General features: G+C 42.1%; 1 protein-coding gene across 1 annotated transcript; it reads left to right on the top strand.

The window, feature by feature from the left end:
- Positions 1-58160: 58160 nt before the first annotated feature.
- On the top strand, positions 58161-65090 carry LOC123481062 (tripartite motif-containing protein 16-like). The gene is made up of 4 exons (XM_045215791.1): positions 58161-58240; positions 63221-63334; positions 63542-63845; positions 64827-65090. Exons 1-4 carry the CDS (start codon positions 58161-58163, stop codon positions 64863-64865), a joined length of 537 nt encoding a protein of 178 aa, XP_045071726.1. The 3' UTR covers positions 64866-65090.
- Positions 65091-72089: the final 6999 nt, after the last annotated feature.

Here is a 72089-nt window from a genome sequence, read left to right as displayed (position 1 = left end):
TTCTGGCCACTTCCGTAAAGCCCAGCTCTGTGGAGTGTATGGCTTAAAGTGGTCCTATGGACATATACTCCAATCTCCTCTGTGGAGCTTTGCAGCTCCTTCAGGGTTATCTTTGGTCTCTTTGTTGCCTCTCTGATTAATGCCCTCCTTGCCTGGTCCGTGAGTTTTGGTGGGCGGCCCTCTCTTGGCAGGTTTGTTGTGGTGCCATATTCTTTCCATTTTTTTATAATGGATTAATTGGTGCTCCGTGGAATGTTCAGTTTCGGATATTTTTTTATACCCCAACCCTGATCTGTACTTCTCCACAACTTTGTCCCTGACCTGTTTGGAGAGCTCCTTGGTCTTCATGGTGTCGCTTGCTTGGTGGTGCCCCTTGCTTAGTGGTGTTGCAGACTCTGGGGCCTTTCAGAACAGGTGTATATATACTGAGATCATGTTACAGATCATGTGACACTTAGATTGCACACAGGTGGACTTTATTTAACTAATTATGTGACTTCTGAAGGTAATTGGTTGCACCAGATCATATTTAGGGGCTTCATAGCAAAGGGGTTGAATACATATGCACGCACTACTTTTCCATTATTTATTTGTTAGAATTGTTTGAAACAAGTTATTTTTTTCATTTCACTTCACCAATTTGGACTATTTTTTGTATGTACATTACATTAAATCCAACTATCAATCCATTTAAATTACAGGTTGTAATACAACAAAATAGGAAAAACGCCAAGGGGGATAAATACTTTTGCAAGCCGATGTATATTTCTATTGTTCTTTTCACTCTGGCATTTATGTCATTATTGTGAGTCACTACAATGTTGTTGATTTATCCTCAGTTTTCTCCCATCACAGCCATTGAATTCTGTAACTGTTTTAAAATCACCAATGTCTCAGGGTAACATCCCTGAGCAGTTTAATTCCTGTCCTGCAGCTCAGTTCAGAAGGACGACTGTGTCTTTGTGTCTGGGTGGTTTAATACATCATCCACAGTATAATTATTAACTTGAACATGCTTAAAGAGATATTCAATGTGTGATTTGTTATTGTTACCCATCTAACAATTACTTCCCTTCTTTATGAGGCTTTCGAAAATATCCCTGGTCTTTGTAGTTGAATCTGTGGTTGAAATTCAATACTTGACTGAGGGACCTTACAGATGTAGTATGTATGGGGGACAGAGGAAGGGGAAGTCATTCAAAAATCATGTCAACCCCTATTATTTCACACAGAGTGAGTCCATGTAACTTATTATGTGATTTGTTAAACCACCTTTTACTCTTGAACTAATTTAGACTTGACTAAACAAAAGGGATGAATACTTATGAAACTATATATGAACTTTATTGTAGTTATAAAATGTGTATTAATCTTAAACAATATCTTCCACTGACATTACAGAAAAGGGGGGAGAATATGTATGCAAGGCACTGTATATTTATAATTTATTTATATGTATATTCATAATTTTTTGGTCCTGTTGGTAGCACCTTTACTAAATTAATATAAATTTTAAATTATATATATATAATATAATAAATTAATATAGCGGAAACATTAACAATAATCCCCTATTTCTTCTAAAATAAGTTTAAATTGAAAAAAACCTTTGGTATCCACACATTGTTACTAGATTTTCAACATTGCATAAACATTTTTTGTTGTTGTGTGACTTCTATTTTTTAGCTTATTTCTTCCCATATCAAAAGGAAGCCGGCCATTTCTACTTTTCCTCCTGTAGTGTATTTCTGGAGTTAAACTGTAACCCTGACATTAATGTATTTTCCCTTAGTACTGCCTGCTCCAGACCAGATTAATGTTGACTTAGTGGACACCACATCAGCTACTATTAGCTGGAGCCAGCCACCAGGATTGGACCAAACCCAACATCATTACCAGATCTCCTACAGCTGTCCAGGGACAGAACCACACATCACTACCACATATTCACACAGCATCACTCTCTCTGACCTGAAACCTGGTACTCAGTACTCTGTCACTGTCTGCACAGTGCTGGAAAATGGAAAGCAAAGTCAACTGGTCTCTGCAACCCTCACCACAAGTAAGGAAGTACTCTATTTAAGTATTATTTCTGGTTCAAAAGTTTATATAACTTTGAGTAGTTATCAAATGACTATAATGTTAATTAAGTAATCATAATGGATGTGTCAGCATGGGGTGTAAAGTTTTTTTCCTGATCAGAAATATATGATGGTGAATTCCACAGATCTCATAATGCAGTTTGGTGTTGAAATCAATAAACATTTTAATTATATCTGAGTTCATGCTTGCTTCCCATTCCTGTGGGCCATTATGTCAAGGAGTTGATCTGCCTCTGCTTGCTTTAACTTTCTCCAAAGTACAGTGTAAAACACTTTTTACTGTGTAGAGCATTTCTTATCACAACATTCAGTGCTTCATTTGTAAATTGGGAGGTGCCGGAACACCTCTAGTTTATATTGTTATAATGAATAGGCTGACACATTGCCTTTAGCTACAGAATATCTCAACACAGTGTTTCCATCGCCTCTTCTCTCTCTCCTTCATTCCTTTCTCGAGCGTGCAGAGAGAGGGGCTGTCAACAGATTAATTACATATATTTAGTTGTAAAAACATGTTAATATTGATGTTCCCAAACAGATTCTACTTGGTTTCCGATGTCCATGATTAGGGGGCCTTTCCACATTACAGGCAGAAAGTCAGGTAGGCTACCGCCAACATGTCATCTATATTATTATTATATTATTATTATTATTATTATTATTATTATATTATCAATTCAACCGCAAATAATGCATCCAAGCATAGTCGGCCTACCATTCTATAAGGGACAAAATAAAACTAATGGGCATATTAAATAACTTTAAACTCTATCACTAACAATAATATGTTTCCTCTTAGTACTTCCTGTTCCAGACCAGCTGACTGTTGACTCCGTAGACACCACATCAGCTGCTGTTAGCTGGAGCCAGCCACCAGGATTGGACCAAACCCAACATCATTACCAGATCTCCTACCAATGTCCAGGGACAGAACCACACATCACTACCACATATTCACACAGCATCACTCTCTCTGACCTGCAAGGTGGTACTCAGTACTCTGTCACTGTCTGCACTGTGCTGGAAAATGGAAAGAGAAGTAAGCTGGTGTCAACAACCCTCACCACAGGTAAGGAAGTACCCTACTAAAGTATTATGTCTGGTGTTACATTTTTTAAAAATAACTAATGTAAATGAACTAATCAGTAACAATTTACTTTGACTGCATATCCATAACGCATCCCACACACATCTGTAAGCATTTAATGAATGTGTTATAACAGGTCCCAATTATATTATTAAAGGTTTATTAAATATATACATAGCATATCTATAGCGCATTCAGTTCATACTATGAGCTCATATGTAGGTATCTTTATAGATGCATTATTACAGTGTAGTGTCATCATTATGGCTGTTCTCTAAAGTGTGCTTCTGGCATGCCAGTGTTAGTTAATATGCCAAAAGGGTTAAGGGGTATCTATTTCTTATCCCTAATATTACTATGGGTCCCACATATGCAATCAGTGTAAAGTCAAATCTATTTTCCCATTCATAAAGCGTTTATAACTAAGCGCATTTATAGCTAAGCACCTCATGGTAATTAACTGTTAAGTTTGCCACTCTGATCTATAACACCAACATTTCAGTTGACTGATTTCCTTATATGAACTGTAACTCAGTAAAATCTTGCATATTGCATTTTAATTTTTGTTCAGTATAAAACAGCTGCATCGTCTGATTGGTAGAATATATTGCTGTTCTGATTTCATATTTGAATAGCAGAGATGTAGAATACCATTCCATACCCTCTAAGTGTTGTCTAACTTGTTCGAAAAGGTGTCAAAGTATCTCATTTGTGTCAAAAGTCACATGCTCCCCCAGTGCTATCATCAAATCAAATTTTATTGTTCACATACACATATTTAGCAGATGTAATTGCGGGTGTAGCGAAATGCTTGTGTTCCTAGCTCCAACTGTGCAGTAGTATCTAACAACAATTCACACAAATCTAAATGTAAAAGAATGGAATTAAGAAATATATAAATATTAGGACGAGCAATGTCGAAGTGGCATTGACTAAAATACAGTATATACTTATGAAATGAGTATAACAGCATGTAAACATTATTAAAGTGACCAGTGATTCCATGTATATGTAGACAGGGCAGCAGCCTCTAAGGTGCAAGGTTGAGTAACCGGGTGGTAGCCGGCTAGTGATGGCTATTTAACAGTCGGATGGCCTTGAATAGAATCTGTTTTTTTTAGAGCCCGACAGGATGCTCTCAATTGTGCATCTGTAAAAGTTTGTGAGGGTCTTAGGTGCCAAGCTGAATTTCTTCAGCCTCCTGAGGTTGAAGAGGCGCTGTTGCGCCTTCTTCACAACACTGTCTGTTTGGGTGGACCATTTCAGATTGTCAGTGATGTGTACTCTGAGGAACTTGAAACTTTTCACCTACTCCACTGTGGTTCCGTTGATGTGGATAAGGGATATCTCCTGAAGTCCACGATCAGCTCCTTCGTTTTGTTGACGTTGAGGGAGAGGTTATTTTCCTGGCACCACTCCGCCAGGGCCCTCACCTCCTCCCTGTAGGCTGTCTCGTCATTGTTGGTAATCAGTCCTACTACTGTTGTGTCGTCTGCAAACTTGATGATTGAGTTGTTCACAGGTGAACAGGGAGTACAGTAGGGGGCTGAGCAAGCACCCTTGTGGGGCCCCAGTGTTGAGGATCAGCGTAGTGGAGGTGTTTCCTACCTTCACCACCTGGGGTCGGCCCGTCAGGAAGTCCAGGACCCAGTTGCACAGGGCGGGGCTCAGACCCAGGGCCCCGAGCTTAATGATGAGCTTGGAGGGTACTATGGTGTTGAAGGCTGAGCTATAGTCAATAAACAGCATTCGTACATACTGTAGGTATTCCTCTTGTCCAGATGGGATAGGGCAGTGTGCAGAGCGATCGTCTGTGGATCTATTGGGGCGGTAAGCAAATTGAAGTGGGTCTAGGGTGTCAGGTAAGGTAGAGGTGATATGATCCTTAACTAGCCTCTCAAAGCGCTTCATGATGACTTCATGATGACTTTTCATAAATTAGTAATATAACACACTGTTGTTGGTAGAATGTAGCTGTAGCTTCTTTCATGGCATTCATGTGGTTCTCACGAAGCTCACATGCTAGATCCATGATGAAATCTCTCCTGCTGACTGTCTTGTCAAGGCTCATACAACATGTTGACGTTAATAGCAGCAGGTTGTAGAATACCGCAACAGGCCAGCGGCGAGTCCCTCCTTTTACAGTCTTGCTATCTGGTCGAGTACCAACCTATTGCATAAAACAAAATAGAATAGAAAAGGTTTGAATTATATATATATATATATATATATATATATATATATATATATATATATATATATATATATATATATATTAATAATAGTAATAATCGTAATAGTAATAACAATAAATGAATGTAATGTTTTATAATAAAAGGAGCTCATATTAGGTGCTTGGCAGATGGAAAGGCTATCTGTAAATTATAATTTACAGCATATATAATCTATTAGGCTATTGTTATCATATGGAAACATATTTATATATTATACATAATATTAGCATCAACAAACATTATTGTTTAATTCCATTTCACATACAGTACCAGTCAAAAGTTTGGACACACTTACTCATTCTCTGGAGTGGGAAAATAGAAATGACATTACATTGACTAAATAGAATTCATACATAGACCTTTAATGTTGGTGTTATAGATCAGAGTGGCAAACTTAACAGTTAATTACCATGAAGTGTTCAAAAGGAATCACAAACTGGCCTATTCTACTTTTCACCTACTACATTGACTAAATAGAATTAGAGTGATCATATGACTCTCAACTACACGATTTGATCAGTAAAATGTACCCTGAGGATTCAACCCTGTGGATCATTGACCTCAAGGAGAGGAATAAGAAGTTATATACCAGCTGGTGGGGGAAATGGGGCTGGTACAGGATATATATCAGCATAACCTGGTTTGGCCTTTTGGCATATTAACTAACACTGGCGTGCCAGAAACACACTTTAGAGAACAGTCAGGTTGATGACACTACACTGTCATTGGAATGAGCCATCTATAAAGATACGGAAATATCCTGTATAGCATGACATAAATGTGCTATAGACATGCTATGAATATATTTAATTAATCCTATAATGTGTGGTTGGGACCTTTTTATAACACATTCATGAAATGCTTAAAAATGTGTAATGAACACTTTACGGATATGTAGTCAAAATAAATTGTTACTAACTAATCATAAAGCATGTGTCAGAATGAGATGTAAAGGTACAGTATCTTCCCTGATGAGAAATATATGATGGTGATTTCCCCAGATCTCATAATGGATTTTGGTGCCGAAATCAATAAACAGCTTTTATAATATCTGAATTCATGCTTTCTTCCATTCATGTGAGTCATTAAGTCAAGGAGCTGATCTGCCTCTGCTTGCTTTAACTTTATAAGTACTACAGTGTAAAACACTTGTTATTGTGGAGAGCATTAATAATCACAACATTATTTTCAATTATATATTTTTCATTTTTGGGGGGTGTAGCGTCAACAATTTAACAGAGGCGCAGTGCTGTTACTAAATTAATATAGTGGAAACTCTTAATTTTTGTTACATTACAAATCCAACTTCTGTTGTTTGACTTCTGATTTTAGCTTATTTCTTCCCATATCAAAAGGAATCGCAAGCTGGCCTTTTCTACTTTTCACCTACTATTATTATTTTACTCCTATAATATAACTTGTATTTCTGGAGTTAAACTGTAACACAAATCATGTATTTTCCCTCAGTACTTCCTTTTCCACACCAGCTGAAAGTTGACTGGGTAAGCATTACATCAGCTGCTGTGAGCTGGAGCCAGCCACCAGGATTGGACCAAACCCAACATCATTACCAGATCTCCTACCACTGTCCAGGGACAGAACCACACATCACTACCACATCTTCACACAGTATCACTCTCTCTGACCTGCAACCTGCTACTGAATACTCTGTCACTGTCTGCACTGAGTTGGAAAATGGAAAGCAAAGTCAACTGGTGTCTACAACCCTCACCACAAGTAAGGAAGTAAAATACCTACATTTTATTTCTGGTGTGAAAATTTATTAAGCTTTGACGAATTATCAAAATGACTAATGTAAATGAACCAATCATAATGGATGTGTCAGCATTGGATGTAAAGGTACAGTATCTTCCCTGATGAGAAATATATGATGGTGAATTCCCCAGATCTCATAATGCAGTTTGGTGCCGAAATCAATAAACAGCTTTTATATTATCTGATTTCATGCTTTCTTCCATTCCTGTGAGTCATTAAGTCAAGGAGTTTATCTGCCTCTGCTTGCTTTAACTTTATAAGTACTACAGTGTAAAACACTTGTTATTGTGGAGAGGATTTATGATCATACCATTCTTTTCATTTATATATTCGTATTGTGGGGGGCGTGGCGACAACAATTTAGAGCCTGTACAGCGCCGTTGCTAAATGGATATACTGGAAACTCTTAATTTTTGTTACATTACAAATCCCACTTATGTTGTTTGTCTTATGTTTTTAGCTCATTTCTTCCCATATCAAAAGGAATCACAAGCTGGCCTTTTCTATTTTACGACTACTATTGTTATTTTACTTCTAGAATATAATCTGTATTTCTGGAGTTAAACTGTAACACTAACAATAATGTATTTTCCCTTAGTACTTCCTGGTCCAGACCAACTGACTATTGACTGGGTAAGCATCTCATCAGCTGCTGTTAGCTGGAGCCAGCCACCAGGATTGGACCAAACCCAACATCATTACCAGATCTCCTACCACTGTCCAGGGACAGAACCCCACAACACTACCACATCTTCACACAGCATCACTCTCTCTGACCTGCAACGTGATACTGAATACTCTGTCACTGTCTGCACTGTGCTGGAAAATGGAAAGGGAAGTCAACTGGTATCAACAACCCTCACCACAAGTAAGGAAGTAAAATACCTAAATATTTTTTCTGGTGTGAAAGTTTATTAAGCTTTGATGAATTATCAAAATGACTAATGTAAATGAACTAATCATAATGGATGTGTCAGCATTGGATGTAAAGGTACAGTATCTTCCCTGATGAGAAATATATGATGGTGAATTCCCCAGATCTCATAATGGAGTTTGGTGCCGAAATCAATAAACAGCTTTTATAATATCTGATTTCATGCTTTCTTCCATTCCTGTGAGTCATTAAGTCAAGGAGTTTATCTACCTCTGCTTGCTTTAACTTTATAAGTACTACAGTGTAAAACACTTGTTATTGTGGAGAAGATTTATGATCATACCATTCTTTTCATTTATATATTCATATTGTGGGGGGCGTGGCGACAACAATTTAGAGTCTGTACAGCGCCGTTGCTAAATGGATAAGGTGGAAACTCTTAATTTTTGTTATATTACAAATCCCACTTATGTTGTGTGTCTTATGTTTTTTGCTCATTTCTTCCCATATCAAAAGGAATCACAAGCTGGCCTTTTCTATTTTACGACTACTATTGTTATTTTACTTCTAGAATATAACCTGTATTTCTGGAGTTAAACTGTAACACTAACAATAATGTATTTTCCCTTAGTACTTCCTGGTCCAGACCAGCTGACTATTGACTGGGTAAGCATCTCATCAGCTGCTGTTAGCTGGAGCCAGCCACCAGGATTGGACCAAACCCAACATCATTACCAGATCTCCTACCACTGTCCAGAGACAAAACCACACATCACTACCACATCTTCACACAGCATTACTCTCTCTGACCTGCAACGTGATACTGAATACTCTGTCACTGTCTGCACTGTGCTGGAAAATGGAAAGGGAAGTCAACTGGTATAAACAACCCTCACCACAAGTAAGGAAGTAAAATACCTAAATATTTTTTCTGGTGTGAAAGTTTATTAAGCTTTGACGAATTATCAAAATGACTAATGTAAATGAACTAATCATAATGGATGTGTCAGCATTGGATGTAAAGGTACAGTATCTTCCCTGATGAGAAATATATGATGGTGAATTCCCCAGATCTCATAATGCAGTTTGGTGCCGAAATCAATAAACAGCTTTTATATTATCTGATTTCATGCTTTCTTCCATTCCTGTGAGTCATTAAGTCAAGGAGTTTATCTGCCTCTGCTTGCTTTAACTTTGTAAGTACTACAGTGTAAAACATTTGTTATTGTGGAGAGGATTTATAATCACAGCATTCTTTTCATTTATATATTTTTAAAGTGGGGGGAGTGGCGACAACAATTTAGAACCTGTACTGTGCCGTTGCTAAATGGATATTGCAGAAATTCTTCATTTATCATTACGTTAAGGATGGATCGAAATCTACAGAATGGTTACCTCGAGAAAAATTGTGTAGGGTCATGCTTTTCAATTTCAGTCAAGGGGAGGGTTTAGTATGTTTTTTAAAATCTAGTCCAGGGGAGGGTTATGTAATTTGTAATTGATTACATTTCTATATTTCTCAGTGTTTTAGAATTAGTTGCTTCTTAGGTTATATATCAATGTGTGGCCGATGCCACCCCTCATCTCTGATTCTCCGCTGGGTGCGCAATATCAAGTGTGCTGATAGGCTATTTCGTATGGTCTCAATCAAATGATCCATAGCCTATAGGCTATAAGCTACAAAGTGCATGCTCAGAGAAGCACAGAGCAAAGTTATATTTCTAAGATAGCTACTGGGATGGTGTAAATAAAACTAGGCTGCATTACACACTGCAATGGATATCCCAACCCTCACCCCATGTGCTGCCTAACCAAGGGCTGTGCTGTGTAGGAGAGTCAAAGGCTTCTTCTGATTTATTTTATTTTATTAGACCTAGTCCAAAAAATTCACTATTTTGTGTGCAGACTAGCCTATAGCCTATGTTCTGTTCACTTCCCAATAAGCCAGTTTTGAGTAACTACCTGTTTGACAGACGAATATAGGCTATAGGCTGTGTCGTGACGTGACTTTCATTAATAGGGTGACTGTTATTTATCGAATCAACTAACGATGTTTAATTGTCACTTGATTAAATTAATCATGTAACAATTAACTCATTAGGAATTTGGGGCACCACGGAATAAGTTGTTTAACGAGTTACCATCTCCCGAATTAAACTCTTAAAAGATATACTGCTGCGGAAAAAATTAAGAGACCACTGCAAAATTATCAGTTTTTCTGGTTTTACTATTTTATAGGTATGTGTTTGGGTAAAAATAACAATTTTGTTTTATTCTATAAACTACTGACAACATTTCTCCCAAATTCCAAATAAAAATATTGTCATTTAGAGCATTTATTTGCAGAAAATAACAACTGGTCAAAATATCAAAAAAGATGCGGTGTTGTCAGACCTCGAAAAATGCAAAGAAAATCAGTTCATGTTCATTTTTAAACAACACAATAGTAATGTTTTAACTTAGGAAGAGTTCAGAAATCAATATTTGGTGTAATAACCATAACTTTCAATCACAGCTTTCATGCGTCTTGGCATGCTCTCCACCAGTCTTTCACATTGATGTTGGGTGACTTTATGCCACTCCTGGCGCAACAATTCAAGCAGCTCGGCTTTGTTTGATGGCTTGTGACCATCCATCTTCCTCTTGATCACATTCCAGAAGTTTTCAATGGGGTTCAGTGGGGTTCAATGAGTGGCGCAGTGGTCTAAGGCACTGCATCACAGTGCTAACTGTGCCACTAGATCCTGGTTCGAATCCAGGCTCTGTCGCAGCCGGCCGCAACCGGGAGACTCATGGGCGGCGCACAATTGGCCTAGCGTCGTCCAGGGTAGGGGAGGGAATGGCCGGCAGGGATGTAGCTCAGTTGATAGAGCATGGTGTTTGCAACGCCAGGGTTGTGGGTTCGATTCCCACGGGGGGCCAGTATAAAAAAATATGTATTCACTAACTGTAAGTCGCTCTGGATAAGAGCGTCTGCTAAATGACTAAAAATGTAAATGTAAAAAATGTTCAGGTCTGGAGATTGGGCTGGCCATGACAGGGTCTTGATCTGGTGGTCCTCCATCCACACCTTGATTGACCTGGCTGTGTGGCATGGTGCATTGTTCTGCTGGAAAAACCAATCCTCAGAGTTGGGGAACAATGTCAGAGCAAAAGGAAGCAAGTTTTCTTCCAGGACAACCTTGTACGTGGCTTGATTCATGCGTCCTTCACAAAGACAAATGTGCCCGATTCCAGACTTGCTGAAGCTCCCCCAGATCATCACCGATCCTCCACCAAATTTCACAGTGGGTGAGAGACACTGTGGCTTGTAGGCCTCTCCAGGTCTCTGTCTAACCATTAGACGACCAGGTGTTGGGCAAAGCTAAAAAATGGACTCATCAGAGTAGATTACCTTACTCCAGTCCTCTACAGTCCAATCCTTATGGTCTTTTGCAAACCTCAGCTTGGCTCTTCTTTGCTTCTCATTGATGAAGGGCTTTTTTCTAGCTTTGCACGACTTCAGCTCTGCCCCTAGGAGCCTGTTTCAAACCGTCCTCGCCGTGCACTTCACCCCAGCTGCCGTTTGCCATTCTTTTTGTAGGTCACTTGATGTCATCCTACGGTTGTTGAGTGACATTCGAATGAGTTGGCGGTCATCCCGGTCAGTAGAGAGTCATTTTCGGCCTCTACCGGTCTGTAGCTTTGTTGTCCCCAATGTCTGCTGCTTGACCTTGATCTTATGAACCGCCGTCTTTGAAATTTTAAGGATGGAAGCAACCTGACGCTCACTGTATCCCTCTGCCAGTAAAGCCAGAATTGAACCCTTCTTTGCCTCACTCAAAACTTTCCTTTTCAACTCTTTTGGCATGGTCAATAGGTATTTTTTGATTAATATTACTTTTGAGGTACTATTAGCACTGTTTTTGCCATCTAGCTGGTCCTATTGCAAGAGGATAGTGATGACCACAGCAGTGGTTTTTATACTTTTCCTCGTTAAATAAGATTTGATTCATGTGATCACCTAATCAGTACCTAATTCAGTAGAATGAGGTGTGCCTGTGTTGTAATTCAACAGACACTGGAATGGAATGGCTGTCATACATGTAGAGATGCTGATTTAAGAAAGATTTGCAGTGGTCTCTTAATTTTTTCCAGAGCTGTATGTTATATCGATAACAGTCACGTATTAAATAATTACCTCTTATCAGTCTCATTCTGAACGTCGCATAATCCTTGAACCTGCAAGAACCCTAACCTTATTGATGAATCAGCAATACACAAATTGGCTTAATTATTTATTTACTAACTAACTAAAAAATAACACAGAATACAAACACACACAGGTTATTGATTACTAACGTAATTCAATGAGAACAGGTCCCTAGTGGACTGGACTAACAATAGCATGAATGCTTGTGTAGAAGGAGGGGTCAGAATGGAAGGGAGAGACAGAGATTCAAACTATTGTAGTTACTTTGGAAACTACGCTCACGGAAATACAAGCGCTTAAAACCCCATTAAAACCTAATTCGGATTAGAAATGCAGCATGTATTTACGTGTAGCTATCCTCGATAGTTGAGTTGACGATCTAGGACTCTGGTTTGCCCACCAGAGATCCCAATGTCATTGGTAGAGTTTCTGTCCGTAGTGGTGGTTAGAATGGATACTTCAGCGTACCCTGTAGTTCATATAATTGATCTGTTAAAATAGATACTTCAGATGTACCAACGGTTGTTGGAGAGGGATTGTCCTTCCCAACTCGTGGCCCCGTGTAGCTCAGTTGGTAGAGCATTGCGTTTGCAATGCCAGGGTTGTGGGTTCGATTCCCACGGGGGGCCAGTATGAAAAAATAAATAATGTATGCACTCACTAACTGTAAGTCGCTCTGGGTAAGAGCGTCTGCTAAATGACTAATGTGTCTTTAGTGAAAGTTTTCTAGACGACTATACATGCCAGCTGCAGACTGAGATGATAAGGTCTAGTGCATTGTCTTCTTCTTCACCTCGTGTAGAGGTTGAGAGTTTCAGAGTTTCACCATTTTGTAACGTTTAGCTCACGCTTCACGCCTGCTGGTCTGTAGAGTGTCAACCATTTTAAGCCGTGGGGCTTGCTGGTCTGTTAGAAATTCAACTATTTGCAACATCAAGCTTACACCGTAATCTGCTTGGTCTAATGTTAATTTGTTTTTCAAGGTTAAAAGGGGCTTTCCATCACGCCGACCCAATGTCTGTGCTTACTTGGGCGTGGTTACTGACTGGCAAAAGTTTCTATGAAAAACTATTATATAATTTAAGAGGTTAAAATCACATTGCTATCTTCACAAACGTATTCTCTTACTTAATCATTATATTTTATACAACATTTAGGTGCACACCCGATAAATGAAATGTGTACACTTCCAGAGATAGTTTTGTAGTAATACCATCCTTAATAACATCACAAAACAATAAACAATATGACATGATTATTCTTTAGATCCCCACCAACCATTCCAACCACTTAGATGTCAATCTTTTGGAGAAAAAGGTTTTGGCGGCAATCTGTCCCTGTAACACAGAGACATTCAGATTTTTACATTACATTTTAGTCATTTAGCAGACGCTCTTATCCAGAGCGACTTACAGTTAGTGAGTGCATACATTTTTATTTTTATTACTTTTTTCATACTGGCCCTCCGTGGGAATCGAACCCATAACCCTGGCGTTGCAAACGCCATGCTCTACCAACTGAGCTACATCCCTGCCGGCCATTCCCTCCCCTACCCTGGACGGCGCTGGGCCAATTGTGCGCCGCCCCATGGGTAATGAACTAATCAACAATACTAGGGACAAACAAGGAGTCGTTTGTTGCAAACCATTTAGGAAAGGCGCGAGGGGTCATAAAACCCCCACATCAATCCCTCCTTTGTTCTGCGGGAGAGAGAGAGCTCTATAGACTGTTGCTTCTCTGTATTCTGATCTTGGGCTTCTCACGTCGGACCATCACATGAGAGTCATGACAGCTGCTATATCCATAGATTTGTTGGTCAATTCCTCCACACACCATGCAGTCTTTAAATAGTCTACCTCTGTGTCAGTGAAGGGCTGTTAAGTTAAAACCAGGACTCTAATTGAGGGTGTATGAGAGCCATAGGCCTACCGTTTATTAATGAAAATGGCAAAAAGCAAAAGCCTACCCCTTGTTAGCTTAAGATTTTGAAGAAAATAAAACAATCCGATTATATAAAGTAATCTATAAGAGCACTTTGGTCCGCAATGGTTTATTCTAGAAGCAAGCTGTACAATACCCCGGAAAGACTTGACTCCAATGCATATGGGATATCATTGTTTTGTTACTTTGACATTTGTAGACTAAGCTACAACCTTCTATAGCCAAGGAGACAAAAAATAGACTTTGCTTGGGAAGTAATCTAATTGTCACTTTCAATTGTTAAAGCTATTCACTTTCTGTAAAATAAAATAAGATTAAACCCAGACAACTTTTAGAGAAACACTTATGACCTTCTCTCGTTGGGTTAGGCCATGGAAGAAGAGTAGCCAGCAGTTAAAGCTTACATTTTTCTGTGTCAGTATGCCTACTCTGTCTGGGGTGGAAAGGTAGGCCTAACTTTAGATAGTACCATGCTCAGATTTCTAATGATATCTCAGATTTAGTGATTTGCAAGCAGGGACAGTTTTGTTGCAAACAAGACACACTGATTTGGCATTGGAGAAATATGATAAGATGAACACATAGGCCTATCTCTATGTCTATTCTTACCATGTAAATTCTGTAATTTGTGTGGTATTAAAAAAGATTCTGCTGATATGTAAAATGATATAGAATTGCATGACATTTTTATAAAAGGCTTTCTCTGACCTCCAAATATGATGATAGATTAATGCAATGCTTTTACTATAAAGGAGATATATCCACCCCTACTCTCATCCACAGTGGTATGTGAACCCACAACCTTCTGGCCCACAACTCTGTGCTCTATCATCATTCCTGCGTTGCCATGCAATGCTTACAAAACGAAGAACAGTTTCTAAAACTGCATATGGAGCTCTGTTCTGTCCAAGAACTGAGGGTAAACGGGTTTAGGTAAAATATAATTGTCTGAAGGGAGGGCCACCCATTTTCAATTTGGATAAATTAAATAAATATGAATAATGTTCACTCGTTTACAAATCCAACTTCTGTTGTGTGACTTCTGTTTTGAGCTTTTATCTTTCCATTTCAAAAGAAATCGCAAGCTGAACTTTTCTACTTTTCGACTACAATTATTCTTGTTGTCCTGTAATACATTTCTGGAGTTAAACTGTAACACTAACAATAATGTATTTTCCCTTAGTACTTCCTGGTCCAGACCAGCTGACTATTGACTGGGTAAGCATCTCATCAGCTGCTGTTAGCTGGAGCCAGCCACCAGGATTGGACCAAACCCAACATCATTACCAGATCTCCTACCACTGTCCAGGGACAGAACCACACATCACTACCACATCTTCACACAGCATCACTCTCTCTGACCTGCAACCTGCTACTGAATACTCTGTCACTGTCTGCACTGAGTTGGAAAATGGAAAGCAAAGTCAACTGGTGTTTACAACCCTCACCACAGGTAAGGAAGTACTCTACTTAAAAATGATGTCTGGTTATCAAAATGACTATAATGTAAATGAACTAATCATAATGGATGTGTCTGCATGGGATGTAAAGGTACAGTATCTTCCCTGATGAGAAATATATGATGGTGAATTCCCCAGATCTTATCATGCAGTTTTGTGCTTAAATCAATAAACTGTTTTTATAATATCTAAATTCTTGCTTTCTTCCCTTCCTGTGAGTAATTATGTCAAGGAGTTGATCTGCCTCTGCTTGCTTTAACTTCAGTACTACAATGTAAAACACTTGTTATTTTGGAAAATATTCATAATCTGTCACGCTGTATAATGATTTGAAGACAGGTGCAGGAATACGTATTAGGGTTTTTATTTCTCCACCTAATACAAGGTACGTCATAATAAGGACAGGGACGAAGTCCAAAACAATACACGGTCCTCACGAGACCAACGGACATGGGACAATAATCAACAAGGACAATGGCAAATATATAATATACTAATCAGGGGGAATGGGAACCAGGTGTGTGTAATGAGACAAGAAAGTCCGGGTTGATGGTAATGAACCAGATCAGTGACGCCTAGAAGGCCGGTGACGTAGACCTCCAGAGCTGGTGAATGGAATCATTTTCATTCATATATATTTTTGGGCGCGTGGCGTCAACAATTTAGCAGGGACGCAGCACCGTTGCTACAGTCGCTAGTCTATACACCCCTTCCAGAGGTCTTCACATTTTGCTGCCTTAAAATTGTATCTCAAAAGGGAATAAATGTATTTTTTAAACAACCTACTCAACATGTTCTATGTGAAATAAAAATATATTATAGAATATGTTGCTAATGAAGAAAACAAAAAACAAAGCTGTCTTGAATGCGTATGTCTTCACACACCTGAGTTAACACACCTTTGGCAGCCATTACAGCTGTGAATTTGAATATTAATCCTTTATATCCTAGTTTGTTAAATAGCCTGCCCTATATTTGTTAAAAATGTTCAACACATTTTCCACATTGTTCTAATTGCATTGCTTTTTAACTCGGCTTTGTGCCTTTCATATTTCTTTTGATCCTGACAAACTACCCATAACCTGATGCTGCCGCCACAATACTTGAAAATACAGAGGGTTTCACTCTGTTTTGTGTTGTATTGGATTTGTCCCTGTAGTTTGTAATCTAGGCCAAAAAATTTATTTATTTTCTGTGTTGTCTTGCAGTATTACTTAACGGCCTTGTTGCAAACAGAATGGATGATTTGGAGTGCATCTTTTAACACACCTTCTATTCACTTTGTCGTACAAGCCAGACAAAATACTTTAGAATTTACATACATTTGAAACATTAAACTGTAGTGTGTGTTTGTGTGTGTTTGTATGTGTGCATCTACACTACATGACCAAAAGTATGTGGACACCTGCTCGTCGAACATCTCATTCCAAAATCACGGGCATTAATATGGTGGTCTGCTTGAAACATGTAGGTATTACAGACTGTAGCTGGTGCTGTCATGCATGCTTCAGTGTTGCTTGCCTCGAAGCAAGCATAAAAGGCATTTTGCTTGTCTGGTAGGCTTGCGTCGCTGGGCAGCTTGCGGCTGGGTTTCCCTTTTTAGTCCGTAATAGTTTGCATACGCCAAACCCAGATTTGTCCGTCGGACTGCCAGATGGTGAAGCGTGATTCATCCCTCTAGAGAATGCGTTTCCACTGCTCCAGAGTCCAATGAAGGTGAGCTTTACACCCCTCCAGCCGGCATTGCGCATGGTGATCTTAGAATTGTGTGCGGCTGTTCGGCCCTGGAAAACCATTTCATGAAGCTGACGTTGCTTCCAGAGGCAATTTGGAACTCGGTAGTGAGTGTTGCATCCGAGGACAGACATACAATTTTTACCCGCTACAAGCTTCAGCACTCGGCGGTCCCGTTCTGTGAGTTTGTGTGGCCTACCACTTCGAGGCTGAGCCGTTGTTGATCCTAAACGTTGCCACTTCATAATAACAGCACTTACAGTTGACCGGGGCAGCTCTAGCAGGGCAGATATTTGAAGAACTGACTTGTTGGAAAGGTGGCATCCTATGACAGTGCCACATTGAAAGTCACTGATCTCTTCAGTAAGGTCATTCTACTGCCAATGTTTGTCTATGGAGATTGCATGGTGGTGTGCTCGATTTTATACACCTGTCAGCAACAGGTGTGGCTGAAAAAGCCAAATCCACTCATTTGAAGGGGAGTCCACATACTTTTGTATATATAGTGTATCAGTTACACACATGTTGCTTGCCTCGAAGCGAGCATTGAAGGCATTTTGCTTGTCTGGTAGGCTCGCGTCACTGGGCAGTTCTCAGCTGGGTTTCCCTTTGTAATCCGTGATAGTTTGCAAGCCCTGCCACATCCGACGAGCGTCAGAGCCGGTGTAGTAGAATCTGATCTTAGTCCTGTAACCCCTTTATATAGCCTCCCTACTGTTATTTTATTTTACTGCTGCTCTTTAATTATATTATTTTTTACTTATCTATTTTTTACTTAACACTTATTTTTCTTAAAACTGCATTGTTGGTTAAGGGCTTGTAAGTAAGCTATCTCCTCCCCTTCATCTACACTGATTGAAGTGGATTTAACAGGTGACATCAATAAGGAATCATAGCTTTTCAACTAGCTCTCACAGTCTCATGTCAGAATTAGATGTTCATTCATGTTTTTTCAAAGGTCAAATTTTGAAGTGTAAGGATAAGTTTAGGCAATAACTCAGAATTTGTAATTTTAGGGTTAGGTTTAGTCATTAACTCTGAAATCTTAACCCCCTAGAGTAAAAAAAAAATCCCCATCAAAATCCATCAATTTAAGCCAGAAATATCAGTTTTTTTGCATTGAATGCGTCTCAATCCACCCAATCCGTCAGTGTCGCACTTCCACAAGGTGGCAGAGCTAGAGCGGAGTTTATTAGACCATGAGACATCCCACAAATCCGTCCTCTCACGTAAACGTCTGTAGCATCTGAACGGTTTGAACTACAAACTAATATGACCCCACTGTAGAAAGGGAAGATTCTCACGAACACGATGGTGTTCTCCGTTTTGCTTGTCCACAATCACAAAGGGGTACAGACTGCAGGCCGTGTTCAACTGAGTTTTAGTTTCAACACCTGCATACTAGAGCAGCAATTCTCCTCTCTATCAAGCAAAGGACTATCAGAGCGGCAGAGAGCCATCTAGGCTTCTACTCCCGATACTTCCTGCTCAACGTGCTGTCTTGCTCTATTCGTCAAGGTGACTGGTTCACTTCAGTCGACCTGCAGGACGCTTATTTTCACATGAGCATCCTGCCAGCACACAGGTTTCTAAGATTTGCCTTTCAATTTGTTTGGCGTGACAATAACATAGGAGTTGGCACAAATATCACAAACAGATTGGGGACTAGGCTAGACCTTGTGACTTGACCTAGGAAAACCTCTGGGCCCCAGTTACATGCTATTTTTCAGGTCATGTGGTGTGGAAACACTCCTGGTCCTGTAAGAGGATGATGCATCCCAACAACCTGTGGTTATGTCCCAACTATCTCACATTCCTCACAGTGTGCACTTGTTCACTTCCCTTCACTGATTTGAAAGGAAATAACAGGTAGAATTTTTTTGGGGAAACTCCCAATAGAACATGCTTTCACCAATCCAATGCTTTAAAGCCCCAATGCATTCTTTTTCATTGTATTTTTAAATCATCACTGTATGTCTAATGAATCACTGAGTGTGTTTATGTCATGAAAATGATTGGTGGATAGGATCGTCTAGAGCCTACCCCACACCCCTTCAAAGTAGGAAGAAATATATGCTAATAAAAGATGACTGGTCAGAATAATTAGTTTGTAATGTCTTGATCTGGTCCAAAAACTCCATCCCACCTGAACAGTGTCACGATCGTCAGGGAGAGACCAATGCGCAGCGTGTTGAACGAACATAGTGAACTTTATTATCTTTAGTGATAATCGACACAATAAACAAAACAAGAAACGACTCGTGAAGTCCACGGTAACAATGACCGAACACGGAACAAGAACCCACCAACCCAAAGGGAAAACAGACAGTATAAATATGGCTCCCAATCAGAGACAACCAACGACAGCTGACACTCGTTGCCTCTGATTGGGAGTCACTCTAGCCAACATAGAAATAGACACAACTAGAACTACCAACATAGAAATAAACACATAGAATGAACACACCCTGGCTCAACATATAGAGTCCCAGAGCCAGGGTGTGACAGTACCCCCCCCTAAAGGCGCGAACTGCGACCGCGCCTCAACCTGAACAAAACAGGGGAGGGCTGGGTGGGCATACCTCCTCGGCGGCGGTTCTGGCTCCGGCCTTGCCCAGCACCCTCCAATAAACCCCCCATAGCGCCCCTGGTCCAGTCTGGCCCCGCTGGCTGGAGCTGAACTGGACTTAGCAGGAGCGGTTAGCTTCAGCTCCGTAGTGGAGCAGTTGACCGGTACCTTACCAGGCACCGGTGACCCAGGCACGGGTTGTGCTGGACTGACGACGCGCACCCCAGGCTTGGTGCGTGGAGGAGGAACGGGCCTTACCAGGCTGACGACTCGCACCCCTGGCTTGGTGCGTGGAGGAGGAACGGGCCTTACCAGGCTGACGACTCGCACCCCTGGCTTGGTGCGTGGAGTAGGAACGGGCCGGACCAGGCTGACGACTCGCACCCCTGGCTTGGTGCGTGGAGGAGGAACGGGCCTTACCAGGCTGACGACTCGCACCCCTGGCTTGGTGCGTGGAGGAGGAACGGGCCTTACCAGGCTGACGACGCACACCATAGGCTTGGTGCGTGGAGCAGGGACAGGCCGGACTGGGCTGGCGACGCACACCGTAGGCTTGGTGCGTAGAGCAGGGACAGGCCGGACTGGGCTGGCGACGCACACCGTAGGCTTGGTGCGTAGAGCAGGGACAGGCCGGACCGGGCTGGCGACGCACACCGTAGGCTTGGTGCGTGGAGCAGGGACAGGCCGGGCTGGGCTGGCGACGCACCCCGTAGGCTTGGTGCGTGGAGCAGGGACAGGCCGGGCTGGGCTGGCGACGCACCCCGTAGGCTTGGTGCGTGGAGCAGGGACAGGCCGGGCTGGGCTGGCGACGCACCCCGTAGGCTTGGTGCGTGGAGCAGGGACAGGCCGGACTGGGCTGGCGACGCACACCGTAGGCTTGGTGCGTGGAGCAGGGACAGGCCGGACTGGGCTGGCGACGCACACCGTAGACTTGGTGCGTGGAGCAGGGACAGGCCGGACTGGGCTGGCGACGCACACCGTAGGCTTGGTGCGTGGAGCAGGGACAGGCCGGACTGGGCTGGCGACGCACACCGTAGACTTGGTGCGTGGAGCAGGGACAGGCCGGACTGGGCTGGCGACGCACACCGTAGACTTGGTGCGTGGAGTAGGGACAGGCCGGACTGGGCTGGCGACGCACACCGTAGGCTTGGTGCGTGGAGCAGGGACAGGCCGGACTGGGCTGGCGACGCACACCGTACCCTTGGTGCGAGGGGCCGGAACAGGCCGGACCGTACTGGGGACACACACCACTGGCTCTACCTCGGGATCTGGAACGGGCCTGACCGGACTGGTTACACACCCCAGTACCTCTCGCCGTGCCTCTACACCTTCCTTTCCTGCTTTGCCCAGTGGCCCCCGTAACCTGGTGGCCTTCTGAATCCGCCCCTTTTCTGCCTCCGTCAGCCCCGTCGTCCATGCCGTGTGCCCCCCCCTAAAAAATTTCTGGGGTTGCCTCTCGCCTGTCCGACGTTGACACTGCTGACGCCGCTGCTCCTCTCTCCGTCGCCTCTCCACTGTCTCACTCCACGGCCGGCGATCCATCCCGGCCAGGATTTCCTCCCAGGTCCAGGACCCTTTACCGTCCAATATCTCCTCCCATGTCCAGGCTGCCTGCTCCTGGACACGCTGCTTGGTCCTTTTATGGTGGGTTCTTCTGTCACGATCGTCAGGGAGAGACCAATGCGCAGCGTGTTGAACGAACATAGTGAACTTTATTATCTTTAGTGATAATCGACACAATAAACAAAACAAGAAACGACTCGTGAAGTCCACGGTAACAATGACCGAACACGGAACAAGAACCCACCAACCCAAAGGGAAAACAGACAGTATAAATATGGCTCCCAATCAGAGACAACCAACGACAGCTGACACTCGTTGCCTCTGATTGGGAGTCACTCTAGCCAACATAGAAATAGACACAACTAGAACTACCAACATAGAAATAAACACATAGAATGAACACACCCTGGCTCAACATATAGAGTCCCAGAGCCAGGGTGTGACAAACAGGCTGACATTCCAGGCATTTTTTTCAAACAGCTCTTACACAAAAAGGGCATTATCATAATAATTTCGATTTATGGTGTGGAAATATAATTTTGAAATGGAAAATCACGTTTTGACTGCACCTTGTGCAAATCCAACACAACATCATGTTATAGGTATGATTGTCACCGTCAGGGACTAGGGAGTTTTGTAAGGACTAAAATAAATATGAAAGGGGAAAAGCCCAGGTGAAGGTTAGAGGAAAACCTGCCTCAGTCTTTTGAACACCTAACACTGGGATAGTTTTATTTTCACTAGGACAATTACACACATTCTAAGACTAAATACACACCAGAATGGCTTTCCAGGAGTCTCGTGAGTTGTCCAGTCTCGGTGCTGACATGAACCTGTTAGAAAATCAGAGATAAGACTTGAATATTGCTGTCCATCAATGATCTCCAACCAAATTGACTGAGCTTGAGCAATTTTGGCAAAAACAATGGATATACACACTATTTGGTACACCCATCTAGTACCGGGTCGAACCCCCATTTGTCTCCAGAACACCCTGAATTATTCGGGGCATTCTACAAGTTGTTGGAAACATTCCACAGGGATGTTGGTCCATGCTGACGTGATGGCATTATGCAGTTGCTGCAGATTGGACGGCGGTACATTCCTGCTGCAAACAACCCGTTCCATTTCATCCCAAAGATCTATTGGGTTGATGTCTGGGGACTGCACAGATCACTCAAGTAAACTGAACTCGCTGTCATGTTCCAGGCAATGTTTTTCCACTCCTCAAATGTCTAGTGTTGGTGATCGCGTGTCCGCTGGAGCGGCTTCTTCTTATTTTTAGCTGATAGGAGAGGAACCCTGCGTGGTCATCTGCTCCAATAGCCGATCCGTGACTAGGAATGATGAGTTGTGCGTTCTGAGATGCCGTTCACTGTTGTACTGCCCCTTTATTTGTCTGTTTGTAGTCCGCCTGTTAGCTTTCACAATCATTGCCATTCTCCTTTGACCTTTCTCATCAACAAGCTGTTTTTGCCCACAGGACTGCCGCTGACTGGATGTTTTTTGTTTGTCGCGCTTTCTCGGCAAACCCTAGACACTGTTGTGCATGAAAGCCCAGGAGGGTTTCTGAGATACTAGATCCGGCACACCTGGCACAAACGATCAAACCATGCTCAAAGTTGCTTAGGTCACTCGTTTTGCGTATTCTAATGTTCAATTGAACAGTGACTGAATGCCTCTGCCTGTCTGCCTGCGTTATATACAGTGCCTTTCTAAAGTACTCACAACCCTTTACTCTGTCCACATTTTGTTGTGTTATAGCCTGAATTTAAAATGGATCAAATTGAGATGTTTTGCCACTGATCTACACCATATAGTGAAGTTTTGTTTGTAGAACATTTTTGAAATGAATGAAAAATGAAAGGCTGAAATGTCTTGAGTCAGTAACTATTCAACCCCTTTTTTATGGCAAGCCTAAATAAGTTCAGGAGTAAAAATGTTTTTAACAAATCACATAATTAGTTGCATGGACTCATTCTGTGTTCAATAATAGTGACTAACATGATTTTATAATGACTACCCCATTTCTGTACCCCACACATACAGTTATCTGTAAGGTCCCTCAATCGAGTAGTGAATTTTAATCACATATTCAACCACAAAGACCAGGGAGGTTTTCCAATGCCTTGCAAAGAAGAGCACTGATTGGTAGATGAGTAAAAATATATAAAAAAGCAGATGCTGAATATCCCTTTGAGAGAAGTTAAGTTATTAATTAGGCTTTGGATGGTGTATCAATAGAACCAGTCACTGCAAACATACAGGCGTCCTTCCTAACTCAGTTGCTGATTTTAAAACAGTTATAGGGTTTAATGGTTGTGATATGAGAACTGAGGATGGATCAACAACATTGTAGTTACTCCACAATACTAACCTAAATGACAGAGTGAAAAGAAGGAAGCCTGTACAGAATAAAAATATTCCAAAACATTCATCCTGTTTGCAACAAGGCACTTAAGTAATACTGCGAAAGAACTGGCAAAGAAATTAACTTTTGTCCTGAATATAAGTGTTATATTTGGGGCAAATCTAACATAACACATCACTGAGTACCACTCTTCATATTTTCAAGCATGGTGGTGGCTGCATCATGTTATGGGTATGCTTGTCATCTACAAGGATTAGGGAGTTTTTTAGTATAGAAAGAAAGAGAATACAGCTAATCACGCAAAATCTTAGAGGAAAACCTGGTTCATTCTTCTTTCCAACAGACACTGGGAGATGAATTCATCTTTCAGCAGGACAACAACCAAAAACACAAGGCCAAATAAACACCGGAGTTGCTTACCCAGACGATATTGAATGTTCCTGAGTGGCCTAGTTACCGTTTTGTCTTAAATCGTCTTATAAATCTATGGCAAAAATTTAAAATGGCTTTCTAGCAATCATCAACAACAAACCTGACAGAGCTTAAGGAATTTTACAAATAAGAAATGGCAAATATTGTACAATCCAGGTGTGCAAAGCTCTTAGAGACTTACCCAAAAAGACTCAGTGCTGTAATCAGTGCCAAAGGTGTTTCTAACATGTCTTTTCTCAGGGGGGAATGTTTATCTAATCAAGATATATTATTCTTTTATTTTCATAAAGTTTCAATAAATGTTCGAATTTTTCTTCCACTTTGACATTACAGAGTATTTTGTGTAGATCATTGTCCAAAAAATGACAATTAAATACATTTTAATGGCACTTTCAAACACAACAAAATGTGTAAAGTTCAAGGGGTGTGAATACTTTTTGAAGGTATGGTAGCAAGCCATGGCCACGTTACCTAATGTCTATAGGAGCGATCCATTTTCGGGAACGGGGTGGTGTACCTAATAAACTGGCCACTGAGTGTATGTTGCTCCAAGAGTTTTGCAAAGTTGGTGGAATCTTATTCAACATAATTCACAGCTTTAACGTCTGCCAAAAGTGCTTAAAGCAAGTAAGAATGCTGAAGTGTCATTTTTAGAAAATGTATATTATTTAAAATCAGTGGTGCAAAAAGTTCCCAATTGTCATACTTGATTAAAAGTAAATATACCTTAATAGAAAATGACTCAAGTAAAAGTAAAAGTCACCTAGTAAAATACTACTTGAGTAAAAGTCTAAGATTATTTGGCTTTAAATCTACTAAAGTATCAAAAGTAAATGTAATTGTTAAAATAAAAGTAAGTATTAAATGTAAAAGTATGAATAATTTCACATTCTTTATATTAAGCAAACCAGACGGCATCATTTTCTTGTTTATTTTAATTGATGCATAGCCAGGGGCACACTCCAACACTCAGACATAACTTACAAACAAAGCATGTAAATAGTAAAGTAAAGTACAGATACCCTAAAAAACTACTTAAGTAGTACTTTCAAGTATTTTTACTTAAATACTTTATGCCACTGTTTAGAATCAGTTCCAGTCATTATGTCAAACAGTTGATCCGCCTATCGGGCCCAGTTCTTCGAGGGGGCTAAAGGGGGCTTAGCCCCCGCAGTTCAAACTTTAGCCCCCTCAGTTTTAGTTTTATGTTCCTATAGCTATAAAAATAGCAAAAAAGATAAAATGATTGAGTGACAGGTTGGAGCAAAAACAATAATTGCAGTGAGTAGGGGGGCAGCCTGGTCTCAGAGACGTAACATCGTAAATGTAAATTTGGAATGCTTAAATTCTTATTATATGTTACGTTTGGTATGGATACATAAGACAGAGGTTAGTTAAAGCTACAAAATGGGGCGGCAGGTGGCTTAGTGGGTAAGAGCGTTGTGCCAGTAACCGAAAGGTCGCTGGTTCTAATCCCCAAGCCGACTAGGTGAAAAATCTGTCGATGTGCCCTTGAGCAAGGCACTTAACCCTAATTGCTCCTGTAAGTCGCTCTGGATAAGAGCGTCTGCTAAATGACTAAAATGTAAATGTAACTTTTTGGGCAACATGACCAAATTCACATTGAAAAGTGAGTTATAGATCTTTCATTCCCATTGATAGCAAGTCTTAGAAGCAGTAGATCAATTCTATGTATGCTATTTCATGGTTCCCATTCTGATGTTTAGTTTTTGCATCTTTTACTTTCGGTTTTGTACACCAGCTTCAAGGAGCTGGATATACAATATTTGTGGTTAATTAAAATATATTTCACAGCGGTTTAGATGATACAATGATGCTCTACACAATGATTGCTTGTTTTGTCACATAAACTGAAATTAGGAAACTATTAGAATCAGTTCAACTGGTGGCTGGAATACTCGGTTACTGCAGATGGCGAATTTTGTGTCCCATGTTAAATGTGTTGGCTCCAATGCTAACGCAGTCAAGGCCTTCACCCAAAGCTGGGTATTCTAACTGGAAGAATGCCATTGATAGTTCCAAATGATTTGATAGGCACGCATCAAGCAAAGAGCATTTGAAATACACTGCACTGTGGAAAGAAAAACTAGTTTGACGTGCTATGGGACCATCGGTGTCAACACTTGTTAATGATGATTAGCTGGCAAGAAATGGCATGAATTTGTTAATTGTGGATATTATTGAGTTCCTTGTTTCATACCAGCAACCACTGAGGGGGACATTGGACGTGATAGAGTCAAGATGGGAGGGTGGCAGTGGACTTTTATGATGGAATTTATTCTCCAAAAAGACAAGGAACTTGCCAAGCTGTTTAGCGCCATACCCCACAATGCAGCCTGGTCTCATAGACTAGACGTAACATAGTATATTTACTTTTGATACACTCAAATTATTATAATATGTTACGTTTGGTATGGTTACATTAGACAGATGGTTATTTGTTTATTTTGTATATTTGGTCGGGGTGGATGGTAGGCGTATAACGTGAAAGTCTAGCAACCCAAAGGTTGCGAGTTAGAATCTCATCATGAACAACTTTAGCATTTTAGCTAATTAGCAACTTTTCAACTACTTACTACTTTTTTGCTACTTTGCAACTACTTAGCATGATAGCTAACCCTTCCCATAACCCTAACCTTAACCCTACCCTAACCCTAACCCCTAACCCTAAACCCTAGCCTAGCTAATGTTAGCCAGCTAGCTAATGGTAGCTGCCTAGCTAGAATTTGTAGCATACTGTATCAGACATTTTGCAGATTCGTAACATATTGTACGTTTTGCTAATTCGTAACAACTGTACATCTAGCAAATTCGTAACACATAATGCGAATTGTAATTCATAACATATCATACAAAATGGGTGATGGACATCCAGAAATTAATACATACCATACTAAATGGGGTGTCTCAGATTTACATACAGAATAATATGAAATGCTCTGAGACCAGGTTGCACAATGACACATAGCTGCAACTCTAATGAAAAGGTAAGAAAAAATCTAGGTGGTTGGTTTTTATTTAAATCTTGGTGGTATAGCCAGTGTTGTCATTTCAGCAAAAACTAGGGTATGGAATGACAAAATAACTTCCTTAGCAGCCTCGGTTTTCAACGGCCTTGCTTAGTGTGTAGCGCTGTCCATGGCACTGATAGAGCACAGCAGAGATTTTTTTCCAAACCATCACTTCTTGGTCATAAGCACTCCATTGCCTCTGGAATTAAACTGATGTTTATTGTGGTATAGCGTGATATAAGCCTAAATCAATGTAATTCCAATGCAAGAACCCAAGCTACATACAGTGGGGGAAAAAAGTATTTAGTCAGCCACCAATTGTGCAAGTTCTCCCACTTAAAAAGATGAGAGAGGCCTGTAATTTTCATCATAGGTACACGTCAACTATGACAGACAAATTGAGAAAAGAAAATCCTGAAAATCACATTGTAGGATTTTTAATGAATTTATTTGCAAATTATGGTGGAAAATAAGTATTTGGTCACCTACAAACAAGCAAGATTTCTGGCTCTCACAGACCTGTAACTTCTTCTTTAAGAGGCTCCTCTGTCCTCCACTCGTTACCTGTATTAATGGCACCTGTTTGAACTTGTTATCAGTATAAAAGACACCTGTCCACAACCTCAAACAGTCACACTCCAAACTCCACTATGGCCAAGACCAAAGAGCTGTCAAAGGACACCAGAAACAAAATTGTAGACCTGCACCAGGCTGGGAAGACTGAATCTGCAATAGGTAAGCAGCTTGGTTTGAAGAAATCAACTGTGGGAGCAGTTATTAGGAAATGGAAGACATACAAGACCACTGATAATCTCCCTCGATCTGGGGCTCCACGCAAGATCTCACCCCGTGGGGTCAAAATGATCACAAGAACGGTGAGCAAAAATCCCAGAACCACACGGGGGGACCTAGTGAATGACCTGCAGAGAGCTGGGACCAAAGTAACAAAGCCTACCATCAGTAACACACTACGCCGCCAGGGACTCAAATCCTGCAGTGCAAGATGTGTCCCCCTGCTTAAGCCAGTACATGTCCAGGCCCATCTGAAGTTTGCTAGAGTGCATTTGGATGATCCAGAAGAGGATTGGGAGAATGTCATATGGTCAGATGAAACCAAAATAGAACTTTTTGGTAAAAACTCTACTCGTCGTGTTTGGAGGACAAAGAATGCTGAGTTGCATCCAAAGAACACCATACCTACTGTGAAGCATGGGGGTGGAAACATCATGCTTTGGGGCTGTTTTTCTGCAAAGGGACCAGGACGACTGATCCGTGTAAAGGAAAGAATGAATGGGGCCATGTATCGTGAGATTTTGAGTAAAACCTCCGTCCATCAGCAAGGGCATTGAAGATGAAACGTGGCTGGGTCTTTCAGCATGACAATGATCCCAAACACACCGTCCGGGCAACGAAGGAGTGGCTTCGTAAGAAGCATTTCAAGGTCCTGGAGTGGCCTAGCCAGTCTCCAGATCTCAACCCCATAGAAAATCTTTGGAGGGAGTTGAAAGTCTGTGTTGCCCAGCGACAGCCCCAAAACATCACTGCTCTAGAGGAGATCTGCATGGAGGAATGGGCCAAAATACCAGCAACAGTGTGTGAAAACCTTGTGAAGACTTACAGAAAACGTTTGACCTGTATCATTGCCAACAAAGGGTATATAACAAAGTATTGAGAAACTTTTGTTATTGACCAAATACTTATTTTCCACCATAATTTGCAAATAAATTCATAAAAAATACTACAATGTGATTTTCTGGATTCTTTTTTCTCATTTTGTCTGTCATAGTTGACGTGTACCTATGATGAAAATTACAGGCCTCTCTCATCTTTTTAAGTGGGAGAACTTGCACAATTGGTGGCTGACTAAATACTTTTTTCCCCCACTGTATCTGTATGTTACATCATAAAAATAGTCTATAGATGCATTCTATTATGGTTTTCTTCGTAGCCTATTAGTTTTCATGGTTGTAAATGGAACTTTATATATTGGAAACGTGTTTATGGTAGGCTGACATTGCTTAATTGATTACGTGGGTCAAATTTGATCCACAGAAGTGTATTGTGCCATTTCACGAGGTGTTGCTGAAGTCATGAGCGGCATGATTGTCCATGTTGAAGTGGGCCTATAGGTGTATTTATTTGGCTAAACAGCTGTGCTTGGCTGCATCTCACTGTAATATGCTGTAGGCTATGTTTTGGCTCTTTGGATCTCCATTCACCTGTTGTTTACTGTGTTTGTTTACTGTTAATGTAACTAGCCTAAATATAGATTGAATATAGATTGTGTCATGCCTTTATCGATCTGATATTTATGTTACTTGGCCTACTGCTTGTTACCCCTGTTTTGTTCTGTTCCCATTCATTCGTTCACATTTGCAGTTGTGTTGGTATTCTAAGTCAAACTTTTCAGTATTTTTCTTTGCATGCATGAATAACTAGGCTACAACTTTCAGCATTTAGTTAGCATTATTTTGGTAAGACAGCTGTGTGTACGGCTTCATTCATTTACATTTACATTTTTAGTCATTTAGCAGACGCTCTTATCCAGAGCGACTTACAGAAGCAATTAGGGTTAAGTGCCTTGCTCAAGGGCACATCGACAGATTTTTCACCTAGTTGGCTCGGGGATTAGAACCAGCGACCTTTCGGTTACTGGCACAACGCTCTTACCCACTAAGCTACCTGCCGCCCATTCACATAGGCTGTTTGTAATAGGTGAATTACCCTATCTATCTGGCAGTCTGTATTCTTTACCAAAACAGCATTGCTGTAGGGCGCTGTCCATTGTGCTGATACAGAACAGCAGAGATAGGTTAAAGATTTCAAAAGCATGCAATAATCTCAGTCTCGACATTTGAAGTTTATGTTTATTATGGTATAGCGTGATTATATAAGCAGAATTCAATATAATTCCAATGCAAGAACCCCCCCAAATAAAAAATTATATATATGCCCCAGCGGCGCACCGTAATCTCTTTATATTTGTTACATCACAAATCCAACTTTTGTTGTGTGACTTCTGTTTTTAGCATATTTCTTACCCACAAAGGAATTGCAAGCTGGCCTTTTCTACTTTTCAACTACTATTCAACTTTTTCCTCCTGTAGTTTATTTCTGGAGTTAAACTGTAACACTAACAAAATGTATTTTCTCTTAGTACTTCCTGCTCCAGACCCGCTGAATATTGACTCAGTGGACTCCACATCAGCTGCTGTTAGCTGGAGCCAGCCACCAGGATTGGAACAAATTCAACATCATTACCAGATCTCCTACTACTATCCAGGGACAGAACCACACATCACTAAAACATCTTCACCCAGCGTCACTCTTTTTGACCTGCAACCTGGTACTCAGTACTCTGTCAATGTCTGCACTGTGCTGGAAAATGGAAAGCAAAGTCAACTGGTGTCAACAACAACAACCCTCACCACAAGTAAGGAAGTACCCTACTTAAGTATTATGTCTGGTGTCAAAGTTTTTTTTTGATGACTCTAATGTAAATGAACTAATCATAATGGATGTGTCAGCATGGGATGTAAAGGTACAGTATCTTCCCTGATGAGAAATATATGATGGTGAATTCCCCAGATCTCATAATGCAGTTTGGTCCTGAAATCAATATCAATTCATGCTTTCTTCCATTCCTGTGATTCCTTAAGTCAAAGAGTTGATCTGCCTCTGCTTGCTTTAACTTTATCAGTAGTACAGTGTAAAACACTTATTGTGTAGAGGATTTCTAATCACACCATTCTTTGTCATTTATATTTAAGCAATAAGGCATGATAACCTGGGGATTATCGTGTGAATAACTCATGACTAATGGCTGTTATTAGGAGGGTGTTATTCATGATAATTCCCGAATTTGAGGGCCTTATTGCTTTTATAAAACGGTTGCCGACATATTAAAAAAAGATTAACAACATGTTTTCATAAAAAATGTAATTTTAATGAGTAATTTAGTTTTATTTCATCCTTCCACCAGGCAATATAGTCCGGGCAAAAGCCAGTTGTTAGTTACCCTCCTTGCCTCTTCTTGTAAAGTTGTGTGGTTCTACTGCTGTTAACTTCTTTATCTTCTAGAAGTCCTGCTCACTGATGGCTGCATGGTGCATTGTCTTGTCCCATGTCGCTGCAGTTGCTTAACGGTGCCCACTAAGAAGTTGTTCGATGTTGTGAACTCCAAGTCTTTCATTAGACACCAGGAAAGGCTCAGAGGGGGGGCGTTATGTAGCGGTTTAACTCTGCACAGAGACCCGAGTAGTTGCTCAGCCCGTACATTTCATCCTTAATATTCCTCACAGTGCCATAAAACTCCCACAGAATAGTATTCAACCCTTCTTTTGCAGTTGTCTCAAAAGAGAAAGTTGTCTCCTTTTCACTAAGCCAGTCCATGAAACATCTCAGCCCAGTTTGTCAACTTGACTGTGTTGGCTTCATTACGGCTCTTTTCCAGGGGGTTATGTAGCACTATATTGAATCAATTCAATATGGTATCCTTCCGCGAGGCAGAATACATTCCGAGTAATGATTTCAGATTAGTCCCGTGTACCGGGTGAGGCTGACCCCCTTAAAAAGCTGCCGCTGCACTACTGCCTCCTCTTCCTTTACTCAGCTCATTCCAGAGAGGATTCGCTTGGAAAGAGCTCTACATTAGAGTGTATAAGCGCAGAAGTATACCTGCAGCTATTCAATAGCTTGGAGCAGCTAGCTAGCTAGCTATCCTTACCATCTGGGTGTTCTGCTGTTCCCCCACTCGGTATGGCTTGTGCCATCTCGTTTGGGTTTTGTCCATGTTTTAATTACTTGTGACATTGTACCAACCTGGGCAATACTCGGTTTGGTCTACCAGTATTGCACCAGTGAGCTATGTGTCGCGAGGCGCACCACGTTTAATCTCACAGGTAGCAGCCATCTTGACTAGACTCTTGTGTGTTCCACGGTGAACGAGCTATGCAAAGTAGCTAGCTTAGCGAGAGGTGACCATTACAGGACTAAGCACAGTTATAAACACACTTTCCCTTAAGTCCTGTCAACATGAACCCACATGTACCTGTATATAGCAAGAAATAAACTATAAATGTATGTGAATTAAAAGTCCTACCCCTTCACGGTCAGGCAGTTCACACTCCACGTCTCCTTCATTCAGATAGTGTATGAGACTAAGGCTGATACTGTAGGTCCCATTCTATACCATCATACAGTATTGTCCAGTGCATACTATAGACACAGCAATATTACACTGTTAGCCTCATTTTCCACTATGGGGCTGAGTTTATGCTAGCCCCACCATAGTGAGATTACACTTTTGTTTATTCACACAATTGCTGGGTTGCGATAGTTTTCTGTTACACTATTTTACAGTACGGTCAGTAACTATCATAGTTTCCCATCGAAACTCACATCTCAGCTGTATTACACTGAGGGTTTCAGTGGTCACCATAGTCCCATAGACCACCACAGTCCCTGTGTCCAAGAATGCCAAGGTAACCTGCCTAAATGACTACCGACCCATAGCCATCTCGTCTGTAGCCATGAAGTGCTTTGAAAGGCTGATCATGGCTCACAAATACACCATCATCCCAGAAACCCTAGACCCACTCCAATTAGCATACCGCCCCAACAGATCAACAGATGACGCAATCTCTATTGCACTCGACATTGCTCTTTCCCACCTGAACAAAGGAACACCTACGTGAGAATGCTATTCATTGAGTACAGCTCAGAGTTCAACACCATAGTGCCCTCAGAGCTCATCACTAAGCTAAGGACCCTGGGACTAAACACCTCTCTGCAACTGGATCCTGGACTTCCTGATGGGCTGCCCCCAGGTGGTAAGGGTAGGCAGTAACACATTTGCCACGCTGGTCCTTAACACAGGGGCCCCTCTAAGGTGCGTGCTTAGTCACCTCCTGTACTTCCTGTTCACCCACGACTGCGTGGCCAAGCACGACTCCAACACTATCATTAAGTTTGCCGAAGACACAACGGTGGTAGACCTGATCACCGACAGCGATGAGTCAGCCTATAGGGAGGAGGTATTAGACCTGGCAGTGTGGTGCCAGGACAACAACCTCTCCCTCAACTTGATCAAGACAAAGGAGCTGATCGTGGACTACAGGAAAAGGTGGGCCGAGCACACCCTCATTCACATCGACGGGGCTGTAGTGGAGCGGGTCGAGAGCTTCAAGTTCCTTGGTGTCCACATCACCAACAAACTATCATGGTCCAAACACACCAAGACAGTCGTGAAGAGGGCACAACAACGCATATTCCCCCTCAGGAGACTGAAAAGATTTGCTATGATTTCTCAGATCCTCAAAAAGTCGAGAGCATCCTGACTGGTTGCTTCACTGCCTGGTATGGCAACTGCTCGGCATCCGACCGCAAGGCGCTACAGAGGGTAGTGTGTACGGCCCAGTACATCACTGGGGCCAAGCTTCCTGCCATCCAGGACCTCTATACCAGGCGGTGTCAGAGGAAGGCCCAAAAATGTGTCAAAGATTCCAGTACCAGAGTGCCAAGTCTAGGTCCAAAAGGTTCCTTAACAGCTTCTACCCCCAAGCCATTTTTTTTTACACTGCTACTACTCGCTGTTTATTATCTATGCACAGTCGCTTTACCCCTACCTACATATACCTACATGTACATATTACCTTAATTACCTCAACTAACCTGTACCCCCGCACATTGACTCGGTACCCCCTGTGTATAGCCTCATTATTGTTATTTTATTGTGTTATTTATTCATTTTTACTTTAGTTTATTTATTAAATATTTTCTTAACCCTTATTTTTCTTAAAACTCCATTGTTGGTTAAGGGATTGTAAGTAAACATTTCACTTTAAGGTCCACACCTGTTGTATTCGGCGCATGTGACAAATAACATTTGATTTGATTCTACCTGGGTTTACTATAGTTCTGTTACACTTTACAGACAGTAACTATCCCTTAATTGGAAACTGACTGATCTATCACACTACTGTTTACCCACACAGTGTGTAGCTGGGTTTACTATAGTTTTTGTGTTGCACTACTTACAGTAGGCTACATACAGTAACTATGCTAGTTTCCAGTGACGATCCTTGTTTTCCCTTGGAAATGCACTTTTAAGCTATTACACTGCTGTCTTGGTTCATGGTTTAGTCATGGTTTTTGTCCCAAATACAATACTTTTAGTTGTTTTTATATTTAGTACTAGCTTATTACTTGCCACCCATTCTAAAATTGACTGCAGCTCTTTGTTAAATGTTGCTGTGATTTCACTTGCTATGGTAGCTGATGTGTATAATGTTGAGTCACAGGCAGACATAGACACACAGGCTTTACTCAGTGCCAGTGGCAAGTCATTAGTAAATATTAGTTAGTTTTTCCAGCACCAGATTATGATTGATAATGTCAAAAGTTGCACTGAAGTCTAACAGAACAGCTCCCACAAGCTTCTTATTATCAATTTACTTCAGCCATTTGTGTAAGTGCCATACATGTTGAGTGTCCTTCCCTTTAAGCATGCTGAAAGACAGTTGTTAATTTGTTTACTGTGAAATAGCATTGTATCTGGTCAAATACCACCAGTACCACCAAGCAAGCGGCACCATGAAGACCAAGGAGCTCTCCAAACAGGTCAGGGACAAAGTTGTGGAGAAGTACAGATCAGAGTTGGGTTATAAAAAAATATCTGAAACTTTGAACATCCCACGGAGCACCATTAAATCCATTATTAACAAATGGAAAGAATATGGCACCACAACAAACCTGCCAAGAGAGGGCCGCCCACCAAAACTCACCGACCAGGAAAGTACAGCATTAATCAGAGGCAACAAAGAGACCAAAGATAAGATTAGAGTATCTGTCCATAAAACCACTTTAAGCCGGACACTCCACAGAGTGGCCAGAAAAAAAGCCATTGCTTAAAGAAAAAAATAAGCAAACACGTTTGGTGTTCGCCAAAAGGCATGTGGGAGACTCCCCAAACATATGGAAGAAGGTACTCTGGTCAGATGAGACTAAAATTGAGTTTTTTTTGCCATCAACCCAACACCTCTCATCACCCCGAGAACAGCATCCCCACAGTGAAGCATGGTGGTGTCACGAGTGTCAGTGTAATGCAGTGGAAGAAGTCAGGCGCATGACACAGAACTCTAAGAAACATACTTTACTAAACGAAGTAAAGAACACAACATAGAATACCTCCACACAGGGAGGAACTAACCCGCTCACCAACGACACACGTAACAATAAAACAATAACACACAAATTCCAAATGAGAGACAGGGGTAAATATAGGGAATAAAATCAAACATAATGGGGAACAGGTGTAAACAATAAAGACTAAACTAGACAAACACCGAAACATCGATCGGCAGCAGCTAGTACTCTGGGGACGACGAATGCCGAAGCCTGCCCGAGCAAGGAGGAGGAGCAGCCTCGGCTGAATCCGTGACAGGTGGTAGCAGCATCATGATGTGGGGACGTTTTTCATCGGCAGGGACTGGGAATCTGGTCAGAATTTAAGGAATGATGGATGGCGGTAAATGCAGGGAAATTCTTGAGGGAAACTTGTTTTAGTCTTCCAGAGATTTGAGACTGGGACGGAGGTTCACCTTCCAACGGAGGTTCACCTTCCAGCAGGACAATGCATACTTCTAAAGCAACACTCGAGTGGTTTAAGGGGAAACATTTAAATGTCTTGGAATGGCCTAGTCAAAGCCAAGACCTCAATCCAATTGAGAATCTGTGGTATGACTTAAAGATTGCTGTATACCAGCGGAACCCATTCAACTTGAAGGAGCTGGAGCAGTTTTGCCTTGAAGAATGGGCTAAAATCCCAGTGGCTAGATGTGCCAAGCTTACAGAGACATACCCCAAGAGACTTGCAGCTAAAATTGCTGCAAAAGGTGGCTCTACAAAGTATTGACTTTGGGGCTATGATCCCTTATTGATGTCACCTGTTAAATCCACTTCAGTCAGTGTAGATGAAGGGGAGGAGACAGGTTAAAGAAGGATTTTTAAGCCTTGAAACATTTGAGACATGGATTGTGTATATGTGCCATTCAGAGGGTGAATGGGCAAGATAAAATATTTAAGTGCCTTTGAACAGGGTATGGTAGTAGGTGCCAGGCATACCGGTTTGAGTGTGTCAAGAACTGCAAAGCTGTTGGGTTTTTCACACTCAACAGTTTCCCGTGTGTATCAAGAATGGTTCACCACCCGAAGGACATCCAGCCAACGGCAGGCCAGTGGTCGAAAACGGGTAATTGATGAAAGAGGACAAAGGAGGCTGACACAAATTGTGCAGAGCAACAGACAGGCTACAGTTAGTCAACTGACAGTCCAGTACAATGTTGGTGCCCAAAGACCCATAAAAGAATGCATAACTCGTCGTACCTTGACACAAATGGGGTATGGCTGCCGACGACCTTCCTGAGTTCCCCTTCTTTCAGCAAAAAAGAAACTGCGGTTGCAGTGGACTACGGAACGAAAACACTGGACACAGAGGACACTGGAGAATTGAAAAAACATTGCCTGGTCTGATAAATCCCGGTTCCTGCTGTTTCACGCTGATGGGAGGACTAGGGTATGGAGAAAACCACTTGAGTACATGCATCCATCATGCCACGTGTCAACATTGCAGGCTGGTGGTGGTGTTGGGTTTTCAGTAAAGTGGAGCAACATTTGAATGCCACAGGATATCTGAACGTCATTGCCGATCAGGTGCGTCCCTTCATGACAGCAGTGTATCCATCTGCAGATGGATACACTGGCTAGGATTGTCCAGGAATGTTTCCACGAACATGACAGTGAATTCAGCTTACTACAGTGGCCTGCCCAGTCACCAGATCTCAATCTAATTGATTTAAGGCCTAGTAATGCTGTCTGCTCAGATAAGATCTGTAGCCTCAGAGAGGGCTATAAATCTGAAGTGCAAAAGCCTTCTATTTCTTTCTCTGGCATGTACTGTATATATATATATTCCTGCTGTGTGAAGTGTTTGCATGATATACTGTATGCAGCCTTTGTTAGAACAGCATGCCATATGTTGCATGTCATCACTTTACTAGAATTGCAGCTGTGTGTATGGTGGTGACAAAGTGTATAGTGATGGGCCTCAACATCATGTTCTAACCAGACAACACTGTAGTGAGCAGACCCTAAGCAATCAGCATCAGTTAATAGCTGGTGAGGGCATTCACAGCCAACCACTCAGAACAAATCAAATCAAATTGTATTTGTCACATGCGCCGAATACAACAGGTGAAATGCTTACATACAAGCCCTTAACCAACAACTCAGTTTTAAGAAATTTGAGTGAAAATATTAGTAAAATAAAAAATGAAATAAAGTAAAACAATAAAATAACAATAATGAGGCTATATAGAGGGGGTACCGGTACCGAGTCAATGTGCGGGGGTACAGGTTAGTCGAGGTCAATGCAAATAGTCCGGGTAGCCATTTTATTAATTGTTCAGCAGTCTTATGGCTTGTGGGTAGAAGCTGTTAAGGAGCGTTTTGGTCCTAGACTTGGCGCTCCGGTACTGCTTGCCGTGCGGTAGCAGAGAGAACAGTCTATGACTTGGGTGCCTGGAGTCTGACAATTTTTAGGGCCTTCCTCTGACACCTCCTGGATGGCAGAAAGCTTGGCCCCAGTGATGTACTGGGCCGTACGCACTACCCTCTGTAGCGCCTTGCGATTGGAAGCCGAGCAATTACCATACCTAGCGGTGATGCAACCAGTCAGGATGCTCTTGATGGTGCAGCTGTAAAACGTTTAGAGGATCTGAGGAACCATGCCAAATCGTTTCAGTCTCCTGGGGGCAATAGGCATTGTCGTGCCCTCTTCATGACTGTCTTGGTTTGTTTGGACCATAATAGTTTGTTGGTGATGTGGACACCAAGTAGCTCAACCTGCTCCACTGCAGCTCTGTTGATATAAATGGGGGCGTGCTCTGCCCTCCTTTTCCTGTCCACGATCAGCTCCTTTTTCTTGCTCATGTTGAGAGAGAGGTTGTTGTCCTGGCACCACACTGCCAGGTCTCTGACCTCCTCCCTATAGGCTGTCTCATCGTCGTCGGTGATCAGTCCTACCACCGTTATGTCTTCGGCAAACTTAATGATGGTGTTGGAATCGTGCTTGGCCACGCAGTCATGGGTGAACAGGGAGTACAGGAGGGGACTAAGCACGCACCTTAGAGGGGACCCCTTGTTGATGTTTAGCGTGGCAGATGTGTTGTTGCCTACCCACTGTGTTCAGTCCCACGGTCCTTAACCTAGTGATGAGCTTGGAGGACACTATGGTGTTGAACGCTATAAAGTAGCTGATGTGTCTAAGTCAGGGGAGAGGTCATACCAAGGATCATTTTGCTATTTGATTTTGGAAATGTAACACCCCTTGAAGTATCAAAGAAATATATATATATATATATAAAATATACGTTATTTTTGTCCTTACTGCTATTAGCCCATACAGACGCATTGAATAACAGATTCACTACATGGAACAACAGATAGTTCCCCCCCAAAAAAAATTCAAAGGAAGTTTGTTCTGAAGTCAGAAAACTATTGTTAACATGCATTTAAACCCTTATTACAAGTCTCCATATATACTTCCATTCTATTTTTCAACTGGTACCGGGGGACCTTCAGACAAGTCATGTGATCATCCTAGAGCAGAATGACGGACATGTACATGTTTGTGAGAGTCTCACCTTTCCACAGAGGCGTCATATTAGTGTGTAGCCCAAACTATTCGGACACTACAGACAGAAGTTGGCAGATCGGCTGTATCAACTTCAGACAAGTCTTCAAAACGGAGAACACCATCGTGTTCGTGAGTTTCATCTTTCCATAGAGGGGTCATTATAGTTTCTAGGCCAAACCGTTCGGACACTACAGACGATTTTGTGAGAAGACCGATTTTCCGGATGTCTCATGGTCTGACAAACACCGCTCTAGCTCTGTCACCTTTCACCGTACATGTTGAAGTGCGACATAGGCGGATGTGGTGGATTGAGACACATCCAATAATAAAAAACATATCGCTAGCTTAAACTGACAGATTTTTATGGGGATGTATTTATTATGCTATTTAGATTTATGCGGGGGAAAGGACATCGACCTTAGGGTTTTTAATTAAACGCTTTAACTTCATCCAAAGTACAGTGTGAAACACCTGTTAGTGTGCTTTTCTGCTACACGTTGAAGAGGATTTGTAATCATGGCTATCTTTTCATTTCTATTTAAAGGATCCTGTCTCAGGGAACTGTTGTCAAAGACTGGACTAGAAGATCATTATGAAAACAAGCTGACGTTAAGTACTGTCCTTGAGATAAATGCTACTACTACATCAGATGAACCACTTACCACTATGCAGTCACTTCCAGGGGCCTTCCTTAAGAAATTAATGATGGCAAATGTGTCATGAGCCCTCTCACTCCACCGGGTTACCACCTTAATTTGTTTCCACTCTGCTCACCACTCTCTCTCTACTCAGCCTAACTAGCTCCACCTGTCCCTGCTCTGCTCGGCTCTAATTACTCTGCCAGCTGCGCTGCATTACCCACTAACCTCTCCCAGTATTTATAGCCCTGTCTTTCAGCTCTCCTTTGTCAGATCGTCTGCAAAGCTCACACCCGGAACCTGTGTGCTCGCGCTTCTGGCTCACCCCTGTTTTGTGACCCCGGACCTGCCTGATTCCTGGATACTCTTCTGCCCCAGGAAAGCCAGACCTGCTTTCTGCCATTACGACTCCTGACTACTCTTCGACCCCGGTAACTCTGACCAGCCTTCTGCCTTGCTACAACGTATTTGGATTTCCCTTGAACTGTTCTTCTGCCTGTTTTCATCCGCCCCATTGTGTCTGTGTTTCCTCCCCCCCCCAGGACTTCTGGACCACCAACCACCGGCGTCATCGGACGCATCGCTGCCACTGGGGGAGGCACAGACCCAGCACATCGGACGGGATAACCCCTGGAGCCTTCACTCACTCCCTACATCCCTTTCCCCTTAAGTTTAAATAAACTTTCTGGTGTGACGCAATTGTGGTCCTCTTGTCGTCTGTCTGAACCGTGACAGTACGATCTGACCATTATGGACTCAGCGCACACTTCCCCCGACATGGAAACCGAAGAACCTGAGCAACCCACCGCCATGCTACGCCTGGAACACACTGAGAGAGAGCTAGGCCGCATGAGCGGCGACATCACCTCTCTGCTTCAGGCCGGCTACCAACAGCATCAGCAGTTCCAGCAGCACCAGCAGCAGTCCCAGCAGCAGCAACAACAACTCGCCATGATCATTCAACTCCTCACCAACCTGACCCCAGCCAGTCTGCCCACCAGCCCTGCCCCCGAGTTACCTGCCCCGGTCATTGCAGCCGCTGCTCCGAACCCAAGATTGGAAACCCCGAGCGGTTCAACGGCGATTCAACCCAGGTCCGGCCATTCCTGACTAGCTGCCGACTTCAGTTCTCCTTGCAGCCAAGGACCTTCGCCACGGAGGGGGCTAAGGTTGGGTATGCCATCACTCACCTGACGGGCCGAGCTCGACTCTGGGGAACAGCAGAGTTCGAACGTCAAACCCCCGCATGTGCAACCTTCGACCTGTTTGCTGAGGAGATGCTGAAGGTGTTTGACCTGGATTCACCAACCGCAGAGGCGTCTCGTGAACTGTTCAGTATTCGACAAGGCAGACGTACAGTCGCAGACCATTCCATCGACTTCCGAACCCTGGCTAGACGAAGTTCTTGGAACACACCATCGTTGGTGGACGCGTTCTTCCATAGTTTGGCTGACTATATCAAGGACGAGTTGGTCTCCCAGGAACTGCCTTCCACTCTTGATGAAGCCATCGCACTGACTGTCAGGATCGACAGAAGGATACAGACCCGTCGTCGTGAGAGGGGGCGCCAAGGTCCACCTACTACCGGCATTCGGAGAGATCCGACTGGGTTCCTGTCATCTACTGCCACTCACCCAGGTCAGCTTGATCAGTCTGAGCCTATGGAGATTGGGCGAGCCTCTCTCACTCCTGCAGAGCGCCAGCGACGCTTCACCTCAAACCTCTGCCTCTATTGTGGAGGTGATGGACATCGTGTGGTAACCTGCCCTTTAAAGGGCCGAAGCTCACCGGGCATAGGGGGAGTCCGGTTGAGTTCAATGACCATCCAGTCCTCCGACCGCAAACCCCTGCTGCAAGTTCACCTCCGCCTCTCTGACTCAACTCACACCCTGGCTGCTCTGGTGGATTCTGGCGCCGAAGCCAACATAATGGACATCAAGCTGGCACGCCAACTGGGACTGGAGAACCTCCGTTTGACACCTCCTATTCCTGCCCGGGCACTGGACGGACACTTACTCGGATCGGTCACTCATGTCACGGCCCCGGTCTCGATGGGTCTGTCCGGAAACCATCAAGAAACTATCCAGTTTCACCTGCTCCCCTCTCCAGGCCAACCCCTCATCCTGGGTTACCCATGGCTCCGCCGGCACAACCCTCAGCTCGACTGGGTGACCGGGGTGATCAGGGAGTGGGGAGAGGACTGCCACCGAACCTGCCTGCTTGCTGCCGCACTACCCCCTCGGCCAGTACCTACTAACTCCGCTCCTGACCTCTCCAATGTCCCAGAATGCTACCATGGTCTCAGAGAGGGGTTTAACAAAGCTAGAGCCACACTCCTCAGATCCGTTGCCAGCTACACTACCGGGGCCAACCGTCGGAGAATTCCTGCTCCCACCTACCATGTTGGTCAAAGGGTGTGGTTGTCATCGAAGAACCTGCCACTCAGGGTGGAGTCGCAGAAGCTGGCACCTCGGTTCATTGGCCCATTCCCTATCATAAGAGTGATTAGCCCAACTGCTGTCCGGCTCCAACTGCCTAATTCCCTGAGGGTGCACCCCCACTTTCCATGTGTCTAAGATTAAGCCCATCCATGAGAGTCCGCTGGTCCCTGCTGCGCCTTGTCCTCCTCCTCCACGGCTCGTCGATGGTGGTCTGGTTTACACCGTCCGCCGCCTGCTTCGGTCCAGACGGAAGGGTAGGGGTCTCCAGTACCTCATTGACTGGGAGGGCTATGGACCTGAGGAAAGGACCTGGGTGCCAGCTAGTCGGATTGTGGATAGGACTCTCATCACCGCTTTCCACCAACGGCATCCTGATCAACCTGCAATCCGTAGGGGCCGCCCCAGAGGGATCCCCTAACCGTCCTGCCCGCTCGGCTTCCTGTCCTGTGCCTGATCCTGTCTCGGGACCTGTCCCATCTCCCGACCACGGCCCTCCGGCTTCCTCCGAGGATGAGGACGTTCGCTCGGACCGTTCGGAGGAGTTCTAGCCCTCCTCCGGCTCCCCTCCTCCCGCCCGGCGTGGTGTTGCTCTTGGGACTTCTGGGGCCGTCCCTTGGGGGGGGGGTTCTGTCATGAGCCCTCTCACTCCACCGGGTTACCACCTTAATTTGTTTCCACTCTGCTCACCACTCTCTCTCTACTCAGCCTAACTAGCTCCACCTGTCCCTGCTCTGCTCGGCTCTAATTACTCTGCCAGCTGCGCTGCATTACCCACTAACCTCTCCCAGTATTTATAGCCCTGTCTTTCAGCTCTCCTTTGTCAGATCGTCTGCAAAGCTCACACCCGAACCTGTGTGCTCGCGCTTCTGGCTCACCCCTGTTTTGTGACCCCGGACCTGCCTGATTCCTGGATACTCTTCTGCCCCAGGAAAGCCAGACCTGCTTTCTGCCATTACGACTCCTGACTACTCTTCGACCCCGGTAACTCTGACCAGCCTTCTGCCTTGCTACAACGTATTTGGATTTCCCTTGAACTGTTCTTCTGCCTGTTTTCATCCGCCCCGTTGTGTCTGTGTTTCCTCCCCCCCCCAGGACTTCTGGACCGCCAACCACCGGCGTCATCGGACGCATCGCTGCCACTGGGGGGAGGCACAGACCCAGCACATCGGACGGGATAACCCCTGGAGCCTTCACTCACTCCCTACATCCCTTTCCCCTTAAGTTTAAATAAACTTTCTGGTGTGACGCAATTGTGGTCCTCTTGTCGTCTGTCTGAACCGTGACAAAATGTGAACGCTAGGAGTGTGAAATGTCTGACCACTGACCAGGAAGTTCCATATTATGGAGCAGACAACCTGGACACTGACACTGATACCAGCAATGTTATTAATCCACTGGACCTGATTACAGCCCTGTTTCTGTGCTCAGATGGTTTCCTGCAGCAGGAGATGGTCCAGAAAATGTCCATGTGTCAGTTTGCTGTTCCTCTCTTGCTGCCAAACTGTGGCACAAAACAAAGCACGTTGATGCTGTGGGCACTGAGAGACATAGTGAAGAAGTTTAGACCCTCTTCCCAAACAGCCACAAATGCTTTCGTGGAGGAGAGAATAGTTCTCTCTGATATTCCTATGGTGTCTTTTGTTAGGCTAGGAGAGAGCAGCTTGTCCAAGTCTCAGATTTTGAACAAGTTGCTTAGTAACCCTCAACAGTACCATGATACATTTGTTCATCATGATATGGAATGTGGCGATGTTCCTCAGCAAATCTCAGATGGACTAGTTGAAATCAGCTGGTACTTTCCATGTGGGAACAGAAACATAGACAGGTTCACTAAGCCTGTGGCTGTTGCCAATCTCAGAGGAGACATCAGGTCCTCTGAAACACAGTTCTCATTTCTCTGTCAAACATCAGTTGCAGTTTACATTTTCATTGATTTTGAGGCAAATTTCAAGATTTTGGAAGGCAAAATCACAAAAGCAGAGATATTTCTGGTTGTCAACTCCCAGAAAAAAACATTCAAGGTGGACACATTGAAGAAATGTATCACAAACTACAGGATCAAAGAAACAAATGTCATTGTAAAGAAGAAGCAGAATGATACACAATTTGTCAAAACCTTGCGGTCATCTGTGGGTTACATCATCGAAAAAAGTAAAAACAGATTGACAATTGAAAACATGGCTGACGTGGCTCATCAGTTTGGGATTCTGGTTGATGAAGACTGTGATGAGTGTCAGAGTGCCAGGAAGATGGCAGATGAAATCACCAGGAACTTCAAAGACACAATGGAATTCAAAGATAAACAGCTACCATTACAAGGGAAAATCTGGAAAGAGCTTTCCCAGTTGGAAAAAGAGAGATGTAGACTGAGAAAAGCAGGGGGTCAAGAAATTGAACACTACAAGAGCTCTCTGAAGAGAAAGGAGGAAGAGCTGAGAGAGAAGCAACATACATTTGACATGTCAGATGCAATGGCAAACTTCAAATTAGGAATGTCAAGATCAGGAGCTGAGCGATCCTATTTCCTCAAATGGATGCAGATAAATCTGGACAATCTGTCACGGCAGAACCTGTCTGGCTTAAGGGACCGGTGCAAAGATCTCTGCCAACATTCTCCGGAGAAAAAAGACGACATTAAACATTTGGATAAGCAATTATCTGATTGTTCCTTGGGACTTGAACACTTCCTACGTGAGTTGGACCAGTTATATGAGTCTGCCTGCTCCCTCCCTGAAGACAGCCCTCAAAGGAAAAAGATTGAGCACCTCCCTGGATTGTGTGCTCAGATGCTGTTGGATGGTTTCCCCATTGAGCTTGTGGATGGAGATGCATCAAATATCCCTCTGAAATGGATATCAGCTGTACTGACTCAGCTTCATACTCTTGTCCAATCCAACAGCAAGATCCGGGTGGTCACAGTTTTAGGGGTCCAAAGCACTGGGAAGTCCACTCTCCTCAACACCATGTTTGGTGTCCAGTTTGCTGTCAGCAGTGGAAGATGCACCAGAGGGGCCTTCATGCTATTGTTAAAAGTAAAGAAAGAATTCAAGGAGGAGCTGAAATGTGACTTCATCATGGTCATCGACACAGAGGGGTTGAAGTCACCAGAGTTGGCTCAACTTGATGATAGCCATGAACATGACAATGAACTGGCAACACTGGTGATTGGACTCAGTGATGTCACGATTATCAACATCGCCATGGAGAACTCCACAGAGATGAAAGACATTCTACAGATTGTTGTTCATGCTTTTATCAGGATGAAGGAAGTGGGGAAGAAGCCAGTATGTCATTTTGTGCACCAGAATGTGTCAGACATGTCTGCTCATGACAACAACATGAGGGACAGAAAAAAGATGTTGGAACAGTTGGATGACATGACCCTGGCAGCAGCCAGAATGGAGAAGAAGGATAATATCACCAAGTTCACTGATGTGATGAACTATGATCCATATAAAAGCAGCTGCTATATCCCAGGACTCTGGCATGGGACTCCCCCAATGGCTCCAGTCAATGCAGGCTACAGTGAGGCTATGTACGACTTCAAGAAGACCTTGATGAAAGATTTTGGAATCTGTCAGAGAAATTATGATTTGACACATTTCTTGAAGTGGACACAAAGCTTGTGGGAGGCAGTGAAATTTGAGAAATTCATCTTCAGTTTCAGAAACAGCTTAGTTGCAGATGCGTACTCCAGATTATGCTCGGAGTACAATGGTTGGGAATGGGCCTTCCAGAAAGAGGTGTATAAATGGATGGTGAGTGCTGAAACAAAAGTATCCAATATTGGCATGACAGATCAATATCCCCAGAGGTCCATAAGAGATGTGCTAAAAGACTTGATGAGAGAAGCATCTGAGAAGCTTGCAGAGGGAGAAAAGGAAATCCAAGACAATCTAGTAAAATACTTTGAAAAGGAAGATGGCCATGTCAATCTGGTGGAAAAATACAAGGAGGACTTTGTGTGTAGTGCTAAAACACTGAGACGAGAGACAGAAAACACAGTGAAGAACAAACTGCAAGGAGCTGTTGAAATCAAAGAGGGAATGACAGAACTGAACAACATCAAGAGCTCTCAGACAAGTACAATGGAAAAGAAGGTTCTGACTCTGCTGCAGAACTGTAGACAGAACCAATCTGATCTATCAGATGAGGCCCTCAGTGAAGAGTTTGAAAACATGTGGAGGAACACTCTGTCTGAGATTCACTTCAAAGGACTCCCAAGAAGAGATGTGGCTCAAGATGCCTTCTTCATGTTACGTGATAATCTGTTAATGAGGGGGAGTCATGCCAACAAGATGTTGGTTGGAAACAGTCTGGTGGATTGTGGGAAAAAAGCCTTTGTTTTGGAATCAGAGAGTTGGTGGCAGCAGGCTAAAAACATAGAAAATCACAGGGATTGCTACCGTCACATGACACAACTACAAGATCTCTGTGATGACATCATAAAACAGTGTCAGGAGTTTATAACCCAGAGGGTGAAAAGCAAAACCGATTACCATGACACTCACATCAAAGAACTGCTTAGAATAATTGACAAAACATTGCTACAACACACACAAGTTAAAGCCAGTGAGGAGTGTGAGGTTTCTCTCAAACAACACATCTGTGGCAGAGCAGCCAGAGAGTTTCAGAAGATGCATGATGATTTTATTGAAGTCAATGACCCAAGGAAATGTCTGGAAAAGTCTAAGAACAAGTACCTTACTGAGTTCAGAGACTTGTTTCATAACCGACCAGTGTCTAAAGAAAGCTAAGGACTTCACAAAGCTCTGTCTAGAGCCAGCTGTACAGGGTTATGTGACCAGATTGATTGGTACTGATGTGGTTGATGAAGTGAAGACCGGTAAAGGGTCAGCGGATTACAGCACCCGAGGAGCTTTCCAGTTCTCCATTTTGAAACAGCTCCTGGCTGATGAAGGATATGAGAAATATAGAGAGTACATTAACCATTATGAAAGGTTTGTGAAGGACTGGCTGTTTGACCAAATTGTCCAACGACTTTCAAAGGAGAACAGTCTTAAGAAACTAGAGATAAAACATCTGTCAGAGGTAGTCAAATTCATAATTGCTGCCATTTCAAATGTCAGCAATACAGCTATTGTAAATGATATCAAGACATTCATTGACATTTTTTGCAATGCTCTTGGAGAGAAGCTTGTCTTTCCCAAAGATGATCTGGATTCCATTCGTATGCTTATTCTTAAAGATGCAAACACAAAACAGTTTGCTTACTACCTCATAGAGTTTGTGGGAGAAATGAAGCAGTCACTGGCAGCTGAGTACGAAAAGGGAGGAGACATCAAAGAGAGACTCAGATCTCTTCCATTCAAGCCTCAGGACGAGATGTTCACCAGTCTGTTTGGCTGTGGGAAGCAATGTCCCTTCTGTGGTGTACCTTGTGAAGCAGGGGGGAAGGAGCACATCAAACACCATTCCTCTATTCACCGTTCACAAGGTATCTGTCGTTATAGCGATTTTTATTCAGAGAAATTAGTAATTGAGATATGTTCATCTCTTGTGGTTAGTAACAGAGCATTCTCCAACGCCGAGACTGGAGGAACATTTCACCCCTACAAGGACTACCAGACATATTACCCTGACTGGATCATAACTGGAGATCCCAGCATTGACGCTTCAGACTACTGGAAGTATGTGATGGCCACATTCAATGTGAGAATCGCTACAGACAGAGAAGACTCAAAACTCCCTGCTGATATCCCAGAGGACTGGAAGGCATTAACACCTGATGATGCAATGAAGAGCTTGAAAGAGTCTTTCAACATGACATAAAGTGGAGTACTACTGTATATTATGACTTGTTGACCAACATGTTAACATATAATTGAACATTCAAAGACTTGACAACTTCAAATAACTCTCATGACATGGATATATCACAGAATCAAAATATAAGGATCCAGTCGCCCATACAAGATTTTTGAAATAATGTGCAGATCTGGAAATACACAACTGGATCACAGAAAGTCATATAAAATACATTCATGAACAATATGACCTCTTAGTAATTTACAGATCTGATGTCCCATAAGGAAATAGCTAGCACTTTGAATTTGATGTAAAAGGAATAATGTTTTATAATCAGATGTAGATGTAAGCAAATTCAGAAATCCTACAAATAAGAAAAGTAAATGTGAACACCAACAGGTTAACCAACAGATTCAGTGTTTTACTTGATAATGTCCATAGATAAACACAATACACAGGTAAATAAGGAGCTAGTCTGACATTGTTCATTTAGTTTCAATTATAACAATTATATTTCTGTCATTTACTTACAATCTAACCCAGGGGTGTCAAACTCATTTTAGCTCAGGGGCCACATGGAGGAAAATCTATTCCCAAATGGGCTGGACCGGAAAAATCATGGTATATATAACTTAAAAACAACAACTTCAGATTGTTTTCTTTGTTTTAATACGATCAACATACAACATAAAGCTGGAGCCTGAGGACAGTGTGTCCAAAATAGCACAAGCACAACATCACTATTAATCATAAAACACGTCAAGTTTATTAGAAAATTCTAAAGAAAAAGAACACACAAACACACAATGCCTCAGTGATTAACAGAACTGTTTCACAGATCACAGAACTATATCAGGGTGTCATTTCTCAGGCAGAAATGTAGATAAAAATAATGAAATCCTGTTCCCCAAACGAGTGCAAGAACCACAGAGTCAAGAATAGGTTAAATATACAAATAAAATAAAAACAATTAAAAACAATAGCACATCAACATAAAAACCTATAAACATAAAGCTGGAGCCTGAGGACAGTGTCCAAAAGCACAACATCACTATTAATCATAAAACACCTCAAGTTAATTGAAAGTTCTGAGGACAAAGAACACACAAACAAACAATGCCTCAGTGATTCACAGAAGTATATCACAGATCACAGAACTATATCAGGGTGTCATTTCTCAGGCAGAAATGTAGATACAAATAATGAAATCCTGTTCCCCAAACAAGTGCAAGAACCACAGAGTCAAGAATAGGTTAAATATACAAATAAAATAAAAACAATTAAAAACAATAGCACATCAACATAAAAACATATAAACATAAATCTGAAAGCGTTGCTCAAACTCCCGTAACAGTCCCGTTATTTTATCTTTGAACCGCTTCATGTCTGCCACATGTTGGGTCGCGCACACATTTTTCAGACAGGGGAAGTGAGCTGCATCACCACCGGCAAGTTGCGTCTCCCACAATGACAGCTTCAACTTGAAAGAACGAATGCTGTCATAATACTGCGTGACAACTTTGTTGCGCCCTTGCAGCTGTTTGTTCAAGTTATTCAGGTGCTCTGCACCATCTGTAGCCAGGCTGACAGCGCGGGACCAGTCCACTCCGACCCTGTCCAGCGCGCCGACGAGTGCGGTAAAAATATCAGCTGCTGTCGTTGTATCTGTCATCGGCACCAACTCCACGAACTCCTCGGTGACGGTCAATGTGTCATCAACTCCGCGGATGAAAATGGGCAGTTGTGCAACATCTGTAATGTCCGTGCTTTCATCAATTGCAACCGAAAACGCAATAAATGACTTTACTTTTTGCTTCAACTGGCTGTCCAAATCCACTGAAAGATCGGAAATCCTGTCTGCAACTATGTTTCTTGTCAGGCTGATATTTGCAAAAGCCTGCCGCTTTTCAGGGCACATAATCTCCGCTGCCTTCATCATGCATGTTTTTACAAATTCACCCTCACTAAATGGTTTTGAAGCCACTGCGATTTCATTAGCAATGAGGTAGCTAGCTTTCACTGCAGCGTCACTGATGTCTCGGCTGTGAGTAAACACAGACTGCTGTTTCTTCAGACCCGCCAACAGTTCATTCACCTTCTCTCATCTCCGCTGTCCTTGAAAGTTGTCATATTTGTCGGCATGAAGACTCACATAGTGGCGACGAAGGTTATATTCTTTCAGCACTGCAACATGCTCTGAACAAACCAAACATACAGCTTTCCCATTCAATTCCATGAATAAATAGGATGACAATTTTTCTTGGAACACTCTGCACTCTGCGTCCACTTTTCTCTTTTTTGACAGAGACATATTGGGGCAATGAGGGTGCCAAAGCACATAATGTTAAAAGTAGAAGCCGTAATAAATATCACGGGCAAAACAAAGTAGCTCATTGGCTGCACGTGCTTGACCTACTTGCTCTGCCCCGGTATAAACAGTTTCCTTGCTAAACACAATTGCTATTGCGCCATCCAGTGGACGCAATTGGAACAGCAGTTTATTTTATTGAAAAATTGCAGCGCATTTTTATACTTTACAATTTTTTTATTTATTTTTATTTTTTATTTTTTATTTTTCAAAATCATCTCGCGGGCCGGATTAAACCCATTTGCGGGCCTGATCCGGCCCGTGGGCCGGACGTTTGACACCCCTGATCTAACCTATGGCTTGATATGCCTTGATCAAATACTAATGATTAGAAGGGATTGCATGGTTCAGTGGGAAACTGTTGGCTTTTGTTTTTATTTGACCTTTCGCGTTTTCATCCTAATGTACGTTTTATTGTGAAAAAATGCATTTCTTGTTTCATATAGTGGTATTACACATTTATAATACTTTCAATAATGTACTTCATCAAAAATTATTATTCAATGACGTGGCCGGTTTTGAAGGTATTTCCCCCAACGTCCTCAATTTCAAAGTCAATCTTGAGTGATATGCCTGGATTATGATTTTATATTTGATGATATGAGGATTTTCTTCTTGTTGATGATGATGATTTTCTTCTTCTTGTTGATGATGATGATGATAATTGCATTGTTGTTGTTGATGATGACATTTTTCTAGTTAATGACAACAAGTATGGTGTTTATGATAATAATGTGAGATTGAACTCTTTAGAGCTGGAGGGACTTTCAGTTGGACAAAGAAAGTTGATATTGTTTATGATCACTTACCAATGTTGTTTTTTTCTGCAGTGAACACAGTTCATTGTGAAATAATGCAAATGATGAATACAAATCAATCAATTAACAAAACATTATTTAGCTTCATGAGAAATATGGTACATCAATAAAAAAATGTACACTAATTGTTCACTTGGAATCTGTTGTATACCATTTTAATCAGCTGTAGACAAATCAAGGCACCCAATGTGTGTATCAAGTGTCTCAGATTAAAGTGCTGATCTAGGATCAGGTCCTCCCTGTCCACGTAATCGTATTCAATGTGATCTAAAAGGCTAAACGGATCATAAGTTAGCGCTCTTGCTCTGAGACGCTCGATATGTTCAGCCCCTGGTAATAAAAAAACAGAATTGACCACTAGATGGTGGTGTTGGTATGTAATCTGTGGAAATGTAAACAGACCAATTGCTTAAAAATCCCTTCTCTCCTTGTCTTGTCCCTTGAATCTGCACTGATTGGCAGATCAGTGAAGGAGAGAACCGATTTCTAGATGACTGAGAAAGAGCCAAAGTGTATAAGGGTAGTGTTGTGTGTTGAAAAAATAAGTAGTCCTTGGTTCTATAGTTTTGAAGACCAACATTTGAACCTATATATATTCTCAATTATTCTAATCCAATATATACCCAATACATTTATCCAGTATCTTCTATATATTATATGCATACACTGTGTGAATCGTTAGAATGTTTATACTGTGTTGGAATCCTCACTCCTGTTCAGAAATCAGAAACCACGCTTAAAACGGCCGCAGCCAAGCTGACAGAGAAATTCCTCTACCTGCTCATTCTGGACCAGTGAATACACTGACCAAGACATTCTGAAACCTGAGTTGTTGACCAGATCGAACCATGTATTTTTAAGTACCATGTCAGCACTCTTAGTACCATGTTAACTGTCTGGTAAACATCATGTTTATGCCATATTTGGATAAGTGGTTTTCACCTGTCAACTCTAATTCTCGGTTGTAGTGACGGCCGAGGAACCTCCCCATGTCAACCAATCAAATGTATGGGGGGTTTTGGGGCCACCAATTGTGTGTGAGTTGGCAACATAAAAGACATGTAGACATTTTCAAGGTGTTTGTTGAAGTGCAACCCTTCCACCATGGTGTATTAAAGTAATATTGGACCTGGAGAACCTGTCATAGATTCCTTGAGTTGTCTCATCACAATTCAATATTTAATCTTCAATTTAATTTGGGATTATTGAAAAACAACCAAACAGCATCTGCACCACTTGTTTACTAGTTTAATTCTATTTAATAATCACAACTAGTCATCACACCAGTAGAGGTGTGTGGGTAAAATCACTGGGGAAGTCAGAAAAAAGCCATATTACAACCTATGTGTTGTGATAATTGCGTTGTTTGCTCAATAACCTGTTAGTTCATATGCCTTGACACTGTGATATACAGTATAGGCCTAAAGGCCAAGACAATAACAAGACACAGTGGTAGAATAAATTCACCCACACCGTTGTTTTATCACAACACTGGAGAGCAACATCTGTCCGGTGATCACACAGATAACTAGGTTCAACACCATCATTGTTCTCCAGTTCTTCTAACATCTATACTACTATAACAGGTCAGTTATCTGGTGATAGTATAGTGTTCTGACATGTACACTACTATAACAGGTCAGTTGTCTGGTGATAGTATAGTGTTCTGACATGTACACTACTATAACAGGTCAGTTATCTGGTGATAGTATAGTGTTCTGACATCTACACTACTATAACAGGTCAGTTATCTGGTGATAGTATAGTGTTCTGACATCTACACTACTATAACAGGTCAGTTATCTGGTGATAGTATAGTGTTCTGACATGTACACTACTATAACAGGTCAGTTATCTGGTGATAGTATAGTGTTCTGACATCACTACTATAACAGGTCAGTTATCTGGTGATAGTATAGTGTTCTGACATCTACACTACTATAACAGGTCAGTTATCTGGTGATAGTATAGTGTTCTGAAATCTACACTACTATAACAAGTCAGTTATCTGGTGATAGTATAGTGTTCTGACATCTACACTACTATAACAGGTCAGTTATCTAGTGATAGTATAGTGTTCTGACATCTACACTACTATAACAGGTCAGATATCTGGTGATAGTATAGTGTTCTGACATCTACACTACTATAACAGGTCAGTTATCTGGTGATGGTATAGTGTTCTGACATCTACACTACTATAACAGGTCAGTTATCTGGTGATAGTATAGTGTTCTGACATCACTACTATAACAGGTCAGTTATCTGGTGATAGTATAGTGTTCTGACATCTACACTACTATAACAGGTCAGTTATCTGGTGATAGTATAGTGTTCTGAAATCTACACTACTATAACAAGTCAGTTATCTGGTGATAGTATAGTGTTCTGACATCTACACTACTATAACAGGTCAGTTATCTAGTGATAGTATAGTGTTCTGACATCTACACTACTATAACAGGTCAGTTATCTGGTGATGGTATAGTGTTCTGACATCTACACTACTATAACAGGTCAGTTATCTGGTGATAGTATAGTGTTCTGACATCTACACTACTATAACAGGTCAGTTATCTGGTGATAGTATAGTGTTCTGACATCTACACTACTATAACAGGTCAGTTATCTGGTGATAGTATAGTGTTCTGACATCTACACTACTATAACAGGTCAGTTATCTGGTGATAGTATAGTGTTCTGACATCTACACTACTATAACAGGTCAGTTATCTGGTGATAGTATAGTGTTCTGACATCTACACTACTATAACAAGTCAGTTATCTGGTGATAGTATAGTGTTCTGACATCTACACTACTATAACAGGTCAGATATCTGGTGATAGTATAGTGTTCTGACATCTACACTACTATAACAGGTCAGTTATCTGGTGATAGTATAGAGTTCTGACATCTACACTACTATAACAGGTCAGTTATCTGGTGATGGTATAGTGTTCTGACATCTACACTACTATAACAGGTCAGTTATCTGGTGATAGTATAGTGTTCTGACATCTACACTACTATAACAGGTCAGTTATCTAGTGATGGTATAGTGTTCTGACATCTACACTACTATAACAGGTCAGTTATCTGGTGATAGTATAGTGTTCTGGCATCTACACTACTATAACAGGTCAGTTAGCTGATGATAGTATAGCGTTCTGACATCTACACTACTATAACAGGTCAGTTATCTGGTGATAGTATAGTGTTCTGACATCTACACTACTATAACAGGTCAGTTATCTGGTGATAGTATAGTGTTCTGACATGTTGTTGAACAGGCTAGTAATAGGGGTTGCTACAATTTCGGCTGCAAATTTTAGAAAGAAAGGGTCCAGATTGTCTAGCCCAGCTGATTTGTAGGGGTCCAGATTATTTATATTATTATTTTTTATTTTTTTATTTTTTAGTAGGCCTAATGTTTAAAACAAATCTGAGCGGTAGATCTCGGTTTGCTTTTTGACTGCGATAGTGATCTTGACTTAGAAAAGGTTGGTGACCACTGCCATAAAGTGTTGTGCCACCAAATTCAGGAGGAAACTGAAGAGCGGATGGCTTGACTGCGCTTTGCGAGTGTCGGCTCACAAATGATTAGGCTAATACGCTTTGTTTTAATTAATCATATTTGACAATAAACAAAGTAGCCTAAAATTGTGTTTATCAATTTGATATCATATGTGCTATGCAAAATGGATTGAGTATCTTTGAAAATGTTTTAGAAGAACAGATGGGAAAGTTGTTTGTCCTGAATTTATAATAGGGCCTATAATAATTTATAATAAATATAAATTATTCTGGCCAACCTAAATGTATTTCCTGAATGACACAGTCGCAGATTAAATTGAAAGAACACTACAGTCATAGAGTTAGATAGAGGACTCATCATGACTATAACTCATTCCAGCATGGATATTGCCATTGAGGGCTTCCACTATGCTTCTGCCATTTTAAAGTAGTCAATTAGGTAGGGTTTCCTATGGGTTTTAGCCTCAGTGGCGCTGCCCATGATGTCACGGACGCTATAATGGCACAGATATAAAGATGAGTCCTCTATCTATTTCCATGGCTACAGTCTTTGAGCTCAGTCCTATGCTAAAGCAATTTGACGCAACACCGGATGAGAGAACTCTGGCGGTTTACGCTGGATTCATAGCCAGAAAGTGTCCCAGCGTTTAAGAAAAATTACGCTGAGGAGAATTTCTGTCCACTCATACAGAAGTAATAAAGACCTAGTTCACAAATGTTGTGAGAATTTATATACACTACCTGTCAAAAGTTTGGACAAACCTACTCATTCAAGGGTTTTTCTTAATTTTTTACTATTATTTACATTGTAGAATAATAGTGAAGACATCAAAACTATGAAATAGCACATATGGAATCATGTAGTAACCCAAAAAAGTGTTAAACAAATCAAAATATATTTTATATTTGAGTTTCTTCAACTAGCCACCCTTTGCCTTGATAACAGCTTTGCACACTCTTGAAATACTCTCAACCAGCTTCATGAGGTAGTCACCTGGAATACATTTCAATTAACAGGTGTGCCTTCTTAAAAGTTAATTTGTGGAATTTCTTTCCTTCTTAATGCGTTTGAGCCAATTAGTTGTGTTGTGACAAGGTAGGGGGGTATATAGAAGATAGCCCTATTTGGTAAAAGACCAAGTCCATATTGTGACAAGAACAGCTCAAATAAGCAAAGAGAAACGACAGTCCATCATTACTTTAAGACATGAACGTCAGTCAATACGGAACATTTCAAGAACTTTATAAGTTTATTCAAGTGCAGTCGCAAAAACCATCAAGCGCTATGATGAAACTGTCTCTCATGAGGACCGCCACAGGAATGGAAGACCAATAGTTCCTCTGCTGCTGAGGATAAGTTCATTAGAGTTACCAGCCTCAGAAATTGCAGCCCAAATAAATGCTTCACAGAGTTCAAGTAACAGACACATCTCAACATCAACTGTTCAGAGGAGACTGTGTGAATAAGGCCTTCATGGTCGAATTGCTGCAAAGAAACCACTGCTAAAGGACACCAATAATAAAAAGAGACCTGCTTGGGCCAAGAAACACGAGCAATGGACATTAGACCAGTGGAAATGTGTCCTTTGGTCTGGAGTCCAAATTGGACATTTCTGGTTCCAACCGCTGTGTCTTTGTGAGACGCGGTGTGGGTGAACGGATGATCTCTGCATTTGTATTTCTCAACGTAACGCATGGAGGAGGAGGTGTTATGGTGTGGGGGTGCTTTGCTGGTGACACTGTCTGTGATTTATTTAGAATTCAAGGCACACTTAACCAGCATGGCTACCACAGCATTCTGCAGCGATACGTCATGCCATCTGGTTTGGGACTATCATTTGTTTTTCAACAGGACAATGACCCAACACACCTCCAGGCTGTGTAAGGGCTATTTTACCAAGGAGAGTGATGGAGTGCTGCATCATATGACCTGGCCTCACAATCCCCCAACCTCAACCCAATTGAGATGGTTTGGGATGAGTTTGGATGGCAGAGTGAAGGAAAAGCAGCCAACAAGTGCTCAGCAAATGTGGGAACTCCTTCAAGACTGTTGGAAAAGCATTCCAGGTGAAGCTGGTTGAGCTAATGCCAAGAGTGTTTAAAGCTGTCATCAAGGCAAAGGGTGGCTATTTGAAGAATCTCAAATATAAAATATATTTTGATTTGTTTAACACTTTTTGGGTTACTACATGATTCCATATGTGTTATTTCATAGTTTTGATGTCTTCACTATTATTCTACAATTTAGAAAATAGTAAAAATAAAGAAAAACCCTTGAATGAGTAGGTGTGTCCAAACTTTTGACTGTTACTGTATATATATTTTTCCATGTCCTCTCATACAGGAGTAATAAAGGTCTAGTTCACAAATGTTGTGAATTTGTTATTATTTTATTATTATTATTTCTTTCATTTGGATTTATCGGGGGGCGCAGCACCCTCAGCACCCCTACTTCCTGTGGCTATGCAGAGTGCTGAAGTTGGTCTCCATCATATAGACAGATAGAGGACTCATCTTTGTATCCGTGTCTGTATACATCTGTGACAGCATGGGCAGCACCATTGAGGCAATTTCCATTCTTCACATAGTAGTCCATTTTCTTCTTCACGATTGGCTGATCCCTCCTGATGACCCGGTTGGACATGAACCCAACTAGGTAATCAGGAGGGATCAGCCAATGATGTTGGAAGTCCCATCAAGTTGGCTACATTAAAATGGTGGAAGCCCTCAATGGCTTTGCCCATGCTAACACAGACTTTTGGCCACTAGAGCCCTCTATCATTCTCTATGGTCTCCACTGCCTAGCTCATGCAGAAAAGCTGCTCAATGAACAAAGGAATATTTGGCAGAAAAGAGGGGCAGAACACTGAGAGTTATGTTAATGATCTCTATCTACATGGGAGATGTGAATTTCAGGCTATTACCAAGAGTCATGTCGTCAGGTAGAAGCCACATTAGCCTAGCCAAAGTGTGCTCTATTTGATGTAGAAATCTAAAATAACCTTTACATGAAATAAAATGTTTAATCATTTTGAGACTACAGGAAATAGGTTGACTGCTATGTTAAACAACTGCAGTAATGGTTGCTTTGGTTGTCAACAGTCTTGTGGCTATTGTCGTCTTTTGACCATAGAAAAACAGGGATATCTAAAGTCAGAGACGGTAGAGAAAGCGAGACACCCCACTCCCTCATTTATTTGGATCAGTACGGGGCCACTCGAGTGGACTACTTATTGCCCCCGCCCCACGGAGGGGCTGCTCCAGGGCGAGACTTCTCACTGGCAAATTCTTTCTTGTCTGGCGGTGCGGGGTGGGACAATAAGTAGATTAGAGTAATCTGTTCCCTCTCTCACGTGAGCCAGATATTATGGAGGAACCGTGAGCATGCCAGATATTATGGAGGAACCGTGAGCATGCCAGATATTATGGAGGAACCGTGAGCATGCCAGATATTATGGAGGAACCATGAGCATGCCAGATATTATGGAGGAACCGTGAGCATACCAGATATTATGGAGGAACCGTGAGCATGCAAGATATTATGAGGAACCGTGAGCATGCCAGATATTATGGAGGAACCGTGAGCATGCCAGATATTGTGGAGGAACCGTGAGCATGCCAGATATTATGGAGGAACCGTGAGCATGCCAGATATTGTGGAGGAACCGTGAGCATGCCAGATATTGTGGAGGAACCGTGAGCATGCCAGATGTTATGGAGGACTAGGCTGGTGGGTTTTTAGTAAGTGGGTTAGATGGTAGGGTATTTAAATAGTGGAGTAAGGTGGTGGGTTTTTTGTGATTGGGTTAGATGGTAGGGCATTTAAATACTGGAGTAGGGTGGTGGGTTTTTAGTGAGTGTAGGGTTAGATGGTAGGGTATTTAAATAGTGGAGTAGGGGGGTGGGTTTTTAATGCGTCTAGAATTAGATAGTTTTTGTTTATTTATTAATTTATTATGATTTCTTTATAAAAACAATTCAGGCAAAGTATAAAGGGAGTTATACTCCAGTCTAGTAGGTGGCAGTAATGCAACATTTATTGGATGCCAACCGCCGTTAAACCTCATCGAAGAAGCTAAAATTGTCCCAGGTGATGCATGCCCAGATGCTCCTCCCCTCCTGCCTGTCTTCCTCACTTTACCTCTGGAACGTCACCTTAGGCTTCCACCTTTTTATTATGACCATGTCAGTACATGCTCCAGTCTAGGCTACTCTGAATGCAGCTGGAAAATGGTAAATCAACATGTTTTTATAAAAGTGTCAGATTAAGATATATTTTGATGATTGGCAGGTAGGCTAATTCTTATTCAAACTGGGGATGACTTTAGGACTCACAATGTCATAACAATTGCAATTTCTCTCAGGTAATTTGAACTGGTAAAAATCAAATGGCCCAGATCTTGCATAATGAGAGATTGCGCACAAGGAAGTTCACAAAAAGGGTTTCATTTGTTCTTAGCATACATGAAACAATTGTCAAATTGTTATTTTATTTTCTCACTTCTTGCAAAAGAACTACAGGCAAACTTTCTGGCAGCGTTCCAGGTAGTTTTTTTGCAGTTGTGATGCGAGTCTCAGAATATTGCAATATAATAATATGTCACATGAATGAGTTTCCTGATGTGATACATACTTCTCCAGGCGTTGTGAGATCTGATAATGTTCGTATGCAGAAAAAGACGATCTTTCTCTCAATATAGTTATAGGCCTAACCCCTTCACATTCAAATCTGGACCAGAGCCAGTTCCACTGCTTTTTAACAATTCTTCCCCTCTAATCAGGGACTGATTTAGACCTGGGTCACCAGGTAGCTGCCATCAATTATCAGATAGAACAGAAAAACAGCAGCAGTCCTCATAGGGTACAATTTGAATACCCCTGGTCCCTAACCAGTTGCTATAGCTACATGTGAGGTTAATAGCTGTGTACATAATCCTAATAGGCCTTCCTCTTCATGGACTACCTTTGAACATTGTATTATTTTAGGGCAGGGGTATTCAATTCTGAAATGGTGCTGGTTTTGTTCTACCTGATGACTGATTGCACCCACCTGGTGTCCCAGGTCTAAATCAGTCCCTGGTAGAGAAAATTAGAAGAAGACAAAGGCAGTGGAACAGGCTTCGAGGTCCAGATTTGAATTTGAGTGTTTTAGGGCATGAACTGGTATGGTCAGATTTAATTCATTTAGTTGACATTCATCCAAGGACACCATTACTTGCATTACACACCCTCACTGCAGAAACATTTTCTCATGTAATCATGTGACTTATAGTTAGAACATTCCTGTAACCGCACCCTGCTACAAGCAAGAAGCAAGTGGACGAACCAGAAATATAACATATCTGTTTTATAGTAACCCTGGATGATGAATGTATGAACCATCTTGTCATCTTTTTGACTACCCACATCGGAACATTCTAATCTTTTAAGACATGAACTGGCAGAACAGGTTTAAGCAAAGTACAGTGCCATTGTTATCAGGAAGGTGTCTCCATGGTTATAGGAGGGACAGTAGGCAGACTAAGGACAAGGGAAGGGCAGCCACCTGAGGACAATATTCACCGTTCTCTTGCACTTAAATATGGCCTAAAATGGCGGAGTTGTAGTCTGTCTATAAAAAAAGGTGCTCTACAATTGTTAACTATAATTTCATAAAAAATGATTGACAAGAAATTGATCAACTAAAGCACATGATGATGGTGCACCTTTGTAAGTAGTCTATTATAAATCAACTGATTTATCACACTAGCCTAATACAGCAGTCATCACCATTATATTATGAGAGTGTTATTATAACTACTGTAGTCTATAGTGATCATTACTGGGATTCCAGTCCATGTTTTCATTATACTGATAACTGATGCACTCAGTACTCCATTTCATGTTTTATTAATGCACTAGTTAAGTACAGAGCTAGTGAACAACAATGAGAGATTCTCAATTGCAAAACATTTTGTCCTTTTCTCGACTCCTCCATCTACCTTTTCACCCTTACCCGGAAACCGATAAGCGGTCAGTGGTTGAGGAAAGTGTAAATTGGTAGGTGAACGGAGGAGTTTGCTATCCCCTCCTCAAGGTATAAAAAAAAAAAAAGTTGAAGCTCATTTATTGCATTTCTATGCAATTAAAACAAACTTGAAAAAGCTATTTGGAGAATGACAAAAACAAGCCTAAATGACCCCAGCCATTATCACCTTGGCTGCTGTAGGTTCATTCACCTTAGTCGATCTACAAACACATAGCCTAGCTATTCAATTGTAACGGTAAACCACTGAACGAGGGGAGATATGTGAAATGATTCACACTAACATGTATCATCATTGAAGAAACAAAAACGTATTAGATTTTTAGAACAACTTTGGTTGCATTTTAATGTAGGCCTATAGGGAGGATAGGCCATGTGGAGATGTTCTTATTGAAATATATTTTTAGTTTTTTTGTTCGTAAATTGTTTGATAACATTAGTTCAGATTTTCTCAGGGGACCCACATGGGGCCCGACCCCAAGTTTGGGAATCACTGTACTAACCTCTCTGCTTGCTTCCGCTCTCTCTGCCTCCTTTGCTTCCTACTGCATGTATTGCAGCCTGCCTCAGACGCACCACTGAGCGCCACATCACTGTCTCAGTAGGCTACTCTCTGTAAAGCAGAAGTTATTATGAGAACTTAGTAGCATATTTTTTACTCCTGCTGAGATGGGCTCCGTTTAACATTAGATTCTTACTTCATACTTCTAGCTGGCTAAGTAATATTAGCCAGAGCCCTTCAACGTCCCTACAATATACGTTTCTGCCGGCAGCTAGCCACCTGACTGACTGACATATCTATACGCGTCTATTTGCCAGTTGTGCACTCATTCGACGAGAGTCGGTTTTTGTTTGTTTGGGGGATGTCTGTAAACACGGCAGGAGTCGCGGAACAGTTTTAAAATGGCCTTTTGTTCGGGCATCTCACAAACACACTGTCAGGCAACTAGTCTAGAGACGCTGCTATCACAGGAGATTGGTGGAACCTTAATTGGGGAGAATGGGCTCGTGGTAATGACTGGAGTGGAATTGGTGGAATGGTATCAAATACATTGTTTTCATGTGATTGATGCCATTCCATTCACTCTGTTCCAGCAATTATTATGAGCCGTCCTCCCCTCGGCAGCCTCCACTGTAATGCCTGTTGCCTACGAACTGGGGCAGTTTGTTTCACCTCGGCCTGTGCCACGGGAGAGCAGAGTTATTATTATTAATCTGTAAGGACATGAACTAGCAGAACAGGTTTAGCAAAGTGCAGTGCTATTGTATTCAGGAAGGTGTATCCATGGTGATAGGAGGGACAGTAGGCAGACTAAGGGCAAGGGAAGGGCAGCAACCAGATGACAATATTCACTGTTCTACACCAGATAAGTATGGCTTAAAATGGTGATGGTAGACTTTCTATTACAAATGTAACTCTACAATTGTTAACTATAATTTAATTAGAAATGACTGACATGAATAGGATCAACTAAATCACATGATGATGGTGCACCTTTGTATGTAGTCTATTATAAATCAACTGATTTATCACACTAGCCTAATACAGCTGCCATCAGCATTATCTTACAAGGGGATAGTACATCCAACCCCTAGGGGGCAGCAGCAGCCAGGCCAACTGCCGGCCTGGTTGTCTCTGCATTTATGTAATTGACAGATTTAGCCGAATACGACTAGTAACTCGTTTGTGGAAAAAAGTTGACTGCATCACCAACCTTGGCTTATTGTTTCCACGTCCCCACAAAACCCTGATCAGGAACGAGCCAAGAGTTGTTGGTCTTGGATTATACTGTCTCTTCTATACACTATTGCAGATAGAATGTATGAGATATAACAATTATATTGTTTGATCAATTATGGATGTTATATTTCTTGAAGTGTCCATACCGAGAATAAAAATTCACCAACCCCCAGTTGTGATTCACTGAAGAGCGACCAATCGATGGAGTTCTCTATTTCTTTAGAGGGAAAATTTACTGAAGATGAGCGGTGAGATACTACTACTACTACTGCTACTGCTACTGCTACTACTACTACTACTACTACTACTACTACTACTACTACTACTACTACTACTACTACTAACCTTTTACTGCAGTGGGCTAAATCAGGGTCACACACAGTGTTTCTTGGTAGTCTTAAAGAAATCTACTTTGAAACAAAAGTCTACACCTCACACACATTGTTATGGGCTTAAAAACACCTGAACCATGTCAGAGATAGAGTTGTAATGTATTCAATTATGAGTTTGTATCATTATCAATTTATGACAAATATGAATAACATTCCACCCATGAGGCCACTAGGTCATCTGACTGCAGAAAAGGACTACAGTCAGTTAAATGAGAATACACACAGCTATTCTAATAATTACGCCACTTGTTAATGCTCATCTTCTATGGGGCTCTCCTGCCAATGTACTGTTCCTTGTTGGTTTAAAGGGGAGAGACTTTACTCAGAAAGAGGAGTGAGATTACATTATATTCAATTTGATGTCAACACTTATTCATTTATAGAGTTTTGTTACTTTCACTTTTCAAAGTTGTGAATTTCTGTACTTGCAGGCGCAGCTATCTGGAGCAAACATCATCATTTGGGAGTAATCTAAATTTGTCATGTGAGAGTGACCTATCATTGGGTTTGACTTATTTTATCAAGGAGGGAGACTATGAACCAAGGTGAGATTTTATTCTTCCATACATCATTCTAAATAACAGTTTGTGTCATTACGATTAAGTGCTGGCAGAGAGCACACTCCGACACGTTTCAGTGGAACAGTGCTTGTGTTATGAAGTTAAGTCGCCTATTATCAATGCTGAATCAATCTCTTGCAAGAATCTAGTCAGATTAAAGACCCTCCCTGCCTTGTTTACTCCATCTAACAGAATCCAATCAGGAGAGGTACCCTGTGATATCTGCTCTGAGGTCCAAGCTGTGAAGTTCTGTCAGACCTGCAGTGTGTCCTACTGTGAGACCCACATCAGACAACACTATAAAATACCTAAACTACAGAAACACACACTGGTGGATGTGACTGGAGGCCTGGGGCAGAAACTCTGCCAACATGACTACAGTCCTCTGGAAGTGTTCTGCAGGACAGACCAGATGCTGATCTGCAGTCAGTGTGCAGAGACAAACCACAAAGGACACGATACAGTCTTTTATGATAGAGAACAAGCTGGAAGACAGGTAGCTATTGAGGATATTTATCTTCTTTCCACTGATACCTCTGCACATTAAAAGGATGGTTCACAGAACAAATACATTTATAATTTTCCACTTACCAATGCTGTTGTCGATCGACTCAGGCAGTTTTTGGGTAGTTAGTTGGAGGGGATTTCAGGATTTTTAGCGTAAAGTGTAACTGCCACACATCATTTAATTCGCTTCTGGTCTGGGAATGTCTTAGAGCATAGTCCACTGAAAATGCTCATTTCTATGCTTTTCTAGGCTGTTGCTGATAGACAGACAGAGAACATGTTTCCACTGCTCCAGAGTCGAATGGCAGCGAGCTTTACACCACTCCAGCCGACATTTGGCATTGTGCAGGGTGATCTTAGGCTTGTGTGCGGCTGCTCGGCCATGGAAACCCACTTCATGAAGCTCCCGACGAACAGTTCTTGTGCGGACGTTGCTTCCAGAGGCAGTTTGGAACTCGTTAGTGAGACGATTTTTACGCACTACGCGCTTCACCACTCAGCTGTCCTTATCTCTGAACTTGTGTCGCCTACCACATTGCAGCTGAGCCGTTGTTGCTCCTAGACGTTTCCACTTCATAATAACAGCACTTACAGTTGACCGGGGCAGCTCTAGCAGGGTAGAAATTTGACAAACTGAGTTGTTGGAAAGGTGGCATCCTATGACTGTGCCACGTTGAAAGTTACTGAGCTCTTCAGTAAGGCCATTATACTGCCAATGTTTGTCTAGAGATTGTATGGCTGTGTGCTCGATTTTATACACCTGTCAGCAAGGGTGTGGTTGAAATAGTTGAATCCACTAATTTGAAGGGGTGTCCACATACTTTTGTATATACAGTATAGTGTATAATACGTTAAAGAAGACTATTGGGCTGGTATGGACAGTAGGTCTGTGTTTCTTTGCAATATACGTTTTAGTAATACACGTGTTTGTAATATACGTGTTAGTAATATACATTTTTCTCCATGCAAGTACTACTCCCTCCAGGAGAGATCGAGTTCCTGTCGGTGACTTCAGACTCTGTGTCTCTGAGCTGGGGTTCTCCTGAGGGACTGATGGGACCACAGAGGTTCAGGGTGACCTGGGGATGTGAGGGGCAAACAACCTGCTCATTAAGAGTGAAAGGTGGGTATCACCTTGAAATAAGTGGACTCAAACCTGGTGAAAAGTATCAGTTCAACGTGGTCACAGAGGGAGACGATGGAAGACAAAGCAGATTGGTCTCAGCATCTGTAATCACAGGTACAGTATCTTCTGTTTATCGAAGCTTAGGTTATTTGTTTCACTAGACCTTTTACTGACTTTAATATTATCTGTCTGGAATATAATTAGCAGCATATATTCCTTTATTGTTCACTTACTTTTATTTCTTGACACATTTACTGGTCCCATCACCAAGCCAGTTAAAGGTAGACCAAATAGGAGCAACGTCCTTCACCCTCCACTGGTCCAAGGCTGAAGGAATGGAACAAACGCCTCAGCGTTTCCTCATATCCCTCTGTTGCCATGGAACAGAACCCTCTACAGATATTACTGAGGACTGCAACAAAACATTATTTGACCTGGAACCTAACAATCAATACACGGTCAGTGTCTCAACTGTGCTGACCAATGGGGAACAGAGCAAACCTGTGTTTTCAACCATCTGTAGTAAGTAAGGAAAATAAAAATGGTAGGGAGACTTGCGGAATACTTTAAGGCTTAAAGCCAAAACACATTTTTTATATGAGCATTAACGAGCATGCTTCTGTTAGAATCTATATTAGTGTGAATGAGAGAAAACAGGCATGCGCATGAGACCTGTCACAAGTGTATAATAAGGTGTCCAAATATTTTTTTTAGTATGTGGGAAAATGAGCTGAACATTTTTCAGAAAATAGACTGTTAGTGTAATGTTACCTCTGGAAAAGTTAAATGCATCACTAAAGAATGTATATTTAGTGTTGATCAGGGGTTTTTCTGTCATTTTTGGTTTCTAGCAGCTAATCTGATATCCAAAGAGGTATGAAACGGCTACTATTCATTCTGTATAACCCAAATATCCCCTTGAGATGAACACACTAACCTTAACACCAACTGAAGTATCCTATACTCTGAGTACAATGATTAGGAAATGTCATTGTGAGTGGTGAAATGTTTTCTTCTCTCATTTTGATATGATCAAAACCTCAAAATGCTAAAGGATTCATTTGCAGAAGCATCTGAGATGCTGATATTGGGAGAAAAGAGTGGCAAAGAAAACATATGCTACCTGTAAAATACTTACGTTACCTCAAGTTAGATTTTTTAAATTGTCTTTGAAGACTAACCCTGGTGGACTTGAAGGGAATCCAAAAATCAGTGCAGAATGTACATACAGTGGGGGAAAAACGTATTTAGTCAGCCACCAATTGTGCAAGTTCTCCCACTTAAAAAGATGAGTGAGGCCTGTAATATTCATCATAGGTACACGTCAACTATGACAGACAAAATGAGAAATAAAAATCCAGAAAATCACATTGTAGGATTTTTAATGAATTTATTTGCAAATGATGGTGGAAAATAAGTATTTGGTCAATAACAAAGGTTTCTCAATACTTTGTTATATACCCTTTGTTGGCAATGACAGGTCAAACGTTTTCTGTAAGTCTTCACAAGGTTTTCACACACTGTTGCTGGTATTTTGGCCCATTCCTCCATGCAGATCTCCTCTAGAGCAGTGATGTTTTGGGGCTGTCGCTGGGCAACACGGACTTTCAACTCCCTCCAAAGATTTTCTATGGGGTTGAGATCTGGAGACTGGCTAGGCCACTCCAGGACCTTGAAATGCTTCTTACGAAGCCACTCGTTCGTTGCCCGGGCGGTGTGTTTGGGATCATTGTCATGCTGAAAGACCCAGCCACGTTTCATCTTCAATGCCCTTGCTCATGGAAGGAGGTTTTCACTCAAAATCTCACGATACATGGCCCCATTCATTCTGTCCTTTACACGGATCAGTCGTCCTGGTCTCTTTGCAGAAAAACAGCCCCAAAGCATGATGTTTCCACCCCCATGCTTCACAGTAGGTATGGTGTTCTTTGGATGCAACTCAGCATTCTTTGTCCTCCAAACACGACGAGTTGAGTTTTTACCAAAAAGTTATATTTTAGTTTCATCTGACCATATGACATTCTCCCAATCCTCTTCTGGATCATCAAATGCCCTCTAGCAAACTTCAGACGGGCCTGGACATGTACTGGCTTAAGCAGGGGGACACGTCTGGCACTGCAGGATTTGAGTCCCTGGCGGCGTAGTGTGTTACTGATGGTAGGCTTTGTTACTTTGGTCCCAGCTCTCTGCGGGTCATTCACTAGGTCCCCCCGTGTTGTTCTGGGATTTTTGCTCACCGTTCTTGTGATCATTTTGACCCCACGGGGTGAGATTTTGCGTGGAGCCCCATATCGAGGGAGATTATCAGTGGTCTTGTATGTCTTCCATTTCCTAATAATTGCTCCCAAAGTTGATTTCTTCAAACCAAGCTGCTTACCTATTGCAGATTCAGTCTTCCCAGCCTGGTGCAGGTCTACAATTTTGTTTCTGGTGTCCTTTGACAGCTCTTTGGTCTTGGCCATAGTGGAGTTTGGAGTGTGACTGTTTGAGGTTGTGGACAGGTGTCTTTTATACTGAGAACAAGCTCAAACAGGTGCCATTAATACAGGTAACGAGTGGAGGACTGAGGAGCCTCTTAAAGAAGAAGTTACAGGTCTGTGAGAGCCAGAAATCTTGCTTGTTTGTAAGTGACCAAATATTTATTTTCCACCATAATTTGCAAATAAATTCATTAAAAATCCTACAATGTGATTTTCTGCAATTTTTTTCTCAATTTGTCTGTCATAGTTGACGTGTACCTATGATGACAATTACAGGCCTCTCTCATCTTTTTAAGTGGGAGAACTTGCACAATTGGTGGCTGACTAAATACTTTTTTTCCCCACTGTAACGTTATTGTAAATGTATATGTGACCAATACAATTTCATTTTGATGTTTTCCATTAGTTCTACACACATATAAATGTCATTTTATGTTTAGATTACCATGACAACAAGCCTCAAACAGATGCATACATTTTGAAAAGCTTTTATATTGCAAGAGAACACCCTAGTCGTCTTATTTTGTTGCATTGCATTAAGGGCTACTGAGTGTACAAAACATTAAGAACACTGCTCTTTCCGTGACAGACTGACCAGGTGAAAGCTATGATATCTTATTGATGACACTATGGTAGTAGGTGCCAGGTGCACCGGTTTGTGTCAAGAACTGCATGTTTTGTTTACTCAGCGTATATGCATGTTAAAAGATTAATTTCCATTATGTAGCAACTTAATTATTGTATTGTTTGTTTATTTGTCTCCTATTTTTCAAATGTAAAGAATGTGTGTACATCTGATTTCATGTCAATCTCAGCAATCTATGCGTGTAACATATCCAATTAATCTACTAAACTTAGGCCTCACTCCCCCCTATGAGATACCTACTGCAGCCCTCATCCTCCACATACAACACCCGTTCTGCCAGCCACATTCTGTTAAAGGTCCCCAAAGCACTCATATCCCTGGGTCGCTCCTCTTTTCAGTTTGCTGCAGCTAGCGACTGGAACGAGCCGCAAAAAACACTCAAACTGGACAGTTTTTTCTCCATCTTTTCATTCAAAGACTCAATCATGGACACTCTTACTGACAGTTTTGGCTGCTTTATGTGATGTATTGTTGTCTCTACCTTATTGCCCTTTGTGCTGTTGTCTGTGCCTAATAATGTTTGTACCATGTTTTGTGATGCTACCATGTTGTGTTGCTACCATTTTGTCATATTGTGTTGCTACCATGCTGTGTTGTCATGTGTTGCTGCCATGCAATGTTGTGGTGTCTCTCTTGTCGTGATGTGTGTTTTGTCCTATATTTTTAATCCCAGCCCCCGTCCCCTCAGGAGGCCTTTTGCCTTTTGGTAGGCCATCATTGTAAATAAGAATTTGTTCTTAACTGACTTGCCTGGTTAAATAAATAATATAAATAAATTAAAAAACAGCAAATGGACAGAGATGTATCACATCCTTTTGAAATAAAAACAGTTTATTTACATTAAGTTAACTTTACTTCATTCCATCATAGACAGATTTAGTAAAAGTATTTGAACATTTATTTTAACTTTTGAAATAGTTTCATTAAAGAGTAAGATGAGTTGGTGTATCGCTGCAGAATGCTGTGGTAGCCATGCTGGTTAAGTGTCACCAGCAAAGCACCCCAACACCATCACACCTCCTCCTCCATGCTTCACGGTTGGAACTACACATGCGGAGATCATCCGTTCACCTACACTGCGTCTCACGAAGACACAGCTATGATAAAACTGGCTTTCATGAGGACCGCCACAGGAAAGGAAGATCCAGAGTTACCTCTGCTGCAGAGGATAAGTTCATTCGAGTTACCAGCCTCAGAAATTGCAGCCCAAATAAATGCTTCACAGAGTTCAAGTAACAGACATCTCAACATCAACTGTTCAGAGGAGACTGCTTGAATCAGGCCTTCATGGTCAAATTGCTGCAAAGAAACCACTACTAAAGGACACCAATAAGAAGAAGAGACTTGCTTGGGCCAAGAAACACAAGCAACGGACATTAGACCGGTGGAAATCTGTCCTTTGGTCTGATGAGTCCAGATTTGAGATTTTTGGTTCCAACCGCCGTGTCTTTGTGAGACGCAGAGTAGGTGAACGGATGATCTCTGCATGTGTGAAGCATGGAGGAGGAAGTATGATGGTGTGGGGGTGCTTTGCTAGTGACACTGTCAGTGATTTATTTAGAATTCAAGGCACACTTAACAAGCATGGCTACCACAGCATTCTGCAGCGATACGCCATCCCATCTGGTTTGCGCTTAGTGGGACTATCATTTGTCTTTCAACAAGACAATGACCCAAAACACACCTCCAGGCTGTGTAAGGGCTATTTTACCAAGAAGTAGAGTGATGGAGTGCTGCATCAGATGACCTGGCCTCCACAATCACCCGACCTCATCCCAATTGAGATGGTTTGGGATGAGTTGGACCGCAGAGTGAAGGAAAAGCAGTCAACAAGTGCTCAGCATATGTGGGAACTCCTTCAAGACTGTTGGAAACGCATTCCTCATGAAGCTGGTTGAGAGAATGCCAAGAGTGTGCAAAGCTGTCATCAAGGCAAAGGGTGGCTACTTTGAAGAATCTAAAATATATTTGTTGTTTAACACTTTTTTGGTTACTACATGATTCCATATGTGTTATTTCATAGTTTTGATGTCTTCACTATTATTCTACAATGTAGAAAATAGTACAAATAAAGAAAAACCCTTGAATGAGTAGGTGTGTCCAAACCTTTGACTGGTACTGTATATCTGTCCATACTGACAACCCAGGCTAATATATATCTGTCCATACTGATAGCCCAGGATAATAATAAGAAGAGGCTATGCTGCAGGACTGCTTTGCTAGCGCTAACTGGAATATGTTCTAGGACTCTGCCGATAGCAACAACGAGCTAACGTCATCCCCACAGTGAAGGATCGCTTCTTCCGCAATCAAAAGCCCTGGGTTAACTCTGAGGTGCGCACTAAGCTAATTGACTGAGCTACAGTTTACAGGGCTATCGCAGCCAACCCCCAAGGCTACAGCTGAGGACATGAAGTCCCGCTTCAGCCTCCGCAGAGCCATGAAGGACAATTTCGGAACAAGGTGGAATCCTATTGTACTGGCTCCAATGCGCGGCACATGTGTCAGGGGCTACAGTACATTACAGACTACAAAGGAAGCCCTAGCTGTGATCTGCCCAATGATACCTCTCTGCCAGACGAACTCAATGTTTTTTTTGCACGCTTGAAATAAAACAACACAGAGCCCTCTGTGAGGCCCCCTGCTAATCTGGAGGACATCTCTCTCTGAGGCTGACGTGAGTAAAGTTTTTAAACGGGTCAACACTCGTAAGGCCACAGGGCCAGATGGTATTCCAGGGTGTGTCCTCAGGGCATGCGCAGACCAGCTGGCAGGCGTCTGCAATGACATATTCAACTTCTCCTTGTCCCAAGCTGACTACCATCATTCCTGTCCTCAAAACCACTAAGGGAACCTACCACAATGACTACCGCCCTGTAGCACTCAAATCTGTAATAATGAAAATGCACACATCAACTCCATCATCCCAGACACCCTAGACCCACTCCAATTTGCATACCGCCCCAACAGATCTACAGACAACACTATTTCAATTGCACTCCACTCTGCCCTCTCCCACCTAGAAAAGAGGAACACCTATGTGAGAATGCTGTTTATCGACTACAGCTCAGCTTTCAACACCATAGTGCTGTCATGACTCTCCTGGCTGAGGATCAAAGTTTTTGACACCTTAACACTCTGTCATAACTTTAAGCAGGAGAGAACTCTCTCTCTCTGGCTCTCTAGTATTGAGATTGGAATGTCTTCGTCTAGAGAGAGAGTTTTGCCACCAAAACTATAACGTCCAAAACGTAAACACTGGAACAATATTCCTAATATCCGAATGTTTGGAATGGTCAGTGGGGATCAAAAGTGTCACACCCTGGCTCGGGGACTCAATATTTTGAGCCAGGGTGTGTTCATTCTATGTTTTCTGTTTCTCTGGTGGGTGTTCTAGGTTGTTTATTTTCTATGTTTGCTGGTGTGACTCCCAATCAGAGGCAAACGAGTGTCAGCTGTCGGCTGTTTGTCTCTGATTGGGAGCCATATTTAATCTGTCTGTTTTTCTTTCGGGTTGTGGGATTTTGTTCGTGTGGTTTTGTGTTGTACCATAGACGTCACGCATTCGTTGTTTATTGTTTTGTATTTTGAGTGTGGTGCTTTACTATTAAAGTAAATATGTTCGCTCGCAACGCTGCGCCTTGGTCTCCCTCATTAGACGATCGTGACAGAAAATCCCACCAAGACCAGACCAAGCAGCGTGTCCAGGAGCCATCGCTAATAGATCTCCGTGGCAGCTTCGACTGGGTCAAGCCCATTGAGGAGCTGAGTGAAGAGGGTTGGAGACAGAGGAGCGAGAGGTGGGAGAGAATGTTGGAGGCCTGGTCCACAGGGAGGAGAGACCCCCAGAATTTTTTTAGGGGGGGGCTCACGACGTCGGGGCAGCAGGAGGCCGCTATGGAGCGGTCCAGCGGGGTTGCAGAGGAGGCCGCCAGGTTACGGGGGCCACTGGTAGAAGAGGGGATGGAAGGTGTAGAGGCA

The sequence above is a fragment of the Coregonus clupeaformis genome, unplaced genomic scaffold, assembly GCF_020615455.1.
Source record: "Coregonus clupeaformis isolate EN_2021a unplaced genomic scaffold, ASM2061545v1 scaf0515, whole genome shotgun sequence".
Taxonomy (NCBI): Eukaryota; Metazoa; Chordata; class Actinopteri; order Salmoniformes; family Salmonidae; genus Coregonus; species Coregonus clupeaformis.
The sequence above is the reverse complement of the archived record's forward strand: the minus strand, read 5'-3'. Positions and strand labels throughout refer to the sequence as shown.

Coding starts and splice junctions, on each gene's coding strand:
- LOC123481062 (XM_045215791.1), top strand. CDS start 58,161: ATGCAAGATATTATGAGGAACCGTGAGCATGCCAGATATTATGGAGGA. Junction 63,335..63,541: donor GAGGGAGACTATGAACCAAG/GTGAGATTTTAT, acceptor TCCATCTAACAG/AATCCAATCAGGAGAGGTAC. Junction 63,846..64,826: donor GAGAACAAGCTGGAAGACAG/GTAGCTATTGAG, acceptor TCTCCATGCAAG/TACTACTCCCTCCAGGAGAG.